At 41.9% G+C, this 62,125-nt stretch overlaps 3 protein-coding genes across 6 annotated transcripts in view; 1 reads left to right on the top strand and 2 right to left on the bottom strand.

Moving 5' to 3' along the window:
• Positions 1 to 1,467: 1,467 nt before the first annotated feature.
• IRF6 (interferon regulatory factor 6) lies at positions 1,468 to 26,812 on the bottom strand. Of its 4 annotated transcripts, none has more exons than XM_083745437.1 (8): positions 26,667 to 26,812; positions 13,608 to 13,784; positions 11,276 to 11,480; positions 10,144 to 10,269; positions 6,924 to 7,076; positions 5,216 to 5,608; positions 4,491 to 4,609; positions 1,468 to 2,832 (listed from the first exon to the last, which is right to left on the bottom strand). In XM_083745437.1, the coding sequence occupies exons 2-8, from the start codon at positions 13,779 to 13,781 to the stop codon at positions 2,611 to 2,613; spliced, it is 1,392 nt and encodes a 463-aa protein (XP_083601563.1). In that variant the 5' UTR covers positions 13,782 to 13,784; positions 26,667 to 26,812; the 3' UTR covers positions 1,468 to 2,610. The 4 variants fall into 4 exon arrangements, with proteins under 4 accessions (XP_083601563.1, XP_083601560.1, XP_083601561.1 ...); XM_083745434.1 differs by lacking the exon at positions 26,667 to 26,812 and adding an exon at positions 22,858 to 23,034; XM_083745435.1 differs by lacking the exon at positions 26,667 to 26,812 and adding an exon at positions 22,927 to 23,017.
• GUCA1B (guanylate cyclase activator 1B) lies at positions 23,195 to 50,071 on the top strand. Its single transcript, XM_083745451.1, has 5 exons — positions 23,195 to 23,268; positions 33,286 to 33,741; positions 41,928 to 42,077; positions 46,579 to 46,693; positions 47,749 to 50,071. The coding sequence occupies exons 2-5, from the start codon at positions 33,538 to 33,540 to the stop codon at positions 47,868 to 47,870; spliced, it is 591 nt and encodes a 196-aa protein (XP_083601577.1). The 5' UTR covers positions 23,195 to 23,268; positions 33,286 to 33,537; the 3' UTR covers positions 47,871 to 50,071.
• An 11,579-nt stretch (positions 50,072 to 61,650) lies between these two features.
• The window catches only part of GUCA1A (guanylate cyclase activator 1A), a 12,190-nt gene continuing 11,715 nt past the window's right edge, over positions 61,651 to 62,125 (bottom strand). The window contains exon 4 of the mRNA XM_083745450.1: positions 61,651 to 62,125. This exon is cut by the window's right edge and continues 1,020 nt beyond it. The gene's annotated coding sequence lies outside the window, so the exon portion shown is untranslated.

The raw sequence follows: 62,125 nt of genomic DNA, 5'->3' as shown, positions 1-62,125 counted from the left end.
TCTAGCATTTACAAAGTACAGTATGTCAGTGTGTTCAAAGACTTTCGCACACATCACCTTACAGCAGCCCCATAAGGCAAGGCCAGTAGTGGGTCGTCCCATATTGCAAACAGGAAACTTAAGTTGAGAATGAGATAATAGTGGCTTAACTAAGGCCATCAGCCCCACATCTACGACTTTTAAGGCTGCAAACTTAGGCAGATGTACTTGGAACTACATCTCATTGAATGCAGTGGGGCTCATTTCTTCAGTTCACAAGCAGTGAGCTAGTCTACAATAATAATAATAATAATAATAATAACGCCCTTGACCCAGGGGCAATTCACAACAGAAAAATACAAGATGAGAAGACAAAATGCAGAATAAAACAAAACCAAAAAACAACCAGTAAATAATGACCGCTCCCACAAACACATTTAAAAAGACATACAATGTTAAATAGGATGGCCATCTGTCATGGATGCTTTAGCTGAGATTCCAGCATTGCAGCGGGTTGGACTAGATTACTGCCATCACATAAGGGGAGCACTTCAGGACTCATATTTAAATATATATATTTATTCAATCTAGAGCAAATATAAAGTCATTCAATAGCTATTAAAATAACACTACTATAATTTTGAGAAGCATTTCTGATGCCCTCTATGGACACTGTTCCCCCACTCACCCAGCTCTCCCGATTGCAGGGCTGAAACCAAACATTTAACCATAGCCGCCTTGTAGCATTTTATTTTGTTGTTGCTATAGCATCATACCAGCAAAGCAGCTTTAAGCAGGTAATCCACCCCTTCACCTTCACTCTCCTAAAGTAATTAGTATAGCATAGTTTTAGGGTTGTATTTAAAGTATTTATTTTATAAAATTTATTGTAAAAGAACTCAAAAGTGGTTTACGAAAAGATAACACCCTAAAATCAAGAAAAAGTTACAAAGTAGCACTACGGAGAACAGCGTGTCAGTGCAATAATTTTTTCCTGCACAACCAAACATTCTTCTGACCCTCTAGGGTAGCTTTGGGGGTGGTGTGGGGTACACAGGGGAGGATGTGAGCCCTGTTGCATCCTTGCACCATCACAGTTATTTAAATACCAACCACAGTTCTGCATTCCCTTGTCTCCACCACAAAATAATTGCATTTTGTCCAGAACTGCCTACAAATTAAAAATCTTCACACATTCCATGCGTCTCCTGCAATTGGCTCAGAGGGTTGGGAGAACCCCCAGAACAACACATTAAGGGGGATCATTCCATCTAGCAAGCTGAAATTATTGCACTCATGGAATGTCTGTAATAGCATAGCATTGAATTCCACCATAGGAAAACATTTGCAGTACACAATATATTTTCCTTCCATTCAATTCAAGATGTTTCAAACAAAATGCTACATAGGACAGATCTGAATGCTAGTTTTCTTGGATGTGCTAGTTATATATACTTAACTCTTGCTAGTAAAAGAGACATGAAAACGTTATAGTTAACCAGAAACTTTATTATGGGACATTTTAAGGCATTTTCCAGCAGAGGAAAGAAACACACAAAAATGCAGCCATTTAACCAGTTCAGAACAAAGCTTAGCATTGAAAGCACTGTCATATTTAAAGCCAGCTATATTACATCTCAAACAGTATTCAGATTTCCTAGGTTCCACAGTCTTCTTACATCTATGTCAAACAGGTCCTGCACAGAGCAAGCAGAGGGCTTTGGTGCTTTTCCCTATCTTCTAGCAATCTGATATACTTACAAACAATGGAGACTTTTTGGACAAATCCAGGTTAGCAAAGATTAGTCCAACAGAAGGCGCCACCAGTTGTTGTACTGAGCTGTAGCATGCAACGTGGAACTACAATAAAAGCAGCTTCTTGGATTTCCAGTTAACAATTTATTATCATCTGAATACCTTAGCTGTACTTCATTTATTGTAAGATCTGGCTCAACTGATTGTAAAGTAGCTTTAATAAGAACTATGCCTTTTAAGACTTAAGTCATTATTTTGCACTATTCATCTGTAGTGTATACAGACAGGAAATACTATCAAATAGCAGTGGAAAATCCAGCTAACTTCTCAGTCTACTACTACTTTGCAAAGCAGTTTTACTGAACAGTTAGAATTACGGCCACTAAAAAAAATGTTTTGCATTAGTTCTAACATTTCACATGTGTGCCAACAGCACTGGGTATTTTTTATATAAAAAAATATACAGAAACATGCAATTTATGTAATAAATTTGACTGTGTTATCAAGCCAGTGGGTGAGAGAAAACTAGGGTGAAAGTGTTTTCGTTAGCCTCCTGAAACTACTTTTTAAAAAGAGCACTTGAATGCTGATCACATATACAGAGAAAACTGTGTGTAACATTTAACACACAAATTAAGGCACAAATTAAATGTCATTTGATATATTTACATTAATTGAAGAGAAAAGAGATAGACAAATGTTCTTGTCTACATGCATTAATCCAGAGCAGTTTTTGCAAAGTATAAATTTAAAACAGATTATGTTGTACATAATACATTCCTGTTGCACTTACTCAAAAGACATTTAAAATCAATTGAAATATAAACACACAATCCATTAATCCAGCTAATTCCTCATTTAGGTAAAACCAGGTCATCATTGTGCTGCAAGGGGCGGGGCCATCTCCATGCTTGGTGGCTGCATTGGCCAGCCTTCATTATGATTTTGCAAGAGGCGGTAGAGTTGCTTCAGCTGAGCAACTATGTTGTCCTTGATATCAGGGGTAGAAATCTCAAGCCGCACACTGCCACTGTCAAAGGAGCGGGTGAAGTCACCAGAGAACATCTCATAGATTATGCGAGCTACAACTGGAATTACCTGTTTAGAAAGAAATTATGCAGCGTCAATCCAGATGGGATTTTCAATTGCATCCGAAAAAGAATAAGCTAAAAGCTCAAGTAGAAGGTGTAACAGCAACACACACAAAAATTTTCACTCTTGCATTCATTTTCATTTTGAGTCATTATTAGTCATGATAGAAGAAAGATAGGATAAGGTTGTAAGATAAATAAAAGAACATATGTTCTCACAATGCGAGCAGAGTAGATGCACTGGTAACTATTCTGAAATGACTACCAATTCAGGATGTTAGCTCCAATCATCTGTAAAAATCCAGGCCTCAGATAAAACATTTGGCCCATGTGGTCTGCACTGCCTTTCAAGTAGAATTGGTTGCAGACAGATAGGATACTAATGCAGCCAAGATGAAAGAGCAGTAGTATGAACTACTGCACAAACTCAACAAACTTATTCAATTATTCTTATGGTAGCTGGGGACGCAGTTGACCTGTTAGCTAAAAAAATGCCCATCACTGATAGAATCACTGTCCCTTCATGGGCAGGTTCTAGCCTGGGGGTGCTCCTGGACCTGTCATTACTCCTAGATTCTCAGGTGGCAGCCATGGTCACTGGCCATCTACAGTGGTACCTCGGGTTACAAACACCTCAGGTTACAAACGCTTTGGGTTACATACTCTGCTAACCCAGAAGTAGTACCTCGGGTTAAGAACTTTGCCCCAGGATGAGAATGGAAATCGCGCGGTGGCGGCGGGAGGCCCCATTAGCTATAGTGGTACCTCAGATTAAGAACGGACCTCCGGAACAAATTAAGTTTGTAATCAGAGGTGCCACTGTATTGACATGGATCGGTTGGCACAAACACATTGCACCTATTCCATAACACCTACATTGAAACCAGTTTGTTTCAGGGCAGAATTCAGAGGTGCCAGTTTTTGCTGGTTTTGTCTTGTCCTAAGCAACTCAAGGAGTGCCTTCTCCCAAACTCATACGGATACACACCCCACAGGGCCATACTCATGAGTTCCGACCTCAATATCTTTCTTTGAGAAAGGCAAAGTTATTATCTATCAGACCGAGGCTATTTACACAGATGTTGCAAGTTGCCAGGTGGCTCTACCAGGGGACATCCACATTCTCTTCCCTGATATTTGTTTATTCTCTTGGGTGTTCAGGCATTAGTGGAAAGACTGCTTTTAGGTAGTTTTAAACCGCTATTACTTCAGTTATATTTCCCCCTGTTTCATATGAATGGTTTTTATTTGTATTTTAAAGTGCTGTAAAACCTTTTCATTGGAAAGGTGGTCTGTAAATATTGCAAATAAGCGTGTCTCTGTTGGGGATGAATGCGCAAGTGCTGAAACTGGTATCGGTACAGTGGTTCAACACTATAAGAACCCCAGCTTTCAAATATTGAGGCTGCCCCAAGTCTTAAATGTTTGTAGACAATAAGACTTCCAGTGGCCAGGGCTCTAGCGTCACACATTGTTCTTTGCATTGTCCATGCCTGATAGAAGCAGAATGCATGCTAATGTGTACATTTACATAGGCTGCTGAATTAAAGTTTATGGGTTATAAAATGGCACATAGTTATATATTGTGAAAACTAGGAGTCAACGAAATGTTCTCACAGTAAGTTCTGACAATTAACGCTCCTTAGCAATTCATTGTTCTCTTACCTGAACAACAATCAGTTTCCTGTCTTTAGATTTTCCATCTGGCCATTCTTCTCCAAAACAAAAGTAGATCTCAAATGGGGGTTGTTTAGCAATCTGTCCTTTCTGATGAGCAATCAGTTCTAAGCGGGAGGGAAAGCAAAGCTTGTGATGTACAACACTATTTCCCACATATTGGATGCAACACTATTTCCCACATATTGCCTCTTCTAGTTCAAAACCCAATTCTCCTACTCTCTTTTCTATCTTCTCTCCCATAATCTTTTTGTCTAGAGATGCCATAATGATATTAGCTATCAATGCTGTTTTCCCTTTGACCCAGTATACTATAACAAATATAAGGGATGCTACTTCACTGACCATAGGTGAGAACTTCAACCACACCTATGCCTTCTGGTGATTGATGTGGGGCAAAAAATAAAGGAAGAAGGGAGAATTGCTTCTCTTCAACCAGCTATGTTAGAGCACAACAAATACCAAACCAATGCCCATTCACTAATGCCTGCATGCAAACACTATAAGGTGCACATTGTGAGCCCAGCAGGTTCCGCACAAATTGTTACCTGCACCATACCAGTAACACCAGACACAGTCCCAGGTGACTTAACTGGTTGGGACCCAATCCCAATGGGCTGCAGTACCATAATCGAGTATACAAAATGTTTCAGGGATTAAAAAGAACATATTGGCAACTCTGATGGTGAACCAAGAGCATTATAATTACTCACCACTCAAGAATGTTTCCAAGCAGAACACCTTGACCTTTTTTTGTCTTTCAATCAAGTTTGGTGTGGTGCCAGAAGGTGCGCACGGTCCAGACCAATACACTTTGCACTGGCAAAGCCTGATAGCATAAATAGCATGGCCACTGACTTCCAGGATCAGCCCCCTGTCCATGACATCAAGCAGACGGCTTGTGAAGAGCTTTTGCTTTTCATTGGTGATCTGTTCTGGTCCTGGAAACTTTACTTGCTCCAAATTGATAGGACCAAAGAGTTCTTCTTGATCTGGCATTGGACCCAGTTCTCCATAGAAAAGTCTGCAGCCCTGGGGATTGCTCACAGTCATTGTTGGCCCAAACTCTTTGCCTCGATACTCAAACTTGATTTCAAGGTCTGTCACTTGATTAGAAAAAGATATATTGTTAGAATATCAGACACTGCAACAGGATCCATAATTCCAACAACCTGCATTGTCTATCAGCACTTTTTTTTAAAAAAAAGTTTTTATTTATACTTTTCAAATGTATACATTTCATTAATTTTCCAATCATTTTAGCATTTCAAAGTTTGACTTCCTTCCCCCTCTTTGTGTGGTTCCTTAAATTTATTTTTTTAATATCTTCTGCATATCCGAATTCATTTAATTTGCTCATTTAATTATCTACTTTAAATATAAACTCTTATGAGACTGCGGGTTATTACAATAATCCTGCCAGTGTTTTTATCTGTTTGCAATTTATCTGTAAATATTCAATAAACCATTTCCATTCTTTTATAAAAAGTTTGTTATCTTGATTTCTTATTCTTCCGGTTATCATGGCTCTTTTTTAGGGCTGAATGAAATTTGCACAGAATAGGGGCAGAATTATTAGTCTTCCTTACAAGTGCCAAGGAAACCAAGAGCCAAATCCCAAAGTCAGGGTGATCACAAGATAACACCAAATAACAGCAGCAATACTTCATTTTCAATCTACCGCAGAGAGTCTTGCTCTTCACACAAATGCAGCACTGATCAGTAAGGTAAAGGTAAAGGGACCCCTGACCATTAGGTCCAGTCGTGACCGACTCTGGGGTTGCGACGCTCATCTCGTTTTATTGGCCGAGGGAGCCGGCAGTCTTGTGGCCAGCATGACTAAGCCGCTTCTGGCGAACCAGAGCAGCACACGGAAACGCTGTTTACCTTCCCGCCAGAGCGGTACCTATTTATCTCCTTGCACTGTGACGTGCTTTCAAACTGCTAGGTTGGCAGGAGCAGGGACTGAGCAACGGGAGCTCACCCCGTCACGGGGATTCGAACCGCCGACCTTCTGATTGGCAAGTCCTAGGCTCTGTGGTTTAACCCACAGCGCCACCCGCACCCCGGCAGTGGTCAGTAGACACAAACTTATCAGTTGGCATGGCTGATCACTACCACCTCAAGCTTCTCCTTACACAAGCTTCTAGTGTAAGAAGTTACTTCTGACACACACTATTCCAAATTCAACAGCAGTTTCCAGATGGGTTTCTTTTGTTCATCTGCTGATGTCAATGAGTACATTACATTTTCAGACACAGAAGGCTCTCTGGGCTACACCAATCTAAACAGAAATAACTGCAGGGGGGAAACGGTGCACATTCAGCATGTTTTTGCAATGCGTGGTATACTCCCTATGTGGACTTTACATGCACACAACAATCTAGATGTATCTAGCGACATAGTCAAAAACAGACTTACTTGGAAGAGAATTAATCCAGACTTCAGGAGAGCTGAACATATCATGGGGCATAACCGGAGGAGGCATAGGCATCTCGATGTCTTCAGGTTCATTCTTTGGCCATGCAGCTTCAGGGCTGCAGGTCTCCACACTGGTGGGTGCCATTGGGGAATCTAAGCATAAGTAGTACATTTTATGTAAGCTAGGCTGGTGACTGGGAGTGGCAGCTGGGACCACACAACACCGGTCCTGAGAGATCTGCATTGGCTCCCAGTACGTTTCCGAGCACAATTCAAAGTGTTGGTGCTGACCTTTAAAGCCCCAAACAGCCTTGGTCCTGTATACCTGAAGGAGCATCTCCACCCCCATCGTTCAGCCCGGACACTGAGATCCAGCGCCGAGGGCCTTCTGGTGGTTCCCTCATTGCGAGAAGTGAGGTTACAGGGAACCAGACAGAGGGCCTTCTCAGTAGTGGCGCCCACCCTGTGGAACACCCTCCCATCAGATGTGAAGGAAATAAGCAGCTATCTTCTCTTTAAAAGACATCTGAAGGCAGCCCTGTTTAGGGAAGTTTTTAATATTTAATGCTGTATTGTTTTTAACACTCGATTGGGAGCTGCCCAGAGTGGCTAGCGAAACTCGGCCAGATGTTGTTGTTGTTGTTGTTGTTGTTGTTGTTATAATATCCTGAGGGACTGCTGACATTTTTTAAATTACAGTTCAAGATGTCACTCAGACACTTCTCATACTGGAATGGCAAGCATAGCTTGACTACTTTATGTGGCTAAGAATTTAACCTTCTACCAATGGTAATTTATCTTCCTTTTCATTCAGTCTGACAAAAAAGAACTTGAAAGCTTGGATACTCTGGCTTGTGTCCAGAGGTTTCCATCAGCTGAATGGAGAGGGAGGCAACTTTTGTTCATTCCGACTCCCTCTGCAGCACCTCCCACACTGCTCTAAAAGGTCCCACAACCCTCTGAAGCAGTTTGGAGCTGGTGGTCAAAGGAGTTGCAGGAGAAGGGAAGAATCAACAGAAATGGTGTTCTTTGTTCTGCTGCTGGAAGCCTCCACTGGATCAAAGTGCCTTCAATCAGCAAACGAACCCCAGTGGTTACAACTCCCCCCCCCCCAGTAAGTAATATCTTGGTAAGAAGCAAGAATGCAGCTTGCATTATCTAGCTCCAAGCAAAGTAATGACATGATATCACTTAATAATTTACCCCATCTTTCTGTACAAAATATACTCAACAAGTTATGCTTGGCATTCCTGCTGTAAAAAGTATGGTATCTTGGAAATAATTGGCAAGGTTAATCAGCAGCAACTTCCTTTACTGAACACAATGGTCAATGCCCTCAGATTTCTCAAATGTAATTCTAACATCACAGCCAACATGTCCCAGCTTGACCTAAAATGTCTTTCAAGGAGTACACAGAAAAAAAATATCAGTCTCTAGGCCCTTTGCAAACTTACGGAAGGAAAACTTCCCCCTATGCAGTAATAAGTGAACTAGCCTATCATTTATAACTGAACAGTTTACTAGATAGTGAAATATGTACCCCATTATGAGATCAAAGAATTAATATTGGTAGAGATGTACCAGACAGACAATTAGATTGCAAGAGGGAAAAAAACATTTAAAAAAGGTTCATTGAATGAAAAGTGTATACTATAAAATGCACCATAATGAACACCATTTGAGGATTAGTAATATTATTTCCAAACACACCACCATCAAAATATAACTTTAAACAAGGTCTGGTTCATGGGAAATTTATGCAAATGTGTCTGCTGAGACAATATTACTGTTAAAACCTGTTAAACCAGAACCACACTCCAAGGAACAGACTTACAAAGCTGCATCATCATTATAGGCTACACACTGGGCAAAAAGGTGTGTCTGCTCTTGCTACACTGTGGGAATTAACCGTCTTATTAGAATGCTAGCTAAGTGACTGTCACAGTGACTTGTGAGGTCTTGGCATAGTGCCTAACAGACTGAGGTTGAATCCTGACAAGACAGAAGTACTGTTTTTTGGGCACAGGGGGTGGGCTGGTGTGGTCCTGAAGCTCCCTGGTCCTGAATGGGGTAACTGTGCCCCTGAAGAACCAGGTGTGCAGCCTGGGAGTCATTTTGGACTCACAGCTGTCCATGGAGGTGCAGGCCAATTCTGTGTCTAGGGCAGCTGTCTACCAGCTTCATCTGGTACGCAGGCTGAGACCCTACCTGCCCGCGGACTGTCTCGCCAGAGTGGTGCATGCTCTAGTTATCTCCCGCTTGGACTACTGCAATGAGCTCTATGTGGGGCTGCCTTTGAAGGTGACCTGGAAACTACAACTAATCCAGAATGTGGCAGCCAGACAGGTGACTGGGCGTGGCTGACGAGACCATATAACACCGATCCTGAAAGACCTATATTGGCTCCCAGTACGTTTCCGAGCACAATTCAAAGTGTTGGTGTTGACCTTTAAAGCCCTAAACAGCCTCAGCCCAGTATATCTGAAGGAGCAACTCCACCCCCATCATTCAGTCCGGACACTGAGGTCCAGTGCTGCGGGCCTTCTGGCGGTTCCCACCCTGCGAGAAGTTAGGTTACAGGGAACCAGGCAGAGGGCCTTCTCAGTAGTGGCACCCGCCCTGTGGAATGCCCTCTCATCAGATGTCAAGGAAATAAACAACACTATCTGACTTACAGAAGACATCTGAAAGCAGCCTTGTTTAGGGAAGTTTTTAATGTTTAATTCTATTTTTAATATTCTGTTGGGAGCTGCTGCAACAGCCTGTTGCCCCACTTGGAACAGCATCAGTGGAACCAAAGGGGAAGGCACAAATATCTCTCCACACCCTGCCCCAGTTGGCCTCACAACTCTCAAGGGCCCAGTTCAACCCATGACAGCAGGACAGATTTCAAGGGAATGGCCTTTTCCTTCACAACTAGCTAGCTTTAGGACAACTAGACCACACTAGACATGTGTATGAACATATTGACACAGAACAATAAGAATATTTCAGTTCAGACTAATCTTGTACTTCTCATATAGTGCAGACTTTGCTTTTCTCCTTTTGCCATTTTCTGCAGCGTACTAGTCAAGCAACTGCTAGCTTAGCTGCAATCCAGAGATTTTTAAAAGACTGTTTTCTGAAAGCATGGTTGCTTCATATTGTAATAATGAAGAGAAAAATGTCATTTAAAAGATAGGGTTGGATGTGCACTCTATGCCAGGGTCTATCTACTAACCATTGATATTAAGAAATGGAAAGGTATCCTGAATAGCTATATGAGATTGAGGCTGGTTTAATTCATCCTCATCTTCATCATCAAGCTCATTATCTTTCTCATCCCATGGAGCGGAACCAGTAGAACCTGTAGAAAAAGTGCAGTTGGACAATTAGCAAGTAATATGGAATTTTATCAACTGAAGAGAATAAAGAAGTGGAATGGACATTTGTGTGACCCACAGAAGTTACACAGAAAAATTCTACCAATAGCACTGTGTACAATCATCTCTTTCCTGGGGATTTTTATTCCAAGTACTGTTTGGTTTGCTTCATAGCTCCAGAAACAGCACCAGAGCCAATAGTCTTTTCATGCTTCTCAGCTTATGCATGGAAGACATGATAGCATGAAGCAACTCTCTCCCAGCCCTTGTACTATCCAACCAGAATCCCACAACTGGCCTCATCCAACCTCTCAGCTGGTTTGAACAAAGGTGCACAGAGGACCAGAAAAACATTTACCTGATTCCAGAACCTGCTAGCCTTCTGTATCCAACAGCTAAGTTCAAAAATGTTTCTACCAGGTACACATACATGTGCCTAGTGAGGTCCATTTCTTTCAATGGTAAACATGCAGGAGAAATTCTCGGTGAATTTCATTTAATGAAACACTCATTTCTGGAAGAATTGAATTTTAAAGACTGCCATCTTACTAGAATGCTTGCTTAGGGACAATGTGCAAAAGTGGGAACAAGGGAAAGGCCTTTCAGTGGGAACTGAAAGCCCTTAAGCCCAGACACCATGCCTTTCCCCCTCTTGATTCTGGCTTTTAGTAGCATGCACCTGATCTTCAAAGCTTTCCCCTGAAATCTTTTCTCTTTTAGACTTGATTAAAACAAAACAGAAAGCTGAACAATTAATAACATCCATGTGTTGAATTTGTGGGTGAGCAGAAAGCAACCTTGACTAGGCAGAACTGTCACCTACAGTTCACTTTGTGTTAGTTACGTTGCACAAATGAGAAGGTGAAATGCTTACTCAATTAAAAAACGAGTTACCCAGCAGGAGTCACTAACAACATAACATCATGGCATATAGAAGACTTCCTGTTACCAGACTTCCTTAAAAACCAACAGAGTCATTGTGCATCTCACCTGGATTAATTATTGCTCCCTGGGATTGTGGAATGTCACACACTTCATAAATTTTAATAGGATTCATTGGCACCTCTTTGGTGCCATCGTACATCAGGTTGAATTCCCGGCTTTTATTGAGAGCACACCGGAGCTGGGCTTTCCATTTCGCAGGGTCAGGGTCATCAACTCCTTCCTGATACTTTCCTGTTTCCACAGCCCAGGCCTGGGAGCAAAGTACATCATGCTCAGTTAAGTACTGTCATTATGCCAGCTAATGTTGAATCATGCTACCAAACAAACTTGCATTTATCACATAAGTCTAGGCAGTAAATACTTAGTGCAGCAGCTAGTCAGCCAGACATGACTGGCACTGTTTTCCCCTTCCCCAACACAAACAGACAAAAGCAGCACAAATCATTTTAGAATTATCCAAACCAATTTTTTATGCATGGTATGACAGACCATTCCAGTAGAGATCACCCAATTGTGTCTAAAGAAACCCAACCTAATGGCAAACCAGGCTCTCATTTATTTACTTATTTGTATGTGGGATTAAGGTCCCAGATTTATCCTGGTAACATTATTTATTAATTTTCTATACCACCCTTCACCGGAGGATCACAGGCCAGTTTACAATCTAAAAACAAAAAAATACATAACAGAGTAACAAACAACCCTCTCATATAGAAGGCCATAGATTGTTACTTAGCCTGAGAGAAGAGGTGTGTGTTTGTCTGGTGCCTAAAAATATGTAAGGATTTCACATTTCACAGGTCACCACAAAAGAATGGTTTTGCTCAAGAATCTTCTAACAAAATCTCTTAACACAGAAAGTTTGTAAATTCTCCTTAAAACAGTAACCATTGCTGATGCCCAAGAGTTTGCTTCCAGAATGTATAAAACTATCTAAAATAATTTCTGCATCAAATTCAGTTCAGTCTGAGTACCAACATATAAACAGTTCATCAGAACAAGGTCAAAAACCAGCAGCAATAAACTAGAAGAGCCTTGTGCAGTGCAAGTCTATGCAGGTTTACGGGACTCAGCTGGCATGCTACAGGACTCTTAACTTGAGAAGCGATGAAGACTTAAGAAGTAGATAACTAGAACCTTGATTCTCAGAAGGGAAGCCACTAAAGAGCTACCTTCAAAGAGAAACAGTCAACAACTAGATAAAGGACAGGAAAATCAACTCTGCAGGAGCACAGAGTACACAGAGTGATGATAAGGCAAAAAGCATCTGATTGGGAGGGAGGAAGCTGTATCCCACAAGTCGTCGTCTTCTTCTCTGGCGATCACTTGTAGCCGAGTAAGATTGTCTTCCAGAAACACGGTCTTAACAGTGAGTCCATAAGTGACTGTGGAGGCCAATTCTGGACCCATACATCCTTCCACAGTGGGGACATTGGTTCCCAGGCAGGAGTTGATCACGGTGTGGATTTGCCAAGCATGCCTTCCTCTTAGCACATTTCTCCCTTGCGTTCCGAGTTCAAGTGTCTTCAAAGTCCATGACACCTTTGGTAAAGGCTGTTCTCCAACTGGAGCACTCGCAGGCCAGTGTTTCCCAGTTGTCGGTGTTTATACTACATTTTTTAAGATTTGCCTTGAGACAGTCTTTAAACCCTTTTCTGTTTACCACCAGCATTACGCCAAAATTATCAATCTCTCTAAAAAAGGTGACAGAACTGATTGCGGAAACTATTGAGGCATCTCTCTATCCCACAAGTACTTGAAAGATGAATGATTTAAATAGAACAGCCCCTTTCACATTGCTTTGCCACAGTATTTCCCAGTACAAGTCGTATTATGAACTGAGCACACATTCATGGTGCTGCATCTCTCTCTTCACAGCTCTAGGATCATATTTGCTTTAAAAGCACAACTGACCAATTTGATCCCATGGTAACTAAAACACCATTCAATAACAGAATACGGTGGCATGCCATGATGTCCAAGCTTAAAGCAATTGCTATCACATGAACAAAACAAATGAACACTAGGAAATGCATTAGCCTTCTAAACGGAAGAAGTGGAGGCAAACGCATATTCATTTGGAGCAGTGATCCTCCTGGAGTATGAAGCAGAAGGTGCTGGCAAACAATGGTCTTAGCTGCGGCAAGTCACCTGTAATACTTTTTATTACATTTGCATCCCACCCTTCCTCTAAGGAGCTCAGGATGGCAAATAAGGGTGGGGTTTCTTCTATGTTATCCCTGTAATAACTCTGTGAGATAGTATAATGGTTGACCAAGGTTAGTGCATGGCTGAACATGAATCTGGATTTCACCAGTCCATGACTACTAGTTCATCTATACTGGCTCTCCAAAGTGGCATGGAATTATTTCATTACCTTAAAAATTGTGTTCTCCTCTTCATGTTGAGGGCTGTGCCGAGTTGCATGCTTCCAAGGGATCTGAAATCGCTTTGCAACCCTGTTAAGCCATATGAGACCAGGATACATACCACTGTCTACCTGAGCTACCAGCCAGGGTTTCAATCGAACTCTCCGTGGATGTAACGCCATTATCTGGAGTGGGGGGGGGGAGCAAATGCAAACAGCATTTCATTTTCTAGATAACAAAGCAATAGAAACCAATTGTGGCTGCTTTAAACACCATGCCAACTCCCTGAGTTTTGTTGAATGTGTGGGAGGGGAGAATCCAGTCAAGTTAAACTTATCAAGATACGCTTGGAAATACTAGCTGAACTCAGGTGAGCATAGCCCCCCAAAATATAAAGAAGAATTCTAATTTAAAATCTCAGCCTTTATCCAATTTTAATACACTGAGGACACCAATTCTAAGATGGGATAGAACAGCTGAACAAATGGGACTAAGTTATATGGTACAGTTTAATTTTAGTTTTTCACTAACAAGACCACAACTAGATACTGCAACATATCTGTGGCCTCTAGCCCCTCCAAAATTGTGTCTGCTTCTTTCTTCCTACCAGTAACATCTAGGACACTTTACTTTTGTCATTGCATCACACTGTGGGGCATGTCTCTGAAACAGCCATTTGAAAACAGCAGCCACACAAAGGAACACAGGAAAATGGTTTATACTACCCTTACTGATAAATTAATGTGAAGCCATGGTAGAACAATACACTGGGCTCCCCCAGTCAGCTCGTTAAATAGTATGAATCAGGAATCCTGGCTTAAAACAAACTCTGGTTAAACCCATCAGCTTCATAGGTCATGAAGTTGACTTGCTTTGAAATGGCAGCTCCTCTGTACATTACATGTGGCTTGGTTCACACATCACAATAACTATGGTTTACCAGTACTGCACAAAGATGTAGGATTCCAGAGAGTAGCTTAAATTCACCTTGTTCCACCTTGTGGTATTTTTTACTTTTGCACCCCACTGAGCTAAGTAAAGATTTGGCAAAGCGTTTCATCCAAACATGATCCAAGGTACAGGTCATGTGGATAGCTAGAAGAGAGCCCAAGTTCAGACAGCACAGTAAGCCAAATGTTGGCTACGTTTAGGGGGTGGAAAGACCAGGAAGGAACAAAGCAGCTGCAAGCTTCTTGCCAGAAGCCGGCACATTTGTGCAGTCCCAGTAATTCTTTGTTTTGCTTACTGTGGCTTGTAAACCAGGCTAATCAGTAAGAGCATTGTCTATCTTGTCAACACTGGAGTTCTCTAGGGTTCTAGATAGAGAAGCCTTTACTAGACCTACCTAGGGATGCTGTGGGGTTCAAATTTGGATCTTCTGCATGTGAAGTATGTGGCCTACCACTGAGCCCTTCTATCTAGGACACATGTAATCCCAGCCTTATTCTGCTCCAAGAAGAAATAATAATAATAATAATAATAATAATAATAATAATAATAATAATAATAATAATAATAGGTCTAATACAGGGATGAGGAACCTGAGGTCTTCCAGATGTTGCTGGACTATATAACTTCCATCATCTGCAACCAAGGACTGATGGGAATCAAAGTTCAACAACATATGGAGGAACAGTGCCTCCCGACCCCTGGCCTAATAAATGTGTACACTCCTTAGAAATATGCCATAGATTGTGTCTCTGTTTTTATGTTCCTGTTTTAATGTTATGTTTTTGTGCACTGTTTATAGAGATTTTTAAATATTAAGTGGTTTAGAAATGCTTTTAATTAAAATGAATTAGCCAGAAAGGGCACCACAGCACAGGCAGCTGCAATAACATGTTTACTTGCCCTGGGTTAGCTTTCAGCTATGAAATAAACAATCAACATAAATATAACCAGAGTGATGTCACAATAATGTTAAGAGATCTGTACCAATGGATACAACCGATTATTTCAAGTTGCTGCAAACTTCCTCACTCTTTTCAGTTTCCTTCATTTCCCTGGGTCTAATCTCTTCTCTTCTGCAGCACCCCCTGTTTCAACCTTTGTTTTCTAAGACGCCCTCTGACCCTCTTGCTTTTTCTGCTCCTCCCATACCCAGCAAATCATCACACCACCACGACATCTCCTCATGCATTAAAATACTTAATTTTTTTGGAGCACTTGGTTGAAACATTTTCATTAAATATTATACTTCTGGAAGTGCTCCTCATAGATAAAACACATTTTTAAAATCTGAACCAACACATTTTTTTCTGATTGTTCTTACAGCATCCTTTTTCTTCAGAATTATTCATCATAATATTAAATACTCATCAATGCAGTCCACTAAAGCATCCATTACCAGAGCATGATGCTACACAGCAGGGAAGGAACATATGATCCACAGCAAGTCAACAGCTCCATCATTGAAGAAGTGGAGCCCCCCAAACAGAACTACCAAGCAGCAATGCCTTATAAAAAGGTAAAGGTAAAGGACCCCTGACAGTTAAGTCTAGTCACGAACGACTCTGAGGTTGCGGCGCTCATCTCACTTTACTGGCCGAGGGAGCCAACGTTTGTCCGCAGACAGTTTTTCCGTGTCATGTGGCCAGCATGACTAAGCTGCTTCTGGCAAAACCAGAGCAGAACACAGAAACACCGTTTACTTTCCCACCGGAGTGGTACCTATTTACCTACTTGCACTTTGATGTGCTTTTGAACTGCTGGGTTGGCAGAAGCTAGGACAGAGCAATGAGAGCTCACCCCGTTGCGGGGATTCGAACCACTGACCTTCCTAGGCTCAGTGGTTTAGACCACAGCACCACCAGCGTCCCCAGCAATGCCTTATACTCAAGTGCAAAAGTAGGGCCTTACACTCAAAGTATGATTGGGCATTTAGACTTCATGTGCCAACGCAGAAGATTGAAGTTCCAATGCAAAGACACCATCCACCACTGCAAAATCTTAAGGAATCAGTGGACAGACACCCAGTCACCCAGTAATGAATCCCTGCAACTGCTCAGGTGTACTGCCAGAGCTGCAGTGGTACGTCAACAGGTGACATCATAGCCCAAACACACATAAAAGCAATAAGGAAACAGACAACACACACACAGAACAAAGCTCATTCCCCACTAAAAAACAACCCTATAAGAACAGAAAACTAACACAACAGCAAATATGACAGACAAGAGGAAAAACAAAGGGATCAGTGGTGAAGAGGGATGGTTAAAAAGGACAAAAGACAGAAGAGAAAGAAGGTCAGCTTGCTGTTGGCCATAGTGCAAAGACAAAGCATCCAACACATGATAAATAGTACCACTATTACAGCATAGTCATTGTTTGTGACTATAATCACTAGAGGATCTTTGAACAGCAGCAGCTGGGATAGCCAAATCAACAGCAGAAATATCTAAGGCCTTGCCACCACTTCTGCTCGTCCAGTGTCTAGAAAAAATGGGTCCAAACAGTTTTCCCCTTGCCCCGCTCCTTTCCCAGGGTAAACCCACTCTCTAGCTTTAAGCCAGAACAAACTGCAATCCACAGAAAACCCAATTGCTGTTTGGTCCAACTGACCACTAAAGAGCAGTTTTCCCCAGGGAAAGCAGCAGCATAAGAGGAACCTGGCAAGGAGAAGAAAGGCTGAGCCATGCAGAGGCCAGAAGGGGGGGAAGGGGGCAACACTGGAGTGTTTACAAATCCCATTTAATGCCTTGAGGACATGACATTGAATTGATGTGAATGGTGTTCCTGGTTCCTGAAGGGACTTGGGGCACAGGTGGTCTTTTCATCATGACTGGATGAAGGAATTGATGGGATGCCCATCAAATCTGCAGATGACGCCAAATTGGGAGGTGTAGCTAACGACACAGAAGACAGAATCAGGATTCAAGATCCTTAATGGATTGCAGAGCTGGACCAAAACTAACAGAATGAATTTCAATAGAGACATACCGGTATGTAAGGTTCTACAGAACCAGCTGCATGAAAATAAGATGCGGGACATCTGACTTACTTGCAGTACATGTGAAAATGATTTAGGAGTTTTAGTAGACCACAAGCTTAACATGAGTCAACAGTGCGATTGAGCAGCAAAAAAAGGTAATGTTCCTCTAGGCTGCATCAACAGAAGCATGGTGTCCAAATCAATGGAAGTAATAGTCCCATTGTACTCTGCCTTAGTCAGACCCCCACCTGGAATACTGTGTCCAATTCTGGGCACCACAATTTAAGAAGGATATGCAGAGGAGGGTGACCAAGATGATAAACTGTCTGGAAACCAAGCCTTGTGAGGAATGGTTGAGGGAGTTGGGTATGTTTAGCCTCGATAAGAGGAGACTGAGAGGAGATACAACAGCCATCTTCAAATATCTAAAGGGCAGTCACATGGAAGATGGAGAAAGCTTATCTTCCCCGGCTTCGTAGGGTAGGTACTGAACCAATGGCTTCAGGTTACAAGAAAGTATTCTGACTAAACACCAGGAAGAACTTTCTGATGGTAAGAGCTATTTAACAATGGAATGGACTCCCTCGGAAGGTGGTGGACTCTACTTCATTGGAGGTTTCTAAGCAGAGGTTGCATGGCCATCTATCATGGATGCTTTGGTTGAGATTCCTACATTGCAGGGGGTTGAGCTAGATGACCTTTGGGATCCCTTCCAACTCTACAATTCTATGATTCTTTGAAGCCATAAGACATGGGGAGCAGATATTTTCAATTACTCTCCCCACCACTATTTTTAAAAAGAACTTTGTGTTTATTTATTTTTTATTTTTCACTTATTGTCAGATGCTTTGGAGACCTGCTTTCTGCAAAAAGATGGGATGTGTATAAATTTAAATAAGCAGATTGCTATTGTTATTCTGTTAGCCACAGTAGCGAAAATGACAATCAATACAAAAAAAGGAAGCATGCAAGAAACTGACTGCAAACCTTTACAGAAGGCGTGTGCAGCAGCAAACAGTTTCTCCAACTACGTGCAGTATAAGTGAAATGAAGTGCACAGGTTAACTACAGAGCAAGACTCAAAACACTATATTTGTAGGCAGTGCTCGCCAAACACCTTGCAAGAAGCCAGCCAGAGGGGTTGCCACACAACTCCTCATTTTTCCTGCTACAGGCTAACAAATACATTGCTTTTATACAAGCTTTCACGAGCCACTTCATCAGAAGCATGTGTTAATGTCAGCATCAGTTATACCATGAGAGAAGGGGGGGGGGGGAATGAGGGCAGGAAGGAATGTGAAGTCAAACAATGTAAAAGATTACCATGCAGAGCACAAATGAAAAGGTGATCCGGCCAGACTAAGAGATGAAATCATAGTAGGCGTGACTTACTCTCAACCGATGATGAATTGGCAAAGGAAGATTAGTCACATGTATAAGCACCTAAAGAGGGACAACAATTTTCTGTAGGGAGCTAGCCACTCCCAGTCTCTTATGTGAACCCAAGTCTGATAGTTTCAGTTTTGTAAATGAATTCCTACAGCTGTGTGCTGGAATCTCCTTTTAAAGGTTTTTGCTAGTGCGGCACAATGACGAAGACATAATGTATATGCATAACTGTGCCTGATGATAAAAGGCATCCTCTGTCCCTCCTGTTGAAATGCAGCTTCCCTCCTGCTCAAATACCATTTTTAAAAGAAAAAAGGTATTTCTGTAATAGTTATTGGTTATTTTAGCCCAGACAAAATTTGACCATATGCAAATTTGTCCGCCCTTTTTAAAAAGGTGTTTTCCATTATTATAGTGAAACCAAATATATACTGAAGGATATTTCTCTGACAACGACAACTGATCACAAGCCCTTTCATAAAAGAAAAGAAAACTTCCTCATGGGAGCTAAGGAAGTACTGTAGAGCAGTATCCAAAGTACAGTGGTACCTCGGGTTACAGACGCTTCAGGTTACAGACGCCGCTAACCCAAAAATAGTACCTTGGGTTAAGAACTTTGCTTCAGAATGAGAACAGAAATCGTGCAGCGGTGGCACAGCGGCGGCAGGAGGCCCCATTAGCTAAAGTGGTGCTTCAGGTTAAGAACAGTTTCAGGTTAGGAACGGACCTCCAGAACAAATTAAGTTCTTAACCCAAGGTACCAATGTATTGCAGTCACTTAACATTAGGCAGGGCTCTGGCACAACCAAATTAGGGAAACCGAAAGTACAAATCCCACCTCTTGCTTCACAGACTTGCATGTCGGCAAACTAGGCAGACAGTTATCTAAGAATGCTCTTCAGATACTACTGCAGGCTATTTGTATGCCCCATGCTCGTAGCTTGAAGGCATGCAGCTCAAAATGGTTTTATGCAATTCTTATCATTAAGCTCCTAAATGAGTTGAATAAACCTTCCCAACACTTTTCTGACCCTGTGAAGTCATTGCTGCACATTCAGTATATCTTACTTCACCAATCTCAAATGCAGTTTTGTTTTCCTTAAGTTGTCTCAAGTACACCCCCTCAAACATTCCACAAAGAAAAATACAGACATGCTTCCAATATTCTCGGTCTCGCCTACGGTGTGTCAAATAGCAGCCTGTGCAGCACATAAACACATTTGCATTCATGTGCACATACTTATATGCATGTGCACTAGAAACAAGATGCATCCCCCAGTCATATTTGTCTCCTTGGGAGCTAAACTTCAAAGAACGACTGCTGGAAAACAGACCAACACTATTTCAGTGTTCCATCCTCAAAGGGTAAGAACTTTGTCAGGACCAGCAAATATCCAAAAAGGACTGCTTCATTTCCCTCATCCCCACTCCCAACTGAGATACAGTGCCTTTAACAGGCAGGCAGAAATTCATTAGGTGCAGAATTTCCAAGCACAAAGATGCAGTGTTAGGGATATTTCACCATATGGAGACATCACGTAAGAAGATCACAACCCTATCCTCAAAATTGTTCACAGGGACCAATATCCTACCCATTAGCCCTTATCTGCAGCATATTTATGCCTATGAACTAGGTTGGAAAGAAGTGGCATATTTATTGTTATTAATTTATCATTATTGAGTTTTAGAAGCAACTTAAGAACATTCTATTTCACATATATATTTGATAGCTGAAAGACGTAAAAAGGTAAAGGACCCCTGACAGTTAAGTCCAGTTGCGAACAACTCTGGGGTTGCGGCACTCATCTAGCTTTACTGGCCGAGGGAGCCAACATTTGTCTGCAGTTTTCCCGGGTCATGTGGCCAGCATGACTAAACCGCTTCTGGCGAACCTGAGCAGCACACAGAAACGCCGTTTACCTTCCCACCAGAGCGGTATCTATTTATCTACTTGCACTTTGACATGCTTTTGAACTGCTACGTTGGCAGGAGCAGGGACCGAGAAACGGGAGCTCACCGCCGACCTTCTGATTCGTGTCCCAGAAGAACTGGGTAAGGTTTGTTTAAATAAGAATGTCTTACCACTTCGATGTCCAGCTCATTTGGGAGGAAGGATGGGATAGAAGTTAATAAATAAATGCTTCTCTAAACATCCAGTGGGGAACCTTTTTCAGAATGAGGGTTACATTTCTAGGCCACAAGATAGTGATGGGCAGAGCCAAAAGCAAAAATGAAGAAACAAATGCAAATTTTATCTTTAAGCTGTACTCCCCCGCCCCCAACCAACTAAGAGGCACTCAGAGTTCAAAGAAACACTTCAGAGAGGCAAAAAGACTCAAGGGGGGGCAGGGTATGAAGAAAGACTAGGGAAGGGAGTGTGGCTGAGAAGGATGTACAGTCTGGGGAGAGGACCACATGCCAGACAGAGAGGCCTGGAAGACCCTGGGCCTGAGGCTCCTCACCCCTTACTTTGCATGGCCGTACCTCCAATACTAATTTTTAACATAATAAACTATCAAACCTTAAAGCTCTGCTTTCAGTTTTATTATTCCATACTGAATATCACCAAGAGATATTACCATATCACCAATATCCACAGAGATAAAGCTCCCCACTTTATTGTAACTAGGCTATCTGGCTTTTTAGACCAAATACCACAAAGTTAAGCCCTTATATTAAATATTATTAAACCCTGTCCTTTGATGAGGCACAAGAAAAGTGGTCATTCTAGAAATACACATGATGAGGTAACATAAGTGTTTACAACTCCTCTCTGGTGCAGCTGCACAAGGCCTGCTATAAATGAAGACTTTAATCTCAGATCTGAAACTTGAGGACAATCTGCATAACAATGCCAAACTAAGTTAATCAACTTGCATCAAACACTTCAGTTACCATGACAAAAGGTCTGTCTTAACTCAAATAACCCACAAGAAAAATGGACTGAGGATAGCCTATTATCCTCAGAGTGAGTTGTAAGCATGGTAGATCCTTCCTGGATCCATTTAACTGGACCCAGTTACTTTGTTCTCAGGAGTAGGCAGGAAGTTCAGTTCCCAGCCAACTCTGCTCCAGTTGTGTGTCCCAACACACAAGGACAGTAGCTCCATAGCAAAGCCCATGCTTTGCATACAGAGGTTCCCATTCGGAGCCCTGGCAGCTCCAGGTAGGGCTGGGAAAGTCTCCTGTCTGAAATCCAGGCCAGAGGAGGGGGGCTCTGTAGACAATATTGAGCTGACAAAAATCTGGGCACAGGGCAACTTCCAATGTTCCCCAAATCACCTGGAAACTTTAGGCTCAGGCACATTCCAGCAGCAGGAGCTAAATGCACTAAAGAGCAGCTCCTACCAAGTTCAGTATTATCTAGTGCAGCGCCCTTGCCTTCCCCATCTACACAGTAAACACGCCAGAGTCGTGTAGCACAACAGTCCTGTAGATCGTCCACTGATTTAAATCCCAAGAGGTTATTTACTTGCCCCAAGTAAAGCAACTCCTGCTTGTGTGGACGGCCCCAGAGCAGGAACTTTTCTTCCAACCCAAGGCTATAGTCAAAAGTGCCCTTCTTCCCCTCAGGCTTTCGCAGTGTCCTCTTACTACCAAGCCATTATTTGCAAGGAAGCCTCCATTAGATTCGAGCCCAGAGCAACGAGGGCGAAGTTTGGAGGGAAATGAGGACTCTGGGAAACAGAAACTGTGAACAAAACAAACACCAGCCTTTTAAAAAAATGCTTTGGAAGAGTGAGGGGGGGAAAGGGCAAGAGGTAATAATAGTCCACAGAGGGCCAGACAAGGAGGAAACACATGGGCGAGAAGGGAGCGCGGAGAGCGGGGGATAAGCAAAGCGCACGAGGGTGGGAAGCTGGAGCCGCCAAAGGCCTGGGCAGGTTTCTGGAGCGGGAATGACCGTCGACCGTAGCCCAGGAGGGGACGGAGCCTACCTGCAAGAGACGGGTCGGGAGGGGGAAGTTTCCTTCTCGGCCTTTTCGCCCCCCTCCCGCGACACTCACCGCTCGGGCGCTCCTCACCTGGGCTGCGGCTCTGATCCGCGGCGCGCTCACCTGAGCCAGGTGCTGCCGGGCGCAGGCGCTGCCGGCTCCGCCCCTGCAGGAAGGAGGAGGAGGAGAGCGCGAAAGGGGCGCGGGCGAGGAGCAAGGGAGTAGGAGGCGAAAGGGGCGAGGAGAGGCGGGACAAAGAAACGGGCCGCTTTGCGGAGAGGCACGTCGAGGCTGAGCTAGCCTAGGACTGTAAACCAAGTGGTCCTTGCGCATGGACAGAGTGCTCTTCTCTGTGGCCGCGGCATAAGCACCAGCTGACCATCTTCATTCTCTCTCCCCTCTCCCACAACAGAGGTAAAAGGATGTAGTGTATTTGGAGCTTAAAAAAAAATAAATCCTCTCGTTTTCATGGGAAAGTGTTGGTGTCGGTGCAACTGGTTTAACCAGTACGCCCCCACTCCCCTTCTCCAATATCAGGTGTCTCTTTTGCTTCTCTGCCTTGCAGGTTTAAAACTTGATTTGAGTTGCAGAACTCTGGCTGCCGCTGCTACTCGTACTTAAATTACTCAAAACTTCTCAGTTTCCTTGAAAGTTAAGCGCGGCATCATAAGAGCGGTTCCTATAAAATTGCTGATGAGCAATTCTCCGATGAAACACACCCATCAGCCACGCTGGAGGGGAATTCTGCTGCTGAAATTGTGAGGGTCAAATTAGATGTCATCCAGTAGATATGTGTAACTGTCTCCCAATGCTGTTGGGTTTTGTCCTGTTCTTGAATGAAAAGCAACTGTGAGAAGCACCAAGCTTGGAGAGAGGAGCTGCTGAATAATAATAATAATAATAACAATAATAATATAATTTATTAGTTATACCCCAGCCACTCTCAGCAGCTCACAGCAGAATATTAAAAATACGATAAAATATCAAACATTAAAAACTTCCCTAAACAGGGCTGCCTTCAGATGTCTTCTAAAAGTCAGATAGTTGTTTATTTCCTTGACATCTGATGGGAGGGCGGTCCACAGGGTGGGTGCCACTACCGAGAAGGCCCTCTGCCTGCTTCCCTGTAACCTCACTTCTTGCAGTGAGGGAACTGCCAGAAGGCCCTCGGAGCTGAACCCTTCCCCTCCTTTTAGCCACTTCTCCACACAAAACTGCCACCATATCCTAGTTCTCTTTCAGGGAGACTCATTCAGGTGCTGATGTGGAGTAGGGCCTCCTTTGTGGAGTTCCGTTTCCAGACTGGTATGTCAGGTGCTGATCCTGTTATCATTTCAATAACAAGTGAATATGTACCTGGGGAGGGTGTGTGTGTGTGTTGTGTCCTTAGTTTTATGTTGTACTCCACCCTGGTATCAGTACGCGATGAACAGCAGACTATAATTTTTTAAAAAAATAAATAGCTTCCCCCACACACACAAACATACAAGGAGGATAATAAGAATATATTAGTTTTTCCCTGCACAAGACTTGAGTGCATACATATATGTGTGTACATATTTTCTCTCTGCTCCATACAACTGATGAAGTAGTCCCATGCCTGCAATAGCTCCCACAATAATGTGATCGCAATGCAATGCATGCTTGCCTGAACATAAGTCTCCTGGAATATAGTGAGACTTCGTTTTGTGGGTCATGCATAAGAATGTGCTGTAAATGGGTTAATGTTTGTGGTGCCCCAAAAGCCTTTGTTGTTTGTGACAATGAAGTCAACCAAATACAACAAAATACCAAAGTTGCTTTGGGTTTCCTTGGGCAATATAAAGAGGCAAACAAATTTTAAAAAACAAATAAAATTCTCTCTGAGGACACATTGCTGTATACACATTATCAACTTCAATATCATTCTTTTTCTCAATTTGGGTTGAAGCTGCTTTGGAGGGAAATACATCAAAATGCAGTATTTCATAAGAAATGACAAGATAGATACAGGTTCAAAATGGATTGTGGGTAAACTTGCTTCCCAGACCAGCAGTGGGGACATACTGGAGGCAGTGTCTGTTTACACAGCCTTTAAATGTCAATGGCAGGCAATATGAAAAAAGAGAGAGAAGAAGTGTTCACACTCACAGTTGTGATATGTTACCCGGTAACTCGTAGCCTCCTTTAAACACCATCCGTTTTAGTTGGGCCAATGCCAGATAGCCTTGATCCACAAAGCAGTAAACTAAATTATTTCTTTTGGTTTCAGCACCATCAGTAGATCAGAGAGCCACATGATACACTACATGGTTTATTGTTACTGCATGATACCCAATGTTAGTCATTCGCAGAGCAGACTCACTGTAATCAGTGGAGTTGGGTAACTTGAGTCAATTGATTTCAGTGGGTGGGCTATGACTATGGCTTAGTTGGCTATCTTTCGCTGTTTGAAATTGATGCAAGCCATTCTGAAGGTGTTCAGACTGAAGAATATGGTAAGAAGAGTTTGTAATAAATTAAATACTTGCGTTATATTTTTACTATACACCCTCTCACATTACTTTTTCAAGCAGCAACCTTTTCGTTTCTGCCATTTTTACTGTCACCTTTTCGGAGAAACGTTTTGTTCATTTTTACTCTTTACATGCAGCATACTATAATCTGAACATGTCACAAAAGAGTCTTACAGATGTGTTTAAATACAAGGTTCTGGGCTTAATGGCCATGATCTGCCTCCTGGCAGTTTCCTAATACCAATTGTTGGAAATCACAGGAGGGGGGAGTGCTCTTATGCTTGGGTCCTGTTTGAGTGTTTTCCACAGGCATATGGTTGGTCACTGTCAGGACAGGATGCTGGACTAGATGAGCCACTGGTCAGATCCAGCAGGCTCTTCTTATGTTCTTATTTATCCTTATTTTATTTATATCCCGCCTTCCTCCCAGTAGAGGACTCAAGGAGGCTCAAAACTTGAACTGAAACAGATACAACTGGAAACATACCAATCAATATACAGTGGTACCTCTGGTTACGTACTTAATTCGTTCCGGAGGTCCATTCTTAACCTGAAACTGTTCTTAACCTGAAGCACCACTTTAGCTAATGGGGCCTCCTGCTGCTGCCGTGCCGCCAGAGCACGATTTCTGTTCTCATCCTGAAGCAAAGTTCTTAACCTGAAGTACTATTTCTGGGTTAGCAGAGTCTGTAACCTGAAGTGTCTGTAACCTGAAGCGTCTGTAACCCAAGGTACCACTGTAAATATTTTTTAAAAAAACAAATAAGTTGCCATATTAAAACACCACTGAATTCGAACACTTAAAACCATTAAAAAGCACGACAATTCGAACACTTAAAACCATTAAAAAGCACGACAATGAAGAAAGAAAAAAGTACAACTCCCACCCTCAGAAGACCCTGCCACAACAGACACTTAGTGGCCTTCACAGAAGATCTCAAAGTCCAGGCAGGCACACATATGACTGAACAAAATGTTTGGGTCTCCTCTTGTCCTTTCATTCTCTTCCTAATTTGGCCCTGCATTTTATTTTTATTTTCCCTACCCACAAAATGCTTTGGAAGCACCTTACAGTGAAATATTCCAGTTCAAATATAGTTAATGAACGATATTATCTTTTGTAGTAGTTCTTTGCAAAAACAAAACAAAACTTGGGCATTGCAAGCCTACGACACTTAACTTCCTTATTTCAGAATGAAACAGTATGCCAGTATTCCTTAGTGCCATCCTCTGGAACCTTTATAGAAAACAATTGAAAGATTAAGAGCATCAAAATGCTCCATCTACTCTCACTTCCCCTCGTACGAAGCAGCTTACCTTTGCTTGTAATTTCTGGACAGCATACTCTTCTCTCCAACAAAGTCTTCTCCAGTATGTTCTTGATATGATTCTTCACTCACATTACCTTAAACTAAGGTGGGGATCTATGACTCAACAAATCTTGGTTTCGAGAGAGCAAGTAGCACACTGTAATTCTATGGAAATGAATCAGGAAAAAGGAAAGCATTTTCCTTTTTTGCTTCTACCCACACAGACAGTAGTCTGCTTCCAAGGTGTTGCTAATTTTGGAAAGACGGGCTTGTGCAAGGTTCAAAACCACAAACTCAAAATTAGTTATGAGGCATTTCTGGAAGATTTTAAAGCCTAGATGTCCCCCCCCCCCCCAATTGCTATTTTCCACTAGCCTTGAATCAATATCATTAGACTGTGTGTGTGTGTGTGTGTGTGTGTGTGTGTGTGTGTAATATACTAGCCTTCATCAAAAGATCTCAGGGCAGTTCACAATATAGCCCATCACCATAACATTATTGTGTATGTAGCTTCTGCAGGAAGCTACATGTTATAGCTTGTAGCCATACAATGTTCTAGATGTAGCCATGCTTTCACTCTTGTTTGTTTTTAAAGTAAGATTGTATTCCGACGTTAGAGAAACACACACACACAAACACACACATGGCATACTTGAATTCAATGGGATTAATCCTCCCTAACTCTGTTTTGAATAGCAGCCACTGCCTTCAAAGAACTCCTTTTCAGATTAAAATTTGGAAAAGAAGAAAAGGTATACAAAATGGATGGGTACAGTATTGATCAAAGCACACTTGAGAAAGGAACATGCCCTTCTTTTCCTGTTACAATAATTTGCAGGGGAGAAAAAGGGAGGGAAGGAAGGCACTGTGTATGAAAGGAAGGCAAAGGAGAAAAAGCTTTTCAAAAGAGCCAACATTTATTGAATTCTAATGCATCTCAGAAATACAATTTTCTTCTTCAGGGGCAGCCTGGGTCAGGATGCTTCTCAGCTGTAGGACATTCCTAAATAAAACAGCTAGTTTAAGTAGCATATGTGGCACATGGTCTTACGTGTTTGACACTGTTAAACATTTCATCCTTAACCTTCACTAGATGCTGTCAGGCCACAGACATGGAATCCAGACTGGAATCCTCTTCCTTTGCCTGTTTTTATGCCCAGCAAAGGCAAACCTACCAGTTAGTGCAGATCCCAAGCAGATGATTCTGTCCTTGCTGCAGCTACTTTCTGAATTTCCTTCAGGCTTCAATATAGCTGGCATGTGGGAACATGCTCCGTAAGCAGTCTGAAGGAAAATGAGTAATCTGTATTGCTGAATCCTCCCAGGCTGTCAGCTTGGAAATATCTTTGCTCTCATCACTGTTAATAATATGACTCACCTAGCAGAGCATATTATTGAATGTAATCTGTTCCTTTGTACCTTGGTTACCCAAGTAGTTCTCCCTGTGGCATCTGTCTAACATGCTTCCTTACTTGATTGACTAACATCAGGCTCTCACACAGATTAATTCATTTACTTGGCTTCATAAAACAGTGTTCTATCGGGAAATTACAGTACTATTTCAAAGAAACTAAAAGAAGCACATATGGCATCAGGTGACACATGAAGTGTGGTGTACAGAAGAAAGTGAATCCAAGACTGTAACTCTTTCCACAGCGACTCTGGATGCAATCCTTATGTAGGAGTAAGGGTACTTCCAGACCATTGCTATTTTGGGGTGAGTTTCAGTCACACGCTGCAAATTCAGATTGAGCAATTAAAGCTCTTGCACAGCAAACACACATCCGCAAAATAATTGTGCTTTTTGCAGTAAGGAAAGTGATCGAGAAATGCGCTTGAAAGTGTGGAATAACACTTACTTGACATGATGTCATCTAATCTCCCTGCAAACAAATCAGAACGACTACATAATAAACAGGTCATCCGGAAGCAACCTAAACCCCACTGAACTCAACTGAAGCTTGCTTTTCATGAAACATGTTGGATTGCCCTGTGGGTTGCAATCTTAAGAACACCTTCAGAAAGGATTAGGTTATCAATAGCTACTAGCTATGATGGCTATCTACTACCTCCAGTTTTGGAGGCAGTGCCTCTGAATACCAGGTGCTGGAAACCACCCATGGGGGAGTGCTGTTGCCCTCAGGTCCTTCCTGCTTGCAGGTTCTCCCTGGGCATCTGGTTGGCTGCTGTAAGAGCAGATGGCTGGGCTAGATGGGCCTCTGGTCTGATCCAGTGGTGCTTGGCATATGTTCTTTTGGGAATAAAGGCAAATAATATGATTTACTTCTGAGTAAACATCGAAAGCACGTCAAAGTGCAAGTAGATAAATAGGTACTGCTCCGGTGGGAAGGTAAACGGCATTTCCGTGCACTGCTCTGGTTCGCCAGAAGCGGCTTAGTCATGCTGGTCACACGACCCGGAAGCTGTACGCTGGCTCCCTTGGCCAATAAAGCAGGATGTGCACCGCAACCCCAGAGTCGGCCACGACTGGACCTAATGGTCAGGGGTCTCTTTACCTTTAAACATATGAAGGACTGCACATATGAAGGACTGCCACTTTCTGCGCAATGCACCACATGCACCCCCTGATGTTCTTGCTGCTTCCCACATAGTTTCTCAGATATCTGAAATAGTTATGACTTGAGTGGGGTGTCCTCAGCTTCTAAGCCTCTCAAATGAACCTGCTAGCAGCAACCAATGAACAAAAGTCCAGTGAAACAGGGCTGTTGGGAGTCAGGTCAGTGACAGGCCTCTCAGCAGGAGCTTTCTGAGCAAAAACGTCTTCTGTAGGGCTGCCACAAACAGGTAAGCAAGCTAAAGAACTAGGCTTACTACTCCCTGTAGCTAATCTTCCTTTTACTACAGCTTCTCCTTCTGCAGCTCCTATTACTCCTGCTACTTGAATCATGGGATTGGAGAATCTCCACTACAAGGAAATGATAAACATTTTACATCCCAGTCCCCCATTTTTGTTTTGTTATCTGTGCATCTGTCCTGATGGTGACTTCTTTTTACATCTAGTTCCTGCACTGAAATGACAGTGGAACAAATTCAGGGGATTATCATAATCCAAAACTGTTCTACAAAGCTGTAGGGAGGAAAAAAACGTTCACAGGATAAAGGATCCCAACTAGTAACTGCAAGAATGTTCAATCTAATGCCTACACAAGTCTTTAAAAAGACCAGCCGCCCAATTCAGGAAACCCAATTCATTTCTTCTGGTTTATTTTTCAAAGTGAATGCAGCAGCACTCTTCTGCCTACCTGGGAAGAAATAAGTAGAATCCGAGAGGTGCAAAACAAAGTGATGCGATAAGAATCTGGGCATGTGGAATCCTGTTGCACATTCTTAGCAGCTAAATTTCAAAACACAGCAGTTTCACAGACAACAGAACAGCAGAAAGTAACAGGTCTCAGTACGCTCTCTCTCTATTTTTGATCCCATCCACTTACAAAGTCTTGATATAATTACAGTGCACCGTTTTGTAAAGATAATAAAAATACTAAACAAATGCTATAAAAAGGTAAAGGTACCCCTGCCTGTACGGGCCAGTCTTGCCAGACTCTAGGGTTGTGCGCTCATCTCACTCTATAGGCCAGGAGCCAGCGCTGTCCACAGACACCTCCGGGTCACGTGGCCAGCATGACAAGCTGCATCTGGCGAGCCAGCGCAGCACACGGAACGCCGTTTACCTTACTGCTGGTAAGCGGTCCCTATTTATCTACTTGCACCCTTGGGGTGCTTTCAAACTGCTAGGTTGGCAGGCGCTGGGACCGAACAACGGGAGCGCACCCCGCCGCAGCGATTTGAACCGCCGACCATGCGATTGGCAAGTCCTAGGTGCTGAGGTTTTACCCACAGCGCCACACGCGTCCCTAATAACAAATAACAACAAATAACAATAACAAATAACAAATGCTATACTACTAGTAAAACAGTGGAGAGCCTTCAAATAATACTACATTAGTGTATCAATGTTGTGGTCATATCTGCATGAGAGAGGGTCATGAAGGCATGAGTGTGACCCCTCTCATTTGGATTATTTGCACAGACGCAGATCTTTATAAGACAGGGTTGGCTCTATGAAGTGAATCAGAGCAGGTAGCTTAAAAAGGGAGAAGGAAGCACAGCACCGGGGAACAGGAAGGCTCTCCACAGATAGCACCAGGGACGTTCTCGAGCAAGCAAGCTTTGTATGCTGGGTTTTTATTTATTTCTTCTTACATTTCTATCCCGCTTTTCCTCCCAAAGGAGGAAGGAGTAGAGAAGGGAGAACGAACTGAACAAAAGAGGAGGAGCAGAATTGGTTTAAGTATTTATTTATTTTAAAGTATCTGTACCACCCACCTTTCCAGTTTGTGTTTGACATGATTTATAAAGGCAAATGCCTGATACTGATGAAATATATATAATAAATAAATAAAATTGTCCAGTAGCACCTTTGAGACCAACTAAGTTTGCTCTTGGTATAAGCTTTTGTGTGCCTGCGTACTTCTTCAGATACCCACTTACAAAGATACCCACTTACATGCACACGAAAGCTTATACCAAGAAGAAACTTAGTTTGACTGCATCAGACCAACACGGCTACCTGATACTGATGTAATCTAACTAGCCAGATATTTGTGTAGATATGATTGATTGATTGTAGAGGGTGTTTTTTATTAGCTTGTTTTTATGTAAAATGACCTGCTCTGTAGATGACCCCTTTTAATCATCAGTGCCTTACTATTATTACAGCAGAGACTATTGTTTCCTATTAACACTGTACCAATCCTCTTAGAAAGGAATCCTGCCTGCTTATCAGGAGAGATCAAGTACATTTATAGCCACAGGTCATTTGTTTCCAGATAACATAACAACATAGATTTGGTCTGGGATAATCCAAAGTAACAATGGCTTTCTTTTTAAAGGGTCATTTATAGAAACGGGGGTCCTTTCCTTTGAACTAATACTCTACTGCACATTTTTTGTTTTCCTTTCTGAAATTTCTCTGTATTAAGGTTCATATTATTAGGATTCTTTTATCTGTACAGCACTTGACCACTTTAAGCACTTAGTAACAGTAATTATGAACTTAATGATAAAAAGGTGTGTTTGATAAATCTACAATTTTATATGTGAATCTCATTTATTTTAATGCTTGCTGGATCCAGGGGTTAGAAGGATCTCAACCTACTCCACCCACAAACTTATTTCAACCCAACAATAACAGTAATAATAATCATGTTCCTGGTCATCATTGTCTTTATGATGTGGCTTCCTGCAGCCCCCAACTTTTTGACAAAACCCTCAGGAATTTGGGAGCAGAGCAGACACAACTGAGCAGAAGCTGTGCAGAAGTATTTCACTCAAACAAACAGATCCAAAATGCTGCATAAGGTTGTCGGAGAGTTGCACAGACTTGGGGCTTATCCACACTTACCTTTTGCCCTGCTGTTTCCAGACATTGGTCCGGGCTTTAACGCTCTGAGCCAAAATGCTTTTCTTTTTCCCCCAAGCTTTGCCTGTGAAAACCCGCTCTTTAAAGCTGAATCGAAGCGAACACCAGTTCGAGGTTTCCTTGGATTGTTGTTTGTTCCATTTGAGCTTTTGAGAGAAGGTTTTTGTGGGGAAAGCTCCTCAAAATGGAGACACAGAGCTTTAAGTTGCGGGCCATGTCTGGAAAGAGTGGAGGAAAGAGGCCTTACAGCCACTGTTAGAGCCACTATGGTGTATTGGAAAATGTTAGGCATGGACTGAAAACCTGAGTTTGAATCCTTGTTCAGCCACTAAGCAAACAGTGCCAGCCAAGCTATTACAGTTCAGCCTGTCCTCCCTCACAGGGTTGTTATCAGAATAAATTAGGAGGGCCATAGAGGCTATACTCCTTGGAGGAAGGATGACATGAAAAATATTGAGTAAATAAAAGAGTAAATGTGTACTTATAATATTTCCCTGTAAATGATTGATTTTGATTTTTATAGCCATTCAGATTTTACTTTGACGAGGATTTGTTTCACTCAGGCATATAGGTCATTTCTGTATCCAAAGAGCTGTCAGGTATAATACTTTTAGCCCTGAAATTCAACTAAGGAGCTCAAAGCGAAATGCTCATTTGTAAGAAGAATGCAAGATGTTTCTGGTTTTTTTTTTAAATTTAGTTTACTTACATAGACTCAAAGAGGGATTTGCATACATTTGAAAATGACAATTGATTTTCAGAAGTACATAGTTACATCATGATTCATAGACCAGAGACAGTAGGATATACACAGCAAATTTGCATCCACAGAAATGTTGGGTCCACGTATAGATAATGGTGATTTACATTTAATCTTTCTTTGTTGTTGTTTCATATGATTTAAGAGAAGCAACCCCATCCACCTGTATTTGTGACGACAACTGAGAACAGTTACAATAGGTTCGATATGTTCCAAACACAGAATCATTCAGAAAAGTGTTATAAATAGTCTTAACAGGGGAGCTTTCAGGTCTTTAGACCAGCATCAGAGACCCCAGTGACCTTACTTGGGAAACACTTCTAAATGAGACATTAACCTGAGACCTCTGAAGGTCTCTGTGACGTGTATGGGGGAATCTCCTAACGTTCTTATACTTTCTTATCTTGTGCTGGATTAACTCAGGGGATCCACTCCCAGTTGCGCTTGTATGAGAATGACACTGGAAGGCTGAGTAGCTGCTGCATGGAAGACGGGTAAAAAGAAGAGGAAAAATGATAAGGAGAAGCAGTCCAGCATAATCGTGCAATATTCACCAAAGCAAGAAAAAGAAAACTCACATCGTAAGTTTTTTTTTTTAAGTTGTTCAAGAAAGAAAATACCAAGCTGAAAGAGGAGAAGGGGGAAAATCCCACCACTTCCATTTCGTGAAACAACATGGGACAACGCTTAACAAATGAGGAGGGGGAACAAGTTGAGATTGATGTGGCTGAACTGCAGGAATGGTATAAGAAGTTTGTGGTGGAATGCCCAAGCGGGACCCTTTTCATGCATGAATTCAAGCGATTCTTTGGAGTACAGGATAATCAGGAGGCAGCGGAATACGTGGAGAACATGTTCAGAGCTTTTGATAAGAATGGGGTAAGCATTATTCCAGCATTTACTGTTTTAAAAAGCTTTGGATTTGATTTAGTTTAGATTTACACTGAAAGAAGAAAAGTCACTTTCCATTCTTTTCTAAGGCAGCTTCCAGACAACCCACATATTGAACCATCTTTTTGATTTGTTTTCAGGGAGGTTAAACAATGTTGGATATTTACTGAGCATTCATTGCACCACACATGGGTTACTCCAGACGCCCCATTTTATTTGCCTGTCACTTTCTGGATCTTTTTAGGAAGTGGATATGTTGCGCAAGACCTCCAAATCAACTTTAATTGCACAACCTGAATTTTCTGGTACATCATTGCATCCCACCCCAAAATTGCAACACTCTGGAAGCACCTTAAATGTGGATTTTTCCTTTGGACTAGACCTTATTTGTTAAGTGTTATTTGTTCAGAGGAGTTACCGATGTGCCAAACTTGCAGGAGGTGGGTAATAATTTCCAGAACTTCACAGAGAGTCAACTAATAAAATTTAATTTTGTTCAATATTCCCTCCAGCCCAACCCCACCCCAAAATTGGGTTCTTTGAACCGTAGATTTATCTGTCAAATTCTAGGAACCTACATTTTACATTATTGTCTAAAGACTTGTGAAATGTACATCAGATTCAAGACGATACACAGTGAACAACCTTCAGAAAAACAAAGCTGGACACATTTAAAGGGGTTCTCTCAGTTGTAGCCATTAATATAACTTTAATATTTTTATGATAATCATTTATCTGGGTAGCAAAATGATTTTCTGATGAAACAGCCTGTTGTCACTGCACAGTGGAGGGAGAGTGGTTTTGGTGCAGTGATTTATAGCAGTCACTGCAAGGTCACACTGACTATTGTTACATAAGATGTCACTTGACTATGTTCTAAACGTCAGCGAGAGGAAGGTACTCTGCTGACTTGGGGGCCTTAGATCATAAAATCTAGTCCAACCCCCTGCGATGCAGGAATATCAACACGCAGCAACCCCCCACCCACTATCCAATTTGAAATCATACTAGACCCTGCTTAGCTTTGCAGATATGCTAATGGTTTTATTGCTGCACCACTAGGACAAGATGCTTTGTAACTAACAAAGAATCAGTAGCCAGAACACCATTTTGTTGTTGAAATTCCTGTAAATAACATTGGAATGCCACATTTTTATTATTGTTCAAGTACAGGTCAAATATTGAAGATATTTTTTAGCCAACCTCCATACCTATCTTACACACTTCTTGTAAATGTCATGGTCATTCATATCAGTTTAACTTCATTTTCCTTGTTCCAGGAAGAGAAGCACTATAAAGTGGTACCTTGGTTTACAAACTTATTCTGTTCTGGAAATCCATTCTTAAAACCAAAGCATTCTTAAACCAAGGCGTGCTTTGCCATAGCAGCGGGGAACTCAATTTACAAATGGAACACACTCAACAGGAAGCGGAACATGTTCTGCTTCCAAGGCAAAGTTCACAAACCAAAACACCTACTTCCGGGTTTGCAGCGTTCTTAATCCAAGTTGTTCGTAAACTAAGTTGTTCTTAAACCAAGGTACCACTATATAGACATAGAAGGAGTGCATTGTGTTGAACTGGACATATGAAAGATGCAGCTTGTATCCAAGTTGTGACTCAACACGTTCTGAGAAGTTTCAACTTAGATGGGCTGAGTTGCAGTGTGGGAGTGAATTAAACTAATCACAAAACTGGCTCAATTAATTAAAAATGAGGTGTAGTCATCATCTAAGTTCTACTCAGGGTAGACTTGCTGAAATTAATAGGTCTAACTTAGCCATGTTCATTAATTTTAATGCATCTACTCACTGAGTAAAGCTTAGTGGGAGACTCCACCCAACTCCTGTTACTTCCAACACATAATTATCACGTGCTTTGATGGCAAGGGAAATTTCCAGCAGGAAAGCACCAATTCAGGGCAACAGGCTACAAATGGATAACACAGTTGAGAGGTAAATGTCCTTAGGAAGAATATTCTAGGATTTCCATTTTGTATGTTGGGTGTTTTTTAGTTTGACATTGTACAACTGCATATACTGAATGCAAGCTTTAACTAATTCACAGCAAGGGGAAGAGCAGAGGGGAAAGAAAGATGCATATGCAGTTGGATAGCGCAGATTGTTCTTGTTGGCATCCGCCTGTCATAGCTGTCAACTTTTCCCTTTTTTAAAGGGAAATTCCCTTATTCCGAATAGGATTCCTCGCAAAAAAAGGGAAAAGTTGACAGCTATTCTGCCCGTCTCAGGAAATAATGGAGTGTGCCTCCAAGGTGAAGTCAAACCACTGGAGAATCACAGCATCTGCTGTGGCTGCAGAGACTGGTAACTCGTAACTGCTGCCTCCTGCATTGTTTTTGCTATATTAGCAGCACCGAAGTGACCTCCTTGAGGCGCAAGCCTGGGCAGTGTGTGTGGAGGTTCTGAGCTGTCCAGACAACAAGACTCCCACCTCTTGGCCTTGCTGATATGCTCCAAAGGAAAGCAGAGCAATACGTTTGGCACCGGCTTGGCTGCAGGAGTTGCTTCTTAGTTGCCCCCAGGTCTCCAGAGCTGATTTCGAGAGTGCACAAGGGCTGGAGGAGAGGAAGAAGAAGTTAAGAGAATAAGAAGAGCCTGCTGGATCAGGCCAATGGCCCATCTAGTCTAGAATCCTGTTCTCACAGTAGTCAAACAGATTCTCAAGTGACACCCGAGCACAAGTTCTGTGTGCTCATAGGAATCTGTTGTGCCAGCAGAGCTGTATTGTTGGAGGCCATCCTTCATACCAGCTTGAGGTTTGTGCCTGAAATATAAAAAGTCAACAGACCCCAAGAGAGAGATGAATGGGAGTATAGGCTCCACTCTTAAGAGTAGTAGAATTTGATCTGATTGTTTCAGTGTTGGTATCAGCTCGAACTGGCTTGCCGTGCAAGAATTTTCATACAGTCTTTTGTATTAAGTGCCTCTGGGCCGGACGTGAGCCATTGGCTTGGGGAAAAGAGGCAGAAAAATTCCCATAGGAATCAAGGAGAGCACATGATTTCAGCAAGGCATTTGACAAGGTGCCCCATGATATTCTTGTAAAGAAGCTGGTAAAATGCGGTCTCGACTATGCTACCACTCAGTGGATTTGTAACTGGCTGACTGACCGAACCCAAAGGGTGCTCATCAATGGTTCCTCTTCATCCTGGAGAAGAGTGACTAGTGGGGTGCCACAGGGTTCTGTCTTGGGCCCGGTCTTATTCAACATCTTTATCAACGACTTGGATGATGGACTCAAGGGCATCCTGATCAAATTTGCAGATGACACCAAACTGGGAGGAGTGGCTAACACCCCAGAGGACAGGATCACACTTCAAAACGACCTTGACAGATTAGAGAACTGGGCCAAAACAAACAAGATGAATTTTAACAGGGAGAAATGTAAAGTATTGCACTTGGGCAAAAAAAAAATGAGAGGCACAAATACAAGATGGGTGACACCTGGCTTGAGAGCAGTACATGTGAAAAGGATCTAGGAGTCTTGGTTGACCACAAACTTGACATGAGCCAACAGTGTGACGCGGCACCTAAAAAAGCCAATGCAATTCTGGGCTGCATCAATAGGAGTATAGCATCTAGATCAAGGGAAGTAATAGTGCCACTGTATTCTGCTCTGGTCAGACCTCACCTGGAGTACTGTGTCCAGTTCTGGGCACCACAGTTCAAGAAGGACACTGACAAACTGGAACGTGTCCAGAGGAGGGCAACCAAAATGGTCAAAGGCCTGGAAATGATGCCTTATGAGGAACGGCTAAGGGAGTTGGGCATGTTTAGCCTGGAGAAGAGGAGGTTAAGGGGTGATATGATAGCCATGTTCAAATATATAAAAGGATGTAACATAGAGGAGGGAGAAAGGTTATTTCTGCTGCTCCAGAGAAGAGGACACGGAGCAATGGATCCAAACTACAAGAAAGAAGATTCCACCTAAACATTAGGAAGAACTTCCTGACAGTAAGAGCTGTTCGACAGTGGAATTTGCTGCCAAGGAGTGTGGTGGAGTCTCCTTCTTTGGAGGTCTTTAAGCAGAGGCTTGACAACCATATGTCAGGAGTGGTCTGATGGTGTTTCCTGCTTGGCAGGGGGTTGGACTCGATGGCCCTTGTGGTCTCTTCCAACTCTATGATTCTATGATTCTATTCTACAGAGATACACTGCTCAAAGCTGACAGCAATGAAAGCAGTGTATTTTATGTGAAGAAATATGATGAAATGCACTTTGGGGACTGCAGAGGAATTTATTGCTCGCACCCCTCTAGCTTAAGCCTTACCCATTAGACTGGGCTGGCAATTACTTTAAGCTTTGTAAAGACACTTAAGGGTGTTAGTGCCCGATTTCTGCTATTTCTCATAGTAAATGGAAGCTCCGGGGGTTGGCAAAATCCCAACTGTCTTAGGTGTATGCTCCAATTTTGAGAACATTGTATGATTGACAGGACATCATGGTCTACCTAGCATAAGTATATGTTCAGCCCTGAGGTCAGTTCACATACCGGTATATCTTAATGGCAGGAAGATCAAGCCCAGCTAATTGAAGCTATAGCAGACCTATCACTGCATGGCTCACAATTAAGAAACTGGAAGAGCAAGCTCCTACAACGCTTAAGAACTGGAAAAGCAAGCTTCTATAACTTTTCTTCTTGAGGGAAGTTGGCTTCAATCAGATTTGACCATATACAAATTTAAATAAAGATTGTGCTATACAGAGAGCTGAGTGGATGTAATGAAAAACTAAAACTGAAAACAGTCTGAAGACTAGTTACAGAGGGTGCTACAGCAGCTACACTGCCTACCCTACTTATTCTAATCCTTATCTCACAAAGCCTTATTCTGTCAATAATGAATCCTGCTCTCTTCTTTCCTTCAGTCAGGATGCCAAAGACTGGCTTTGAGAAGGAGGATACTGTCCATTGTTCTTGTTCAGTATAGTTAAATGGTATGCAGGACAAGAACAGGAAAGCCAGACATAAAGATTGTAGGCACCTCCTACCTTTAGGAGTTTTATTACAGGTGTATTCTGCAACATATCCTTGACAAAATAATAGTGCATTGGTGATGGATTCATTTTGATTCATCATTAGTTCTACAATATTTCCCCAATGCTAGGGGCCGGATTAAGACAAACAAAAATGTAGACTACATTTGAAGCTGACAAGCAGAGGGCCAATTAAGATTTAGAATAAGCAAAAATGCATTTGTTTTCAAACTTCCAGTGCTTCTTTAAAACCAAAGAAAAAGGCACTATATTCTGTACAGTGGTACCTCTGGTTACGAATGCTTCAGGTTATGAGCTCCGCTAACCCGGAAGTAGCTGCTTCTGGTTGTGAACTTTGCCCCAGGATGCGGACGGAAATTGTGCGCCAGAGGCACGTGTGCAGTGGGAGTCCCCATTAGCAAAAGCATGTCTCAGGATAAGAATGATTTCAGCTTAAGAACGGACCTCCAGAATGAATTAAATTTGTAACCAGAGGTACCACTGTATTTACATAGTGTCCTCCAATGGCAGAACCTGCGATTTTTAATATAGCATATGCAATCTGTGATTTCTATCTAACATGTTAATACAAACAAATAATGGTACGAAGTGTTTCTAAAACACAGCATGCCATCCAACTTTTTTATTTCAAAAACCAGGACACGCGTCTTCTGCGACATGCTCCCTGCTGAGTCACCTGACATGCATTGCAATCTTGCCCTGAAAAAAGTGCTTTTTCAGGGTGAGAGTACAAGAGAGAGCAGCACTCAAAATGGCTGCCACAGTCTTGCTTTAAAAAATAGGGTGCCCCCTTTTTCTGGGACACTCGGCATGTATTGACACAGTTGCCATCTGAATTAACCAATTCAGTTTCTGTCTGAATGGAACCTATGGTGGAGAAGATTCTTGAGAATAACTCTCCATTCATGTAGCCATTCAGGTCAACTAATGCATGCAGACAGTTCATGTACTTAAAAAAAATAAAAAAAATCCTTCCAGTAGCACCTTAAAGACCAACTAAGTTAGTTCTTGGTATGAGCTTTCGTGTGCATGCACACTTCTTCAGATACACAGTTCATGTACTTGTCATTATAGAATATGGTGTCAGGTGTTTGGTACTCTGTGTAGGGAGAGGGATGTGGAAACTGACATCAAAATAGTAGCCAGAAAGTCAGAAATGGGAAGCAAAGTTGTGTATCAGCACCAGAAGAGGATCAAGATAGTGAAGTCAAATCAGGTTTATATAGATCAAGGAAACTAGGTGTCAATAGTGCAGGGTCAAAAGTCAAGAAGATATGCCAAGTAAGGAAAAGAGAGTCAAAAGAGTAAGCAGGGATTATATGCTTCATATAGGATTAGATAAACAATGGAAACATGACCTCAGCACGGCCACACAGGAGCAAGGAGGACAGAATGCCAGGGACAATATGGTATAGAAATGCTAATGTTGTGTACCACACACTATACTTTTAAAGCACATCCAAAGCACATCTAAAGCACCCTTGCTCAAAGAAATCTGAGCATCATAGTTTGTTAAGGGTTGCTAGGAATTTTAACTCTGTGAGAGAAAACTGTAGTGCCCAGAATTCTTTAAATGGAAAGATTGCGCTCAAATGTGCTTTTAAGGTATAGTTTGCACATAGCCCAAGTCCACATCTGTTGTTTCAAATATACAAAAGATGATTGCACCATTTGGAATCGTTGCACACTTCCACAGAAACCACTAGTGTCTGCTGTGTTCTGATATTAAAGGTCTAATCCTCAAATGTAATTAAACTTTATTAGCTGAGTTTTGAGATGGGAATCAATTTTAAAAGATCTTCAAATTATCCTTATTAGAATCTAAAACTTAAATACTTAGACATTGGATCACCCATTGCAGGGTTACTGCCACACTCAAGGAACTCTTTAGACTAGATTATCCTGAAATAGGTTGTATCACAGGATCACTGGGAAGAGTAGAAACTACTCTTTCAATTCCCCTCTCCCCCCCCCCTTTGAAAGTAAGTTTTCGAACAATATATAGTCTTTAACAAAACAAAACAAAAAAACCATTAGGCAAGAATGAAGCTTGTGAGAGTGAAACACAGTGTTGTTGTTTAGTGGTTTAGTTGTGTCCAACTCTTCGTGACCCCATGGACCAGAGCACGCCAGGCACTCCTGTCTTCCACTGCCTCCCGCAGTTTGGTCAAACTCATGCTGGTAGCTTTGAGAACACTGTCCAACCATCTCGTCTTCTGTCATCCCCTGCTTCTTGTGCCCTCAATCTTTCCCAACACCAGGGTCTTTTCCAGGGAGTCTTCTCTTCTCAGTAGGAAACACAGTAGGAAGGCAATATTTATAAATAGCTGACAAAGTATTTGTAGCCATGCTGATCATTTGGAATATAGCACACATACAAAAAGTGAGAAGACACCCTGATTCAAATGTGAATGATCTTTTACGTTACTCCAGGGGTGGTGACCACATAAGCGCTCTCTCGGAGACCTTTACAAATAATCCAAATAAAGCCTACTGCTACAGCCTGCATTTAAAATAGTGAAGGGTTCCAGCTTTCTCCCTCTATCCTAAGACTGAAAACAAGTCAGAAGATAACATATGCTAGACACAATAATAAGACCTGGTGTGTGGATAAATGTTTGTGCATGCAGGCACATGATACCAAGCATGAAGAAGTGTACTTGATAACTTCATTTGATAACAGGAATCTGCACAAGGTAGTGTGCTTGATAACATAAGCTGTATTTTTGCTACAAAATGTTGGGCAGCTGCTGCCTCCAGAAATGGAGATGGGAAGGACTTTACCACAAAGACTTCTTGCGATTAGGATTTAAGGTGCACAAATGCTTCCTGGGACAAAGCACTAAGTGAAGAATGGATTCCTTTTGGAAATATAGAAACCTGACGTAAGGCACAACTGGTTGGTAATGATAATCTAAGAGATTTTAAGATTACATTGAGTAATTACGTCAGCCAAAGGTTATAGGAGAAAACAAAAGTAGATAGCACATGAGTAAATATCATAATGACTACGTTTAGATTTCATCAGGGAATTGAAATTATGGCATGCAGCCATCATTCTAACTCCATTTCCATTAGTTTAAGATCTTTTTGACAAGTTCGCTCTACATTTTGCTTCACTCTTTCCAGATTAACCCCTCCATGTTTTTTAATCCACAGGACAACACCATTGATTTCCTAGAATATGTGGCTGCTCTGAATCTTGTTTTACGAGGGAAGTTGGAACACAAACTGAGGTGGACGTTCAAAATATATGATAAGGATGGCAACGGCTGCATAGACAAACCCGAGCTCTTAGAAATAGTTGAGGTGAGTAGGAGAGACATCATACAATCACCCAAAGCAATTTGCCTGCCTTCTCCCATCATGGGAGCATCAGGGCTGCAGATGCCGCAATGACCCCCTCACACCATTAAGCTGCAGTAGGAGCACCCAGGGTATGAATTTCAGCCTGATCCAGGCTACAAAGATTATTTTAAATACCTGGATGAACAGAACGATCTTCCTCTTGTGCCCCAAACGCCACAAAGATGGTGCCATAAAGGCTCCCTGGAAAGACTATAGAGCTAGGGTGCCACAACTGAAAAGACCCTCACTGGAGGAGCAAAGCCTCCAATGAAAATGTTAAGCTTTTGGGAAGATGCACATGGGAGAATGTGGTCTTTTGGACAACCCCATCTTGGGCTTTAAGGTTTAAACTGGCACTTTAACTGGACCTGGACCTGGAAATGGACTGGGATTTTGAAATCTGATTTTTTTAAAATGGTGCCTTTGCTCTGCTCTGTTCACTTTCACTGAGGTTTCCCAAATGATGTTATTGACAGTAAAAAGTAAAAATCTTAACTTTTTTGCCTGTCATGTTAATATGCACACGTCATGCTTTCTTAACTTTATGTGCATGGTCAGAAAGAGTAGTGACAAGGAATGGGCTTCAGTATCAAGGAAAGGATCCAGCTTCTTCTAAATTATCAATGACTGACAAGTTGGGTGTGATGCAGTGGCTTTCCTGTAATGCTTCTGATCATGATGAAAGTACAGTGGTACCTTGGTTTACAACCATAATCCGTTCTGGAGGTCCAATTGTAAACCAAAACAGGTTGTAACCCAAAGCGCGCTTTCGTCAATGGGGCCTCCCCCCTCCCCAAATTGGTTGTAATAAAAAAAAATATGGGTTGTAATCCAAAATGGTTGTAATCCAAAGTGGTTGCAAACCAAGGTACCACTGTATTCGAACAAGGTGGCAACACAATCTTGAGAGACAGCAGTGGATTCCAGACAGTCTGAAGGAACAGAGTACAGGAGATGGTAATGGGTTTCTATTCACAAGTGGGAAGAGTGCTGTTGTGCTCAGATCCTGCTTGTGGACTTCCCATAGGCATCTGGTTGACCATGGTGAGAACAGGATGCTGGACTAGATGGGCCATTGGCCTGATCCAGCACTTTCTCTCTCTCTCTTTTAAATACAATTTTTATTAAGTTTTACACAATTTTTCAACACAACATCTCCAACACTACATAACAAATCCCTGGCTATCATAGCCTAGGGTTTCCATCAACCCCTTCTGATGGTTTTCTGAATTCCTTTCTAATTGTGCATTTTATTACTATGCTTATTGTTTTAAATCCAATCATACCGTAGATTCCCGCGCATTAGGCGACTGGGCGTATTAGACGACCCCCCAAAATTGGCAGCCGCAATTTGGGGGCTTGTCTTATAAGCCCAGTCTTTCTCCCGGTGCGGAGCCCGCCACCCGCCACCCATACCCAGCGTATAAGACGACCCCCGACATTTTAACCTCTTTTCCAGGGTTAAAAAGTCGTCTTATACGCCGGAATCTACGGTATGTCAACTAATCTTAATACTTCTCACAATAATTTGAATAGCTCTCCTTACAAAACTTCTTGCAATCCTACAATTCAAATACAATATAAATTTCTTCCAGTCCTTTAGGCAAGTCTGGTCCTGCTGGTTTCAAATTTTCCCTGGAAGTCTTGCCAGCTTGACGTTGTCCATCAATTTTATTTGCCACTCTTCTTTTGTTGGCATTTCTTCTTGCTTCCATCTTTGGGCTAATAGTATTCTTGCTGCAGTGGTCACATATAAAAACAGTTTTTAAAAATCATTTTTATGAATTTCTGTACCTACCATACCCAGTAAAAGAGCTTCTGTTCTTTTTGGGAAATGTATATTTCAGCATTTTTTGCTTTCATTATAGATCATTTCTCAGAAGTCTTTCTCTTTTTTGCATTCCCACCACATGTGGTAAAATGTGCCCTTTTTTTCTTTACATTTCCAACATTTATTTTTCGTTTTATACATTTTAGCTAGTTTCACTGGTGTTACGTACCACCTATACATCATTTTCATTATATTTTCTTTTAATGCACTGCAGGTAGTAAAATTTATTCCCTCTCTCCATAACCTCCCCCAATCATCTATTGGTATATTATGTCCTATATCTTTAGCCCAATGCATCATTACTGATTTGACTTCTTTATCTTTTAGATGCCATTCCAATAGTAATTTGTACATTTAATTGATCCAGCACTCTCATGTTCACAATGGACAGGTAAAGGTCCCTGGAGATTAGAACAGTGTCAATCCAAATGGAGAAAATGCAGCTAGGTTGTTTTTTGGTGTTTTTTTGGTAATATATACCAGAAAAGAAAAACAATGCTATGTGATCTGAGGAGCTCTTTTTACACACACGGCATGCTGTACATAACAAAGAGCAAACAGTGTAAAGGAGTGATTGGAAATTTATTGGAAAAATTTCTTGCTTCAGCTAGCATTACGTAAGAATAAGGATTATAGAGAGAGAAATCAGGACTAAGCCATTGCACTTATCACACTAGCCATTCTTTCTTTCCTGTATCCAAGACCAACTGCATCCAGTAGTTAATTGCTTCAAGTAAAACAAAGCCATAATTCCTTTGGTGAGTCATAAGCATCAAGAAGATAAGCAGTCAATGACCTGTGCCAACAAAGAGGTCTGCTTTAGGCAGATTCACAGTCCCAGCTTTAAGGTCCGCGGAGAATTGGCCATAGCTGGGTCATGCCCTGGCTAATCCACAGTCTGGTGAGATGCCTGGCCCATGTTGAAAGATGTAAAGAAAATCAAGGAGGGGAGAAGAGAATTCTAATTCTTAAGCCTGAAGGGGAAAGAGAGGCCATGACTCAGAATCCCCAAAACTGCAAAAAAACACACACACAAATAATCCCACAAATCCATCAGAATGTAGAATCATGAAGTTTGAAGGAACTTCAAATGTATTCCCAACACCTGCCAGGGCAGGAAAACCAGCTCCCCTGATAAGTGGCCACCCAACCTTGGCTTTAAAAACCACTAACAAAGAAGAGCCCAGCACTTTCTAAGGCACTTTGTCCCACTTTTGAACAACAAATGATGTTTAGTCTAAATACCTTATTAAATTTGAACCTACTCGTACTCTCTGGAGCAAGAGAGTACAAATTTGCTCTATCATCTATGCAATAGCTCTTCAATATTTGATGACGATCATCATAAATAAAGCCTCTTAATCATCTCTTTCATGGGCTAAACATACCTAACCCCTTCAACCTTTCCTCTTAGGTCTTGCTCTCCAACCTCCTCACTATCTTTATCAATCTCTTTGTCACATGACACATTCCATTTCTATTTTATACAGAAGTTATATTTTCACTTACATTTTAATGGAACTGCTATCCTAAGCACAGGACTAAGAAAAAGTAGTGTTCAAAAAGAGAATATGTGGTTTAGAGGAGGATGGGTGATTACAGAGTTGGAAGCGATCAAAGGCCATTGAGGTTAGTCCTTAATCACACAACAGCTCCATCAACTTGTCATGTTTGCAAAGACCAATCTGCACACCACATTAAAGTACTGTGCTGTTTAAATTAAGTTGTGGTTTAATGTGAATGAGCAGCATGCTTCTCCTCTCTGCTCCTTTCTTTTGTGTCTGGGAAAGAAGAAAAACAGAGGCTGGTTTGCTGTTGTGTTTGAACCAGCACTCATAGTTCGTTTCTCTCTTAACAAACCATTATGGTAAGCCTAAAACAAACCATAGCTTTCCAAAGTAGCTGTTTGGGAAAAAAACAAATCATGAGCATTGGTTTGCACATAATGGCAAGCAAGCCTTTGGTTTGTTTCCTCCCCAGTGCACTGAATAAAGGAGCTCAGGAACAGCATTGCAATGCATTTTGTTTAGATCATAATTTAGACCAGCATGGGTCAAATGGTATACATTACATGTGATTGCATCTCATAATAGCCTAGTGGTCTTGTAAAAAACAAAAACCCAAATCTGGAAAAGTCATTTTGGGAAGGGCAACTATGGATAGAGAAGGGGTAAATCCTTAACCTCTCTCGCTGCCCACTCCCTTCCTGCTACAAATAGCACCTCCTAGCTGTTTTTCTGTTCAGAGCATCCCAGGTGCATGTTTCCTTGTGCAACCAACAGGAGAAAGCAAGGTACACTGCACTGAAGTCCCAGCAAAGCAGACAGGGAGACTTTACGTACTGATCCTCAAGATGGTTCTGACTCAGTGACCATGAACAAAACTTACCTAAAGGAAACTGAGGAAGTGGAGGTGTATGTCCCCCCCATCTGACATGCTGTCTCTTGCTGTGCCATTTCCTGATATCTCAGATCCTGACATGCACAGATTACAAATGTGAGCAAAATATTCATTAGATTTTCCTGCATCTCTGTCTCGGAAACTTAAGTTGCTTTCTTTTCTGGTCTTCTCTTACCAGCAAGCGTTTGTTTGTTTGTTTTTAAAAACCATGGTTGTTTTTCTGTCTTCCAGTCTATTTACAGGCTTAAGCAAGTATGCCAGCCTGATGAAGAGCAAGGGGCACCTCGTCTCACTCCAGAAGAAGTTGTGGACAGGATATTTCAGTTAGTGGATGAGAATGGAGATGGTAAGAAATTTTCACCTTGGGTGATATTTGTGTCTGGATCTGTAATACGTATGCCATTCCAATGATTAATGGTTACACCAAAACTCACGGGAAGGAGCATTGTATGCAATTTAGTACAGCCCGAGTCAACAAATTTAAAATGTAAGGGCATTGGGTGGCTCATTTGGTTGAGCATGAGGCTTTTAATCTCAGGGTTGTGTGTTCAAGTCTCATGTTGGGCAAAATATTCCTATATTCCAGGGGCTGGACTAGAAGACCCTCATGGTCTCTTCCAACTCTACAGTTCTACGATTCTATGATTCCCTAGATCAGAGTTGGGGATTCTGTAGTCCTCCAGACATGGCTTGACTACAACTCCTATCATCTCTGCCCCTTGACCCTGCTGGCTGAGACTGATCTTCTTTTGATTGTTGGACCTGGAGTCCAACAATATCCAAAGTGCCACAGGTCCCCCATCCCAACCTTGCTCTACATAAAAGCTTCTACATTTTTGAACTTTTACTCAGATTTTCTGTGGACCATCATATCCAATCATTGCTGGTGCCGAGCCAAATCTGAATGTTTGATTTGCACCTGAGCACCTACTCTTGGCTTTTCCCTTTTAGACTTACTCAGGCACTTCACGACTCCCTTGAAAATGTTTGAAGATAATGCAGGGCAGGGTGGGGGGAACTCAGCAAATAATGTGTCTGAAAGTGAAAACTCTCTTAAGGAGATTCTGGCTGACTTAAATGCTCTCAACACTCATAGTCCTGGTTGGTAAGGATCTGAAGCGACTATATTGGAACATTCTGATAACTTGTTTTCCTATGATGAATAAGTGCAGTAGCACCATTTGGGACCCACTAGCATGAGGATACCCATTCCCTTCTCTCTCCACAACGAAAATGGCAGGTTGTAGGCGGCAGGAGAGTCTCTGATAGCACATGGTGGCAAAGAGGTGCAGTGACCCAAGTGCTGGCATGCAGATGTACAGAATAGGTAGAGCTTTGAGGGCATGCTTCCTTTGTTCCCTTCCATCTTTGATAAATGTCTCTCTTGCATTGATTCTTTAGGGCAGCTTTCTCTGGATGAATTCATTGACGGGGCCCGAAAAGACAAGTGGGTGATGAAGATGCTACAAATGGATGTGAACCCAGGAGGATGGATTGTTGAGCAGAGGAGGAAATCTTCGTGACCGGAAGGATGTGGTGTGGGGCAGCAGGTGGTTCAGTGTGTTGCATTTCCAGTTGTAACCAAATGGAGAGTGCTTCCTTTCATTCTAGAATCATTTGCTTAACCGAAAGCATTCTCCAGCAACTCTGTGAAGCACGCGTATTGAAAGTACCACGGGTACTAGCCTATGTGAGCCATGGTTGGCCAGTCATGCTAGGAGATAACCATATGCATAAATATTGTCCTGTTTGCTGGTCCAGGTATCAAAAGGGACTGACTTAGAAGAGTCTCAAAAGTGAACACTGAGTGTCATTTGATGCTCAGATGCACAAAGGGACTGATTAGTAAGTCACAATGCTTTCTTTGTAGGTGTATGTCTGCTATTTTATGTCTGAGGAGAAAGAGATGAACTTGCTGGAAGAGAGGAAGTTCTTTGGTAACAGAGTTTGAGAATATGGCTGGTTTGTTCTGATTCTGAGTTTGTGTGTTCCAAAGGTTTTACTTGATGTTAATATTCTGCTGCTAACCTAAACCATTTGGAGACTGTTTCATCGCAAGTGAGATGTTCCAACTTTTTGTAACATTGCAAATGCACAGCCAAGCATATATGGAATTAGAAACAGGAAAAGAACCTATTTACTATATGCAATGAGACTGCAGGGAGTACAGGCTCTTACTAGACCAAGTGCAGAATATTATGAATACTGGACTTGTAGCATCATACACTTATTGTGTTCTGAGTCTATTTCCCTCTGTCAACTCACTGATTGTCTTAGGGCAGATTCCTCTACATGGTAGATCCTTCTTCGGAACCCTTTTCTAGGAATTTTAGTGTCATTGAGGAAACTTTGGTCTGGTTAAGATGATCCTCCAGACTACAGTTTGAAAAATCAGAAAGGTGACATAACATCATGCGCTTGCAGTAGCTGTCTCTCTCTTGCATTTTCTTGTGGCAGTTCCCACTCCCTTTCCTTATTTCTTCTAACCATGGTTTGCCATAATTATTGACTTGGGCAAACTGTGATTAGCAATAACCAGGACTAACTCCAAACAATGATTTGCAAGCCTATGGTCTCAAGGCATAGTTTGCAGGCAAGTATTACCCTTAGTTTGCCATATTTGGACATCACAACAAACTATGGTTAGTGGAAACCTGATAATGGAGTGGCTCAGTGTGCATCAATGGAGGTGAGAGGGGGAAGAGAAAGTGTGAGAACACTTGGTACCTTCCCAAACTTCCAAACCATGGTTTGGAGTACTGGATCATGATGTCTGCCCAGGCCTGAATATGAGGATGGTGACAGGGCAGCATGTTCTGGTGAGAAATGATGCTAATTGTGAAATAAGCAGTGCAGATCTGTCACATTTGCACTAAAAGTTTGCAGATGAATTAGTGAATAAATAAGGTGAGGCTCCATTTGCTGAGCCTGTTGCACATTGTGAATACTAGGTATAAGTGCTCATTAGCAAATAGGTGACATTGTATTATATTTATTAAAACTCTTCAAATACAGAAGAACTCATTTGTTTGAGTGGCCTGCATTACATTCAAGCTTTCCAGAGACTACAAGCCAGGATCAGTGCCAGGTTTAGTGGGGTATTTGGCACTGCACAGGTGCCCCTCTTGCCTTGATAACCTGCAGGCCCAGCAACAGAAAAAGCTGGTCCAGCCAGCAAGCTATGCTATATTGGAGCCCCAGAGACACTGAGGGAGGTTAAAATGACAGGAGCCACCCACAGCTATGCGGGAGCCAGTGCTGAGAGGACCACCAGGCCTCAGTGGCCAAATCAGAATTTGGTGGTGCTTCCTCAGTAAGGGCTCAGGCCCTTAGCAAAGGCCTGGTGCTGTTGACCCCAGTCACTGGACGGTATAGCAATAGTATGGAATGGTCTGGCCCAAAGCACACAACAGACTGATCATTCTCGTGATCACTCAATATCTTCATTTTTTCACATAACTCTTTGGCTGCACATTCAATTTGTAAAGCAAGTGGAAACACCAGAAATAAAGTCATATAGGCAATATTTTTGAATATTCATAGATATGTAATTATGGGAGGGGTCTGTTACATCTATCAGAGATATCATACTCTGGTAGAATTGTGTAATACAATAAGAAGACCCAAATGCTAAACTAAACCAGCTGAATAATAATTTTCTCACCTTACCTTGAATGTATTTTATTTGCCATTTTCTTATTCTTCAGACTCATAAGACAAAATCCGCTCTGTACCAGGTTGGAATAATATGTATATATATTTCTGTGGCCTTTTGTTATAAACCCTTTTGCTTCTCTTTAGTGTTTGAGTTTTACATACTTGGTTTGCTTTCTTACATTTAGGGGCATTGGGGTTGGTACATGGGTGGGTAAAATAAAATCAGTGTTTTCAGCAATCCAGTACAAGTGTGATTGACATGTCTCTACATTCTAATAAGCTTGCCTCTACTATCAAAGAAAATATATCTTTTATGAAAAGTGTCACTAAAGGTGTTATTATGTATGTTAACGTTCTTCATCTTCATTCATTTGCAACCAAACAAACTTTTTACAATATGGGATTTTTCCAATGGCATTGTGTGTGTTTGTTTGTTTGTTGTTAGATACAACTTCTATACTGCTTCAGTGTAGGGGGAAAAACCTCAAAGTGATTTACACAAATGATAAAACAATATAACTATCACTAAAGATTTACAACCATTAATTAAAACATAAAGTTAAAACCGCAATAGAGCAAACTTCTGAACAACTGGGTAAAGTAAAGGTAAAGGAACCCCTGACCATTAGGTCCAGTCGTAGCCGACTCTGGGGTTGCGGCTCTCATCTCGCTTTATTGGCTGAGGGAGCCGGCGTACAGCTTCCGGGTCATGTGGCCAGCATGACTAAGCCACTTCTGGCGAACCAGAGCAGCACACGGAAACGCCGTTTACCTTCCCACCGAAGCAGAACCTATTTATCTACTTGCACTTTGACATGCTTTTGAACTGCTAGGTTGGCAGGAGCAGGGACCGAGCAACGGGAGCTCACCCCATCGCAGGGATTCAAACTGGCGACCTTCTGATCAGCAAGTCCTAGGCTCTGTGCTTTAACCCACAGCACCACCTGCATCCCTGAACAACTGGGTAGGTTTGTTTAAATAAGAATGTCTTCAGCAGGCACCAAAAAGAATACAGTCGTACCTTGGATCCCCAACTCCTTGGCTTCTGAACAGATTGGCTCCCGAATGATCAAAACCCGGAAGTGAGTGTTCTGGTTTTTGAACGATTTTCTGAAGCCAAATATCCGGCGCAGCTTCCTGCAGCCAATCAGAAGCCGCGCTTTGGTTTCTGAACGTTTTGGAAGTCGAACGGACTTCCAGAATGGATTCCGTTCAACTTCCAAGGTACGATTGTACAGTGAAGATGTCTGCCTGATATCAATAGGCAGGGAGTGCCAAAGTGTCGGTGTCCTAGACAACTGAGTTCTTACAGATGCGGTGCAGGTATTATGTGGCACTCTTATCAAAGTGGCTGTGTGGGCACATATGGGATAAAAGGACCTCTTTCTTCTATGCCTGGGAATAGCTCCTTGTTCAGCTACACCGGAGTGAGGAATGCACAAAAGAAGCTGAATATTCTTGAAGGACACTAAGGCCCGTGTCCACACTTCAAAGTAAACCATAAACCTGGCTTTGCCGTCTGAGTACGGCATAGACAACTTCATGGACAACCTTCCAGGGGCCGCCTTCCAGTGTCAGGTGAGGCCAGAGGCAAAAGTGGTCAGAGCAGTGGATTGTGGCTCTTCACTCTGTGAAGGAGATTTCATTACGGCACACAAAAGTCAGTTTCTATACTCCTCACTCGTCATCCTGCATCCAAACAAGTAAAAGACACCATTGTAGTTCATGGAAATTTTCCAGCCAAGCAAAATCACTCAAGAAGAAGAAGAAGAAGAAGAAGAAGAAGAAGAAGAAGAAGAGGAGGAGTTTGGATTTGATATCCCGCTTTATCACTACCCGAAGGAGTCTCAAAGCGGCTAACATTCTCCTTTCCCTTCCTCCCCCACAACAAACACTCTGTGAGGTGAGTGGGGCTGAGAGACTTAAAAGAAGTGTGACTGGCCCAAGGTCACCCAGCAGCTGCACATGGAGGAGCGGAGACGCGAACCCAGTTCACCAGATTACGAGTCCACCGCTCTTAACCACTACACCACACAAGGAGGATGCAGAACCAGGCAGTCAGGGGTGTGGCCTGAGGAGAGTCCCGAGGGCCAGACAAAGGGATTTGGAGGGCCACATTTGGCTCCCGGCCCTGAGGTACCCCATGCACCAGTGAAACTGTGCCTACTTTGCTCCTCTCCACTCTACGTGGCTCCCATGCAAAGGAAGCAGCCTATGATTCCTGCCTCTGTGTTACATCCAAACCAGAGACCATAGCTTGATTTGATCCAAAAACTACTGTGAGTAAAGGAAGAACAAATCTTGCCTACAGTTGGTGGTTTGTTGGGAGTGAAACAAGGACTGTAAACTAACGCTTCTCCATAGGGTGGAACTGAAGCAATTGTTTTAATTTATTTTGGACATCAAACATACATACACAGTAACAGCTAAATCTCCTTTTTTAAAAAGTTTATTTTTGAGACACTCAGAATTGGGGCCTAAGAAAGTGGGATAAAATAAAATTTAAAAATAGAGAAGAAAGGGCCTCAGCTGAAAGCTTTTTAAATTCATTTATGAAACAGGGATTCTGCAAAAAATAATCTATGGGTGCACTTTTCAGAGATGTTTTCTTCTTATTGGATCTTGCCATTAGTTCTCTAAGAAGGAAACTGGCCCCCTCCCTCCAATTTGATTTAACCCCTGGGCTACTTACGATGTGAGAAACTTTCTGTAATCCATTTTCCAGACCTACAGCCTAATTAAGATTGGATTGACTTGATCCGATTTCTCAGGCTAATTTCGGAAACTGGGAGGTGGGCATCAAAAGCTTAGGAGGAGCAAATCCCAGTTGAAGCTACGAGCTGATCATAGCTGGTGCTTCTTTATGATGTTGCCCCAAATAAGAGAGGATTGAAGATAGAATCATGGGGAAAGAAGGAGGAGACCCAGCATACCTCCTAGAGCACAGTATTATGGACTGCTGTATCGAGACGAGAATGTGCAGTAATAGTGTTTCATAGGAATATGTAAAAGTTCTGTGTGGTGTTGGATACTGAACAAACATATCTTTCCCACAGAACTTGAAAGAAGGGCTACTTATACATTAAAAAAAATTGTCTGAAGAGACATGCCATGCAATCAATTGTAGTCTGAAGCTCTTTTGACTACAAACCCCCAATTCTGGTTCTAGTTTTGTGCTAGAAAACTCTCTCTGCGCTCCTCCCAGTGGTCATTTCTCCTCTAAGTACTGCTGTGGATATTATTATTATTATTATTATTATTATTATTATTATTATTATTTACCTGCCCTTCATTAGCAGTTCCCAAGGTAGGTTACAACAATTTAAAATTAAGAATTAACAACAGTTAATAAGAATTACAGAATGAAAAACTGTAAGGGTGTTCTGAATTCTTTTATTCCCTTTTCAGCCCAGCTTGAATTCAAGCTTTACCTGCATCTTCTGCTTGAATATGAGCCACATTTGCAAAGGAAGATTTTTTCTTTGCAGCCTGGCTTGAGTTAAAGCTGTGAACTCATAAGCAAGAAAAGAGAATCCCAGAAGTGGCCAACCAACTCCAAGGCCTGTCAGGTCTCCTTTGGCACATTGGCCAGAGGTTCCTCACCTTTGGTGTAGCAGTTAGAGCCTGGAATTTGGCTGGGAAGAGCAGGGTTCACAATTCTGATCAGTCATGTGGCATGGCTGCGATCCTGTTCATGGTTACCTGGGAGTAGGCTCAGGTGAATTCAGAGGTGCTTACTTCTAACTGCATATTTTCAACATGTAAAACACGCTTTATAAAAACATCTCCAGTTGACTTGTCGCAGGCTGAAGCTTTAACCTGAAGCTTTCAATTAGAAATGCAAACAACCTTGCGAATAAAGCTTACCATTTAAGCTACTAGCATAAAACAAGAATGCCATCAAAGGAAAGAAATATCTTTCCAGAACTTTATTTTCCCCAAACTCTGATTTCCTCTGTGAATCTGTCACAAAGAGTAATAAAACTCAAAAGTCCCATTATCACCTCCTGTCACTTACCAGATCAAGGCCCAGAACTCTGCTTCCTTGCTGTCCCCCCCCCCCGCCCCCCGCTCATACCCCTCAGTGGCATAGCGTGGGTTGTCAGCACCCAGGGCAAGGCAAGTAATTTGCACCCCCTAACCCGTGGATTTGCGCCCCCTAACCCTAACCCCCAGATGTTGCACCAGGTGCGGCCGGCCCCCCCTGCACCCCCCACGCTACGCCACTGATACCCCTTCTTGCTTCATTATATTACCAGAGGGAACTAGAATGCATTTTTTAAAAAAAATTGTTATTGATTTTAACATATAAATTATAAAATGTACCACAAAACTTATCACTTATACAATCTTTTTAGACTTCCATCAGCACCTCTGATGATCCACCATTTTAACCACTTCTTGTGCATTTCTTAACTTTATATTGCCTTTACATCTCTTAGCAAATCCTCCTTCCCCTTCTCCAATTTTGCAATACTTCCAATAATACTCCTCACAAAACTTCTTGGGAACTAAAATGCATTTTATGTCTGACAAATAATTTCTATTGCATTAAAAAGATGGAGTTACACAATAGCCTGCTCAGCAGAGTGCTAAGACAATGTGTAACTACAGCAATGGCCAGATGGTGGCATGCTAGATTTATAAAACTCAGAAAGAATCCCAATTTACTGCAAAATGAAGTTGAAACAAATTAGGAGAAATTAAAGACAATTATTCCAACTCAAATTTGCTTGGAGAAAGTCAGATTTATCATCTCTTTTTTAAAAAAAAAATAAAAATATCTCATTCCCAGTTATGGTTCCACAACTCAAATTCAAGTTCTATAAAAATTCTGGAAAAGCGTGTTCTCATTAAAAAGAGAGCACGTGTTGCGGATGGGGCCAGACAAAACACCCACGGTTGCCAGCCAGGCTGATTCAAGGGGCTTGGATCAGATTGGTGGCTGGTGTTACTGGGGTAAATTTGATGTTGCCAATTTAGGGGTGGGATCAGTGGTTATTTAAGCAAGGTCCACAGCATGTTCCTTTCTCTTTCGCTGTGGACACCGGATCACCCGCCCACCCTCCCTTGATTGGGCTTCCGCTTTGACCTTGCTATGCCTGTCATGGGGTCGTTCGCATTGGTGCGGGGGCCTGGTAGGAATTTTCCTTTTGGCTGATTAGTGTGTGCCGATTGGGTTTTGCCTACTGCGTAGCAAATCGTCACAACTTGTAAGGTTGGCGGTTAGGCATTGGTTAAATTGGTTGGTGGAGGGGTATGGATTGGCTGTGCCTGCCCCTCCAATGCTGCTGCTGCACGGGAATTCCGTTAAAGGAATTCTGGGGCTTACCATCCCCTTGTCCAAACCCCTGGAATCGGGTGCGGGCCGCGTAAGACCCCAAGGAGCAAGCGGGGAGGAACTGAAGGGTCTGTGTCTCAGCCCCAGTTGCCCTGTTCTTGTTCCTCCACACTGACTCTCGCTGGAATCCGGGAGTCAGTGCTATCCCCCAAGGCGGGGGGGATAGCTAGTCATAACCAATGCTTAAGCAACCACTCACAATTTGTATGATAATAAAGTTGTGGCCAAAATTATGCCAAAAACCTTAAACAAAAATTAGGTGTGATGGGTGAGTTATTGGGGTAGGGGTGTTTTGGGGGACCTCAGCACGCAACTGTAATATAGAGTGTGGGAACATAAGAAGCTGACAGTTTTTTCAACTTACCTTAACTATAGGAGCACCTATAATCCTATATCAACAATGTAAAGTAATGTAGGACACACACAGCTATTCTAGGATGCTCACACCTATACTAGGAGTTAAATTTCCTTGAGTCGTGTATGGGCAGAATTGGGCTGAACTGGCGTTTTGGCACCAGGCCCAGGAAAGCTACATTGGGTTAGGAATTGTTACTTGCAGCCCAATCCTGTTCATGTCTACTTAGAAGTAACTCCCACTGTTTTAATAGGTCTTGCTCCCAAATAAATGTGTTTAGGATTGCAGCCTAAAATTGAATTGTCACATGCTACCAAATATAACACATGTACTCAAGAAACAAGCTTTGGTTCTTGTATTCTTCTCCCTCCTGTTTCTACTCTCTTAACAAAATGGTGAATGCACATTAATATTGCATTATAATTGGTAATGAACAAATTGGTATTGGTGAGTCTGACATAACAGACTTGAACATGTAATTATATCATATACTTATATTGATGCTTAAGTTTGCATAGCTGGTCCCAAGGAATGTTAGGAAATGTAGTTTATAAAGGCTCATAATTCCATTAGAGATTCATATGACGTAAGGGGCACTCTGCTAATCCTGTAAAAAAGTCGTGGATTGTAGTATCTTGTATTTTTAGATTTTGATAGCTGCTATGATTCTCCCCTGGCTAGATCTAGAACACAATGACTGAACACAATGCCATATTGTCTCTGGACCAATGTGGCAACCCTTTAATCAAAACACAGTTGCTGATGAACCATTATAAATGAAGTTTTTTAACATCGTGACCGTCCTGCAGTTCAATGAATTGTCTGCCTTTATTTAGCATGTGTCTGAGTGGAAGGCAATGAAGTACCAGATGTGTGATGGTATCCATCCTAAAAACATCTGTGGAGTAGTATAGTTGCCACAAGAAGTTGGAGAAAGTGGATAGTGAAAAGTTTTTCTCCCTTTCTCATAACTCTAGAATTCATGGACATCCAATGAAACTGAATGATTTAGGACAGATGAAAGAAACTACATCTTCATGCAGTACATAGTCAAACTATGAACCTCACTCCCCCAGGAGGGAATGACTGGTCACCAATTTGGATGGCTTAAAAAAAATTGTTGTTGTTGTTGTTTAGTCGTGCCCGACTCTTCGTGACCCCATGGACCAGAGCACGCCAGGCACTCCTGTCTTCCACTGCCTCCCGCAGTTTGGTCAGACTCATGCTGGCAGCTTTGAGAACACTGTCCAACCATCTCGTCCTCTGGCGTCCCCTTCTCCTTGTGCCCTCAATCTTTCCCAACATTAGGGTCTTTTCCAGGGAGTCTTCTCTTCTCATAAGGTGACCAAAGTATTGGAGTCCCAGCTTCAGGATCTGTCCTTCCAGTGAGCACTCAGGGCTGATTTCCTTCAGAATGAATAGGTTTGATCTTGTTGCAGTCCATGGGACTCTCAAGAGTCTCCTCCACCACCATCATTCAAAAGCATCAATTCTTTGGTGATCAGCCTTCTTTATGGTCCAGCTCTCACTTCCAGTCAAGTTAGATGGTTTTCGTTTTTTATCTTATATTTTGGAAATGTACATCCAGTTTTTATTTTCCTTTAAAAAAAAATTGGGGCCCCAAGAGAGTGGGGCCCTAAGCTATAACTTGTTTAGCTTATACATAAATCTGGCACTGATTATCATAGTCTCCCAATACCCTGAACCATCATGAAAACCTTTATGCCATCATGGCTTTAGACTTTGTCATGCAGAACCCCATCTTTGTTGAGGTACGCTAACCAGAAATGGTTTCCCTTCAGGCAAGTATTGTCCTCTGTCTGATGTGATCCTTAACCGGCCATTAGACTGTCAGTTGCAAAGCCTGCTGGCTGAAAGGATAACCAAAACGTAAGGTTTATCCTTTCAACCAGCAACTGAACCAGCCATTCTAAGTATAGGTTTCACATGCGGCCAGCGTGGAGCCAGTAAGTTAATGCCAGAACATGCTAGCTAGCTCCTACTCATAGGGAACTTTACAAAGAAACAGGAAGGAAGTAAAGTCTGAAAGGAAGTAATCTACTTTACCAATAAGTAGTTACTAAAAGAATCTGTAAGGAGAATAATAATTAAGTAAATAGGGCTCACCCTTTAAAATAACTAGGTAGACAGGGCCTGCCCTGAATTCCATTCCTGAATATCTTAGTCAAAATGGCTTCCAAAGCCCTGGAAGTCTCCCTCTCCCCTCTCATGCCTCTCCCACTCCACGCCCCAGTCTGCATTGAAGAGCTTGACAGCCTTGAATCTACTGAAAGCAACAAGTCTAATTAAGCCATATGGGTAGCATAAACAGGGTGGCAAATCCTGACAACATAGGAAGAGCCTGCTGGATCAGGCCAATGGCCCATCTGAAGCATCCTGTTCTTACAATGGACAGCCAGAGGTCTGTGGGAAACAAGCAAGAGGAACAAGAGCACCAGATCACTCTCCCCTCCCATCATCTGCATTTTCTTTTCACCAAATGTAAACTAGGGTCAAACAGAATTAAAAGGGCACTGGTGGATTTCTCTTGCACTTTATATGATAAAAAAAGTCCTGCTGCGCAGAGGCATCTCTAGATCCTGAAACCCTGATTGTGCACCATGCGCATGTGACTAAAAGCATGGTCCCACAACACTTTTGCTGCATGAAGTGGAGACCTAGAGAATTCGTGCTCTTTGAAAACAACTTTGTGGTCGTCACCACACCAGCCGTTTATCCTTTCCATCCTTTTCTCATCACAGTTATGTGACCAACCCTATTTATCTGGAAGCCAGGGGCAGCAGGAGTGGCTGCGTAGAGACCATACATTTGAATACACCCCCCAAAAAGGATCCTGAGAACTGTAGTTTTACTAAGGGTGCTGGGAGTTGTGGGTCTGTGAGGTATAAGCTACAGGGCAGTGTTCAAATAGCATGTTCCATCAGTGCAAAGATTTCTGTTTGCACAATGGGACTCTTGCCCTCACCCACCACATACCTTGCACCCTTCTCAATCTGCTCCACTGCCTTGGGGAAACTCCCAGAACTGATTTAGGGGGTGCACAGGGGAAGGGGGGAACATTCCATTGAACCAGGATAAATCCTTGCACTGATGACACTTCAAGGATTCCACCCAGTTCTCAGGATTCTTTGGGTGGGTGGGGATATGCTTTAAATATGCTTTAAATATATGCTGTGTACGCAGCCAGAATCACAGATTTGGATTTAGCAGGCCTATCATGTCCTTGGATTATTTCACCTATAATAATTCCTCCAGGTTAGGCTCTATTCAACAAGTACATATTCATGCCAGGAAATGGGGGAAGAGGGCAAATTTTTCACTCTTTAGCTACCAAGCAGTTGCTTGCATGACTATAAAAGCATCTAAGTTACGCTAAGTAGTAATTAATCTTCATTAATTTATTTTGAATAATGTTGATGAGAAATTGGACCTGGGAATTTAATTGCTTCCTGGAACACCAGTGCTCAGATGAAGAACTGGCAAGAGCAACAACTAAGAAGGTTTTCAAAGAACAGAACCTTTACTCTTAAATTCTTAATTCCGGTCCGTATCATTTACAACAAAAAACAGATAGGCTACAGTATTTGATCTGTGCAATATTTCCGATCTTTTTGCCTTTCTTTTTTTGTTTCCCAAATAAGTAACTTCTTGTTTGTGAGCTTGTGGACATGACTATCTGCTCATGCTCAGATACTGACACAGAGTACATTCAGATCCAGAGGTGGAATGTGTTCTGTGCACTCACCTTTAAAATTCATCAGATGAAAAACAAGTCAATTTTCTCTCTTCATCACAGACTGAGTAACTTTTTATTTATTTTTTGCATGAGTGTAACGTCAAAATATAAGTCTCACATCCCCACCAACATTCTGGATGGGAGATGGTTTTTAATGAAACACACAGAAAGAATGCTGTCTCCACTAGAATCTTCTTTTTGTTTCATGGTAAGTCTAGCTCTGCACCTGAGTGAGCAGTTGTACGTGTGATGACGGAAACAGCAGTTGCCTAGAAGAAGTGTTATTCAACCTTGGGTCCCCAGGCCCAGCTTAGGGTGATGGGAATTGTAGTCCAGCCACATATGGGGACCCAGAATAGCACAACACAGATATGTGATACACTAGGGATTCCTTTTTTATCTTTGCTTGCATTACAGTCTAGCTGTTGATCGGTAGAAATCCTGAATCTCTTTCACATTTGGGCATATGACTGCAAAGAGGCGTTATTACGCGCTGCATGGGTTCTGAAACTCATTCGTTTGCTGCAGCAGCAGCAACTATCTTTCTTTAAAGCCAAGCACTCTGGAAAACTAAGATACAGATACCCATTTATTCAAACAGGTAAATAAAAATACCAAAGAAAGCTGATTTTGTAAAATACTATCTTTAATTTGCCCTTTGATTACATTGTAACAGCCAAAGTATAAAACTTACAAGTTTACATTTGAACGGAAATATACATTTTCAGAAAATAAAAAAGAGTGTGTACATGGAAAATGTCTAATGTGCAATAGATAAAAGCTGATAAAGTTATTGCTTCCAGTATCACCTGACTCTCTGTCATACCTGTCTCCTGTCCCTGTCAGATGAGGGAAAAATTAATTCAGTAATCACTAACAGAGATAGGGAGTGTGTAGTTGTGGAAATGGGTAGGGATGTAGAGATATGGAAGACCTGAACATATTGCATAGTTCCTGCAAAACATCACAGCCTTATGCATGATTGAGCTAATGACACTAATAAAATATATAATCCACTTTCATCAGTGGAACAAACAATTATCAACAGGGAGCTATTTGCGTTTTCAGGAAAATGTGTGGTCATTGGAGTTAAAGTGCAGCTTTCTTATGGAAAATTGTAATGTATGCCTCTCTAGACCACAATACAAAGCCTTATCTTTTTATCATTGAATTCTTATCATAAGTCATAATGGACCTAAAAATTTTGGCCACCTTGATTATGTGAAGATGTGCCAGCATTTTAAAAGCTCAGCTTGCAGTTAAAAAAATAAAATCCTACCAAAGGAAAGGTATTTTAATTTTCTTTTTGCAAGTATTTGGTTAATGTGATCTTGTGCAATAAAACAGTCAAAAAAATCCTCTATGCTGCAAATCACACTCTAACAGCATAATTTTATAGAAATCTACTTCAGAAGTGAAGTCCCATAGAGTTCATTTGGGCTTCTTCCAAATAAGCACGTACAGGACTGCAGCCTTATATATTCACTTGTTAGAGAATAATGCAGGTAGCACGAATGCCTATTAAAAAAAAAACACCCTTTCTAAATTTACAAAAATAGCTATTATTTTACAATCTGTCAAGACCAGCAAATAAAAAAGAAGCTTATGCTCTTGTTACGTACAGAAAATATTCTACTAAAACCTCTTGAGCCATAATATGTCAGCGTTGCCATTTAGAGATTCTTCCTGCAACGACAAGAGGCTCTCACAGAAACTGCTTTGATTAGGCTGGTACATGTTTAAAGGCACATGCTGAATACTTGAAAGGAAGAGGGAGAAAATAACACTGTTGTCAGTGATATTGTTTTTCAGTTAGCTCTGGCATTAGGCCCTGTGATTTTTCAAACATGAACAGTGTCATCATTACTCTGAATCTCATCAATGAATGCAGACAAGATTGTGTATTTCTGACTCTGAGCAACTGCCTTGAAATACTTTTCACACCCTGTTGCATCTTTTATGACTGTTGCTTGAAGGGTTGTAATTTCCCCCGCAAAAGTGGTACTACTATCAAACCCTGTGAAATGCACGCTTGGTCCTTAGCTGTTTCAGGAAGTGTGTGTGGAGGGAGCGTTTGGGTCCATTCTCCCAAACTTCTTGAGATATGCCGTCTTGATTCATTTTGTGCAAAGGTCTTGCAGCCATAGTGTCCCATGCTGAAATGGCTGGCCAGTGGCTGCAACCTGAACTCAGCACAGCTACCCCCCCCCCACAAATATTTTGTGAAATCTGATCAGCACTGATCAGAGTCATTTTGACAACGAACCATTTTATTAAGTGTGTAACCAGTCTATGTAAGTGTGTATACTGGTGCTTACATTGTGTTACTCTTTGCAAAACATATATAAACATTTTCCAAACAAAGTTAAACAAATTTCAAAATCTTCTTTCCTAAAATTAACGTTGGGTACTTGTGGAAGGTGTGTTCAAACTGTATCATTAATACAGATATCCTAAGTAAATATGGCTTAATACTTTTGTGAAGGAATTAAGCCTCCAGGGCTTTTATCTGTATGGCTGAATTTTAGTGCCCGTTTGCTTCAGACACATTCTAAAACTGTCTCAATTTTCTTAACTGAAATAGCTAGATATTTAGTTTTGCCTGATGATTTCCAAACAAAAATGAGATATAATATTTTTTTTGGCCCAAACCTTATCTGCAAATCTT

Source organism: Podarcis gaigeae (assembly GCF_964106915.1).
Source record: "Podarcis gaigeae genome assembly, chromosome: 6".
Classification (NCBI taxonomy): Eukaryota; Metazoa; Chordata; class Lepidosauria; order Squamata; family Lacertidae; genus Podarcis; species Podarcis gaigeae.
This window is presented reverse-complemented; position numbering and strand designations above follow the sequence as displayed.

What these genes read in the sequence shown, in the direction of transcription:
- GUCA1B (XM_083745451.1), top strand. Translation starts at nt 33,538, where the DNA reads ATGGGACAACGCTTAACAAATGAGGAGGGGGAACAAGTTGAGATTGAT. An exon ending in GAGCTTTTGATAAGAATGGG is followed by an intron (nt 33,742 to 41,927) that starts GTAAGCATTATT and finishes TTTAATCCACAG; the next exon opens with GACAACACCATTGATTTCCT. An exon ending in AGCTCTTAGAAATAGTTGAG is followed by an intron (nt 42,078 to 46,578) that starts GTGAGTAGGAGA and finishes TCTGTCTTCCAG; the next exon opens with TCTATTTACAGGCTTAAGCA.
- IRF6 (XM_083745437.1), bottom strand. Translation starts at nt 13,781, where the DNA reads ATGGCGTTACATCCACGGAGAGTTCGATTGAAACCCTGGCTGGTAGCT. An exon ending in AGGAGAACACAATTTTTAAG is followed by an intron (nt 11,481 to 13,607) that starts GTAATGAAATAA and finishes CTTTGCTCCCAG; the next exon opens with GCCTGGGCTGTGGAAACAGG. An exon ending in TCCATTTCTTAATATCAATG is followed by an intron (nt 7,077 to 10,143) that starts GTTAGTAGATAG and finishes ACTTATGCTTAG; the next exon opens with ATTCCCCAATGGCACCCACC.